This window comes from Salmo trutta, chromosome 1 (assembly GCF_901001165.1).
Source record: "Salmo trutta chromosome 1, fSalTru1.1, whole genome shotgun sequence".
NCBI classification, from domain to species: domain Eukaryota; kingdom Metazoa; phylum Chordata; class Actinopteri; order Salmoniformes; family Salmonidae; genus Salmo; species Salmo trutta.
This window is the reverse complement of record NC_042957.1, coordinates 55,053,411-55,125,499: the sequence shown is the minus strand read 5'-3', so window position 1 is coordinate 55,125,499 and position 72,089 is coordinate 55,053,411. Positions and strand designations below refer to the sequence as shown.

Here is a 72,089-nt window from a genome sequence, read left to right as displayed (position 1 = left end):
CAGTGTTAGATAACACACCCCATCAATCTCTAGAACAATCCGCGCAATGACCTGCATTGATTGCCTTGTCTATTTTTTATTTCACTAACACAAAATGGCTAAACAGTTTGAGTTCACGACCAGACGTTATATCTTTCAGGAATCGAATTGCATCAAGGACATTAAATAGAGCACTAGCCTAGTTTGCAAGTTGATGATACTCTGCGCCCCACTGTTATTCCCTCCGTTCATTTACAATCGGTTCGCTGTCTAGATCGAACTGTTAACCAAGCTACAGTACATCCCTAAACGAAGACTGAACTGGTTCTTCTCTAAACCTTTTCGTGGATGTCATTCTAAATTCCAGTCAGATATACAAAGGGTATGTATGTATGTATGTATGTATGTATGTATGTATGTATGTATGTATGTATGTATGTATGTATGTATGTATGTATGTATGTATGTATGTATGTATGTATGTATGTATATATGTATGTATGTATGTATGTATGTATGTATGTATGTATGTATATATGTATGTATGTATATAATATAATTTATTTTACTTCTAAAGCTGAATCGAAAGTTGGTTATAGTTTTCTTTACTTTACTACATAATTGATAGGCTTCTGTTGTAGGCAACAATGTCACATTTCTGCTCCGTATGCGATTGCCTATTCTCTGTAGTATAATGAATGCACTGTTGAAATACACCTCATGAGTGAAAATTGTGAAATTACCTTGAGTTGGATTCGCGTTGTCTCAGAAAAGCACCGATCTTTCAATTTCAGACGCTTGTCACAATGTAACAGAGCGATCGTAATAATTCAGCAGCTTCGATTCAGCACTGGGTCATCGAATACACGGGATACTTTGTTTCCTGCACGGAGTAGGCTACTGTTAGCCTACTCAATATTAGGCTACTAGTCTCTCTGACACCTTGCGTCTCGCGTTACTGCTCCACTTGGAATGCTGCAGCTCCTATTTGTTTTTTTCCCGGTGAAGTTCAGCCGAGGACGTTTCCTATCCTCACTTGAACCAATGGGCCGCGTATGTGTGGTGCGCTCACTGAGACCGCCTCTCTCCATGCCAAGACCCACCCCGCAAGGGAAAGCTCACAACGTTATCCTGCTCATGCATCATCAACTGAACTGGCTAGCCCATCCTTTCGTAACAATGAAGTAATATTGCCATCTCTGGCTCCCTCTCACTCTCCCTGCAGATTTCCAATAGACCTATACTCTTCAACCAAATACCAGCTTTATGGACGGCATGCTCGGTATCACGTCAAAGTGAGTGACAGATCAGAGTTGTTGGAATAAAATTGAGAAAGAAAATACCAGCAGTCATTATGTAAGCACTTCACAGATTTTCAGCATATGGTGATCTCCACTGAATTCATTCTCATTATAAAGGAGATATTTAAAAAAAAACTGTATCTGTCTGGAGGGATATAGTTCAGGGAAATACTCTCTGTTTTCCATATTGCTTCTTATGCAATGATCCATCTTTCAGTGTCAATGAGCTCCATAACATAAGCCAAGAGATTGACCTAGCCTTGTGAAATATTCTCAGAATCTCAGAAAACACAGTATAGGCCTATTACATAACATAATGGAACATACTAAAGGAGTGTTTTGGATTTACTTACAGAATAATACAAAATGCTCTGAGACCAGGTTGCAACCATAGGGATTCCATGAAAACAGTAGAATTCAGCAGTCACATGAGCTTTTAGAGTGGAACATACTGTATGCATCAGTCGAATGACCACCAAGCATCTTATGAAAATAAATCCTGGGTTTAAAAAAGTCTCTCTTGAATTAGTTTCAAATCCAGACCATAGGCAACAGCTTGAGACTTTCTGAAATTCTTTCCCCCGCTGTCAGTCTTGTTCCTATAGGATTAATACATTTTTAAACCATATTCTTCCATCTATGGAATTTTATCTGGAAATAGATAAAGACAAAGTTTTCAAATCTAAATTGGTTAAACTACACACATACACAGAGTATACCAAACAGTAGGAAAATCTTCTTAGTATTTAGTTGCACCCCTCCCTTTTACCCTCAGAACGACCTCAATTCATCGGGCAAGGAGTATACAACGTGTGGAAAGTGTTCCACAGGGATGCTGGCCCATGTTGACTCCAATGCTTCCCATAGTTGTGTCAAATTGTCCGGATGTACTTTGGGTGGTGGATGATTCTTGATACACACAGAAAACTGTTGAGCATGAAAAATCCAGCAGCGCTGCAGTTCTTGACAAACCGGTGCGCCTGGCACCTACTACCATACCCTGTTCAAAGGCACTTAATTATTTAGTCTTGTACATTCACCCTTTGAATGGTACACATACACAATCCATGTCTCAATTGTCTCAAGGTGTAAAAATCCTTCTTTAACCTGTCTCTTCCCCTTCATCTACACCAATTTGAAGTGGATTTAACAAGTGACATCAATAAGGGATCATAGCTTTCACCTTAATTCACCTGGCCAGTCTATGTCACGCAAAGAGCAGGTGTTGTTATTAATGTTTTGTATGCTCTGTGTATAATACTCAATGAACTGGTTGCTGATTTCATAATATATCATATCTGTTCTTAGGCAAAACGAGATGAAATTAATTACAATGATTAAATTAATAGCGACTCATCATGTACTTTTGATGTTCATCTGTTTATACAGTGTGATGTCCATTGACCACTCGGCCTACAATAGCCAGGCGCTGCAAGGCGCTAGTGATGTCATTTCCCAATTATCACCCCCTCTGTCAATTTGGTATGACCGCTGGCGTTCCTCCGGCCCTCTCCACTAACTATGCAACCACTACGCACCCACTACAGCTGGCACAGTGCCTGCCTTGATCCTCTCCCCCTCAACAATCCCTTCAACAAAGCCTGTGTGAGTGCTTGCTGTTTGCGTGGGTCTTGGTTGCAGAATTTATCATTTGTGTTTGATGCAAAGCAAAGATATAAACAAACAAAAGATCACGTGAATCCTTCTTTAGTGGCGGTAGTCTGAGGCCCTCTCCTCTGACGTTACTAAACCAACCAGTGTGTCATTAGTAGCTAATGAGGAGGTTGTTCTGGGTCAGGATGAATTCCAGCCCATCTGGTCCAGCAAATGGCACAAAGTCCTGTTTTTTGCAGGGAGAGCACAATCAGTAATAGTACTGGTGTGCATGCAGTAGCCTCTGTTTGGGATGCAGTACAAACTAGTCTCTTCTCAATATATTTTGTATTAGGTTGTAATAGTTACAAAATGCAGGTTTCTCATTAACTATCACATTACAAAGTTACATCAGGATTTTGCTCCTTTAAACTGTACTATACTGTGCTGTGAAGGTTCTAATTCTATGGGGGCAGGGTTGAGGAGTAATGGATTAAATTTAAATGTGTATTTGAACCCAATAATGGTTGAATTCAAGAAGTTTAAGTTGCAAATCAGTCATTGTTTTTGAAATCAGTGGACAGTCAGTGGAAAATGCGCTCTTGCATCAGCCTATGGAATAAAAGTGGGGCTTTTATTGCTCAATCTAATTCACGCTGATTAAAATAAATCCATAGGCCTAATGGACACATGCTCAAACTCACACTCTTTTGATAGACTTAAAGGGGCAATCTGTAGTTGCTACATCCATTTTGGACATATAAATTATTTATAGTAATATAAAGATATAATTGAATCGTATTATTATATGTAGTAGAAAGAAATGGGTTAGAAGAAGACAAATATAATATCCATATATGGCCAGCTACGTAAACTTTAACATTGATTTATCCTGCAATAGAAGTTGTTCAGTTGGTAACATACATTTTTTGTCTTCTTCTAATGCCTCTTAAGCGGAAAGTAATCTAAAAGTAACTGAATGTAATCAGATTACGTTACTGAGTTTGGGTAATCCAAAAGTTATGTTACTTTGGACAGGTAACTAGTAACTGTAAAGGATTACATTTAGAAAGTAACCTACCCAACCCTGTATTGGGTCAGGGATTAGTTGGATAACCCATTTTCTCCGGTGTTCTTCTGTACAGAACTCAATGTACATGGTGAGGTCACTGTCCTCCTCACTGTGTTTGCCATGGCTATCACAGGCCAAAGGAGATCAAACATCATGGGGCCAGGGTCTAGTATGTCTATGTATCTTACTGCAAGCTGGGTTGGGGTAGGTGGGAGATAGCTGGGATGCATGCATGTATTCACAGACGTAATTGAACAGGTCATACTCCAATTCATATAATGGTACTCAATATCAGTGTCTTCAATTGAGTTAAAGGAACACTTTGATGTAACTGTAACTACGCTGTAACATAGCCTGCTTTTTTGCCTTATTTGCCTGAAATACACATTCACTCGAGGCATTACACACTCACATCATATAGTGATCTCTATAAATATAAATATCTCTGTCCTGCTTGCCAAGTGGGTGGTACACAGTGGCACAGAGGGACTCACAGTTAGGCTGTTTATCCCAGCAAGACTGAACGACAGAATTGACCACTGGGAGAGGACAGGGAGGTTTTAGTGAAAGATGGTGGTACAGGGATGTTGTGTAGCGTCCTCTGGGACACACTGGGATCGTGCCTAAAATACCAACATGAGGAGTCCATTGACGAGAACAAAGGCCATGATCTCTATACTATACTGTACTGTACATTCTGTTCTATTGACACACATGAATGATTGCTGCAACCTGGTCTCAGAACATTTCATATTATTCTGTATGTAAATCCGAGACACTCCATTAAGTATGATATTCTACGTTTCGCAGGGTATGTATTAATTTGTGGATGTCCATCACCCATTTCGTATGATATGTTACGAATTACAATTCGTATTATATGTTATGAATTTGCAAAACTTACAATATGTTAGGAATTCTAGTTAGGTGGCTTACGTTAGCTAGCTGGCTAATATTACCTAGGTTAGGGATTATGGTTCATTTTAGGAGTTAGGTTAATAGGTTAAGGTTAGGGTTAGGGGAAGGGTTAACTAAAAGGGTTAAGGTTAGGGTTAGGGGAAGGGTTAGCTAAAAGGGTTAAGGTTAGTGTTAGGGGAAGGGTTAGCTAAAAGGGTTAAGGTTAGTGTTAGGGGAAGGGTTAACTAAAAGGGTTAAGGTTAGGGTTAGGGGAAGGGTTAGCTAAAAGGGTTAAGGTTAGTGTTAGGGGAAGGGTGAGCTAAAAGGGTTAAGGTTAGGGTTATGGGAATGATTAGCTAAAAGGGTTAAGGTCAGGGTTATGGGAAGGGTTAGCTAAAAGGGTTAAGGTTAGTGTTAGGGGAAGGGTTAGCTAAAAGGGTTAAGGTTAGGGTTATGGGAAGGGTTAGCTAAAAGGGTTAAGGTTAGGGTTATGGGAAGGGTTAGCTAAAAGGGTTAAGGTTAGGGTTATGGGAAGGGTTAGCTAAAAGGGTTAAGGTTAGGGTTATGGGAAGGGTTATTAAGTAGTTGCAAAGTAGCTAAAAAGTAGTAAGTAGTTGAAAAGTTGCTAATTAGCTTAAATGCTATAGTTGTCCGTGATGAGATTCGAACTCGAAACCTAGATGTTCGCATTGTACGCACACTCATCCACTATAACCAACCACCTTAGCCTTAAGTAACCATCTATCTTATGTAACCATACAAAACGTAACATGTCATACTAATACCAGATTTAAATGTACTATGCTACATCTAGTCTATGAGACCAGGCTGGATTACTGCAGGAAAAGATTTCACAACACTTCCTGCTCACCTGGACCACACCTTGTCAAAGTTTCTCTCTCTTTTTTCCTTCCTTCTCTCTCTTTCTTTCTTTCTTTCTTTCTTTCTTTCTTTCTTTCTTTCTTTCTTTCTTTCTTTCTTTCTTTCTTTCTTTCTTTGTGTCTCTCTTCGTTGTTCCTGTCGCCCCCCCCCCCGTCGCACTCTCTAGTCAAACTCTTTCAACCCTGTTGGCCTGTCTTGGATCATATCACAGCCTCATTCCAGAAGCTGTTTATTGTGTCTCAGTTTAGATAATGGGCTGTAACACATTGTCACGTTGCATCACTTATCTGCCCTGCACTCATTGACACGCTACAGTTAGGAATGCTCAACACCATGCTGTAGTGTCTAGTAAAACTACAGCATATCAGTTATTGCCGTTGAAGACACCCCAACCTGAAATAAAACTGTCATGTCCCAATTTGACTCACCTTTATAGGCTCAGCACCATCTATCCCTCCACTTTAGCCTCCACTACCCCCTCCATACAGTCACACGTGCACTGTGCTGTAAAATGCTATTTTAATTCTATATAGAATTATTCCACAATCTTGCAACATTTAGTTTTCCTGAATTTAGAATTAACTTGAAGCTCTGAATCAATGCTCCTCTGAGAGTTCCACACAGAAACACATTCATGTAACTCCCATCGAATCCTCTATACACACAGCCACATCCACTGCTTCATAATCATAAGCATATGAGTTGTATTGCGGCTCCTAAAAATAGAACATGACTCATTTTGTGTAACTTGGGGGTCTGTTTCATAACAGGGGGGCTTAGCACCCCCCTCCTTAAATGGGCAATATGCTATTGCTACATACATTTTTTGACAAATTAATTATATATACCCATTGATTCTTATAAATGCCTTATGAGCATATTTTAACTGCCATGCCCCATCAGAACCCAAAATATAAGCTTATTTTACTCCATTGTTTGTAAACAGTGCAATTGTAAACTAACACTGTATAGGCTCAAAACATGGTTAAAACAATAATTTTGTTATCATGGATGGTCAGTCCTTGCATCCATAGCTTTGTCTATGGATTTTAGAGTGAGTTACATTTCTCCAGCCCTATCCCTCAGCTGTTTACCAGAACAGCAGCAGCATTGTTATAGTTTGAACTGCAGATTGCCCCTTTAACTCTATACTGTGTCTATCACTCTCCATCTACTAAATCCAAAGCACACGCACTAACTCACAATGAACACTCAATGAACACACAGAATTTACTCTGTGTTAACATTTTGCCTTGAGGCAAAACCGTATGCGTTTCAGTATTAACCTCCGACACACACATCAGAAAAACATGAGAAAAACAGAGCATTGTGACAAGGAACACAAGACCTCAGAACCCTTCCTTCCACATGCTTCTATTCCTGGATTCTAAAATACGTCACACAGTTGCCACAGCAACCACTGCTGGTTGCAGAGAGGAGGGGATGTGATGAAATAATCATAAAATGGGCGGGTAACAAATGGAAAATCCTGTTTTAACATTCAGATCAGATCAATAAACCAGAAAAATACTTTCAGCCTAAAGTTATTTTCTTCACAATATGTTGAAAAGCACAAATGTTAATGATGCCAAAGCAGACAGAGTATGAAAGCCATGTCTGGCCGTTCTTATTTTAGGTCGTGCTCTGTAAGCAGTTCTCTAGCTCAGTGCCAGGTTGACTCCAGGAAGGAGCCCAATCTGCATTATTTCCTGTAACTGGGAGGTAATGACCTTGTCACCTAATGCCATTATGTGACTCAATGTGTCACCAATCCATGTGTTGTTCAATGGGCACACTTTGACCTACAATCCTGGCTAGCTGCAGAGCGGATGTGACAGCTGTCTAGTGTGCAATTGTAAGAGGCAGTGCTCATTGAAAGTAGTCCCTTTTTTCTTTAAACATAGACTCTGATAAACACTCGTATTGGTTTCAAAGAGCATAAAAGCATATGGAATATAACCTATTATGCAATACAAGATGTTATTGCCTTCTTCCACTCTACTGAAATACAAATGAACAAGGAACTGAATGTATTTATATTTGTTGTGCAACTACTCTACTATGACATCTGTCATGAAGTCAAACGCATTGTTAAGTTGTCATGAAATAAGGTACACATCCTCAAAGCTTATGACGGAGGGAGTTGTGTGTGGCAGAGGGGTCTTAGTTGTATTATTCTTACTGGTGGGTCGGTGTTGTTGAACAATCTATAGCACAGAGGGGTGGGGTAGAGGGAGTGCATGACTAGGGTTATGTAACCCATGCTGTGCACTTACATAATACATTCATAATCAGCCTCAAGGACAGATATAGATGGCCTAGTTTCCACCTTGTGCCTGCCAGCATACCAGTGGCACAGTGTCCTGAACACTAATTTCACTGCTGGCTGCAGAAGGAAAAGGCTTGGGATTGTTCAGCATATGTATGGTTTTCCCGATTTTTTTTATGTCAGATATAGTGATATGTGTCTAAGGAAGACAAAAAATGCATTTGCAGTATAAATGTTGAGACAAATATGGCCACAGATGTTTTGGTGTGAGGCTGATAGACATATTTTTTTGGTTTCTAATCCCTCCTGTAGTTGACAACCTTTAGACATGACATGACACATGAAGGCCTAACACACTGCAAGGCCCTGAGCCATGTCAAACAGATTATTTTCCAAGTGTGCATGCAAGAGCAACCCTGTCATTATTCTATTTATACTTTCACAGCTCCAGACTCTTTCAGTATGCCATGCTCGAGACATTTTGGAATGTTCCTCTACTTGTGTCACCTCTGCTCTTCCACCAACATTGCTGAGCTTATGACCAGTTCCAATACTGATTCCACCACACTACCAAAGCTAAAACAAAACTCCCTTTTTTTCCCACTGCTAACATGACCATATCAGCACAGCTTGGCTCAGTGTAACTCTGTTTATTGTGAAACCGCTAAATGACCTGTCAATCAATATCAGTTGGCCTATGTTTAAAATAGTTGTTGCATCATCCTCAGCTAACCGCCTCCATCTCATTAATTTGAAGTTGAAACATGTTGTACTATCCACATTACTGCTGTAGTGTCAGAGTGAATCCACTAAAGTAAAGGAACTAGGTTACGGTTGTTATCAGAGAGGACTTCCTCCATCATACTCACTTATTCCGTTGCCAGAGACAACTAAGTACACTTCATAACACCCTCTGATGTAACATGTTTGGATCAACACTGCCAGACACACGCTCAGATAGACAGGGGTCTTTCCATCACTGTAATTACACCAATTCATTTTCAGAGTTAGTTAGCAGAATTGACTGCTTTGTGATTATTGAATAGTTGCATGACTGGGAGTGAACCCATTAGACAGCACATGTCCCCCATTTGCAGAACCTCTGAGTACAAGTAGCTTTTAGGACATACTTAGAAGGCGGGTTAAAATTAGAGTAGAAGGAATGTACAAATCCCAGAGAGCACTAATAGAGGTACGTAGAGAAGCACTTTGTTACAGCCTATTCAATAGACTGTATGAAGTTTCCCTGTTCCTTACTCTGTTGCTGGGCAGATTATTGAGCTAATTTAATGAAGAAAAGAGAGGGAGATATAAAAGCATGTGATGCATTTTTAGATAAGGTAAAGGGAAAATACATCAAAAATATGAATGACAAAATGTAAATTAAAAACAGAGACAAGGAAACTCATCTGAAACTTTGCCCAATCATTTTTTTATAGGGCTTCACTTTAGCCTGCGTTTTCAGACAAACCCTTTCGAGATTAATCCATATGTACCAGTATTGACTTCAGTTCACATCCATGTTGTAGCTGTAACGGAAAACAGTGACTTTCATGCTGAAACTACAGTATGTCAGCTGTGTCCACTGCATGCTTTGGTCTGTATATCTACAGAGGTATGCAGCCAATACAAGTATCTGCATGTCAAACATATCTTTCCCCCTGAAAACTAAACTGGGTATTCACAGCTTCAGTGATGGAAACACCTTGTTGGAATAATGTTTTGCCCATGATGTGATGTCGAGGTTTATGTAATATCTATTGGTGTTCCAGAAAAAGATCCAAAGGCTTTCTTAAGTAAAAGTACTGGACGTACGGTCTTTCCACTAACTCCATAAATAGAGTAATGGCAGTACAGAGAAAGAACAGTGAAAAAAGACTTTGAACAGTTGGCTGTAAGAGCTTAACCCGAAGTTACTTCAGCCCCTGATCCTCTGAACAAACCCCATGACAGAGCAAGCCTCCAAGGCTAATAACACATTCTGATTGGTCAGTGATGGGAACTGTCATCTACTGTCATCAGATATAGGCTATGTAATTGTGACATGGGGACAATAGGTTGGGCTGGACCTCACTTGCTTTCATTCTTTTCCTGGATTGAGAAACCCTGGGTTTTTTCAATTGCTCCATGCTGCTACTTTGACAATTGATAAAGGATTTATTGTGGAAGTGTACAATAATGCATACTGGTGTTGAATCACCACAGAGAAAATATTCCCAGCTGGTGGAGTCTAACTAGCTTGGTATATACCAGACTGATTTACCGCTGTAGCGAACCAGTCATGGATCATTCCATGTCATTTCAGCAAGCCATGACACCCACCATCTCAGATTGTTCTGAAATCATTTCTGTAGTAAGAAGCAGATAAGATAAGCATTCCGTAAGCATTATTTTGTTAAAATATAATTTGATATCTGAGGAATTAAGCTGATTGATTGCACCCAAATTGGCAATTTTAATATATAGGATTCATATAATCAATAGTTATAGAACCTAACAGCCAATTTGGACCAACATTTTTTCTAACAATGAGTAAAACATGAGGAATCCAAAGAATTAGTCACACCCCACGCCAATCCCACCCCAACGAGTATATAGTGTAATTTCTCTATGATTGACAAGTAGTATGGAGCTGTGGCTCAGAGTTTTGTTTCTTCATCCTATGTAATGTATTATCAGTAAATTTGGTGTCCCCCCCTGTTTTCCCCTAGTGGTCAGAATGGGACATAAACCCAACAGATTCAATGATAAATGTCTCTGAACATACTACACTGAACAAAAATATAAACGCAACATCTACAGTGTTGGTTTCATGAGCTGAAATAAAAGATCCCAGAAATGTCCATACACACAAAAAGCTTATTTCTCGCAAATGTTGTGCACAAATTTGATTACGTCCCTGCATTTCTCCTTTGCCACGATAATCCATCCACCTGACAGGTGTGGCATATCAAGAAGCTGATTAAACAGCATGATCATTACACAGGTGCACCTTGTGCTGGGGACAATAAAAGGCCATTCTAAAATGTGCAGTTTTGTCACACAACCCAATGCCAGATGTGTCAAATCAAATCCAATTTATATAGCCCTTCTTACATCAGCTGATATATCAAAGTGCTGTACAGAAACCGAGCCTAAAACCCCAAACAGCAAGCAATGCAGGTGTAGAAGCACGGTGGCTAGGAAAAACTCCCTAGAAAGGCCAAAACCTAGGAAGAAACCTAGAGAGGAACCAGGCTATGAGGGGTGGCCAGTCCTCTTCTGGCTGTGCCAGGTGGAGATTATAACAGATCATGGCCAAGATGTTCAAATGTTCATAAATGACCAGCATGGTCAAATAATAGTAATCACAGTGAACAGGTCAGGGTTCCATAGCCGCAGGCAGAACAGTTGAAACTGGAGCAGCAGCACAGCCAGGTGGACTGGGGACAACAAGGAGTCATCATGCCAGGTAGTCCTGAGGCATGGTCCTAGGGCTCAGGTCCTCCGAGAGAGAGAAAGAAAGAAAGAGAGAAAGAGAGAATTAGAGAGAGCATACTTAAATTCACACAGAACACCGGATAAGACAGGAGAAATACTCCAGATATAACAGACTGACCCTAGCCCCCCGACACATAAACTACTGCAGCATAAATACTGGAGGCTGAGACAGGAGGGGTCAGGAGACACTGTGGCCCCATCCGATGATACCCCCGGACAGGGCCAAACAGGCAGGATATAACCCCACCCACTTTGCCAAAGCACAGCACCCACACCACTAGAGGGATATCTTCAACCACCAACTTACCATCCTGAGACAAGGCTAAGGATAGCCCACAAAGATCTCCGCCACGGCACAACCCAAGGGGGGGGCGCCAACCCAGACAGGAAGACCACGTCAGTGACTCAACCCACTCAAGTGACGCACCCCTCCTAGGGACGGCATGGAAGAGCACCAGTAAGCCAGTGACTCAACCCCTGTAATAGGATTAGAGGCAGAGAATCCCAGTGGAGAGAGGGGAACCGGCCAGGCAGAGACAGCAAGGGCAGTTCATTGCTCCAGTGCCTTTCCGTTCACCTTCACACTCCTAGGCCAGACTACACTCAATCATAGGACCTACTGAAGAGATGGGTCTTCAATAAAGACTCAAAGGTTGAGACAGAGTCTGTGTCTCTCACATGGGTGGGCAGACCATTCCATAAAAATGGAGCTCTATAGGAGAAAGCCCTGCCTCCAGCTGTTTGCTTAGCAATTCTAGGGACAATTAGGAGGCCTGCATCTTGTGACCGTAGCGTACGTGTAGGTATGTACAGCAGGACCAAATTGGAAAGATAGGTAGGAGCAAGCCCATGTAATGCTTTGTAGGTCAAGTTGGCTTCCAGTTGAAGCTCGCATCTGCTACAAGACCATGGTGCTTGCCTACGGAGCTGTGAGGGGAACGGCACCTCCGTACCTTCAGGCTCTGATCAGTCCCTACACCCAAACAAGGGCACTGCGTTCATCCACCTCTGACCTGCTCGCCTCCCTACCTCTGCGGAAGCACAGTTCCCGCTCAGCCCAGTCAAAACTGTTCGCTGCTCTGGCACCCCAATGGTGGAACAAGCTCCCTCACGATGCCAGGACAGCGGAGTCAATCACCACCTTCCGGAGACACCTGAAACCCCACCTCTTTAAGAAATACCTGGGATAGGATTAAGTAAGCCTTCTAACCCCCCCTAACCCCCCCCCCCTCCCAAAAGATATAGATGTACTATTGTAAAGTGGTTGTTCCACTGGATATCATAAGGTGAATGCACCAATTTGTAAGTCGCTCTGGATAAGAGCGTCTGCTAAATGACGTAAATGTAAATGTAAGTTGTGAGGGAGTGTGCAATTGGCATGCTGGTTGCAGGATTGTCCACCAGAGCTGTTGCTAGAGAATTGAATGTTCATATCTCTACCATAAGCCGCCTCCAACGTCATTTTAGAGAATTTGGCAGTACATTCAACCGGCCTCACAACAGCAGACCACCTGTATGGTGTCATGTGCATGAGCGGTTTGCTGATGTCAACATTGTGAACAGAGGGCCCCATGGTGGCGGTGGGGTTATGGTATGGGACAACGAACACAACTGCATTTTATCGATGGCAATTTAAATGCACAGAGATACCGTGACGGGATCCTGAGGCCCATTGTCGTGCCATTCATCCACCACCATCACCTCATGTTTCAGCATTATAATGCACGGCCCCATGTCGCAAGGATCTGTACACAACTCCTGGAAGCTGAAAATGTCCCAGTTCTTCCATGGCCTGCATACTCACCAGACGTGTCACCCATTGAGCATGTTTGGAATGCTCACTATGTGGGGGGTCCGTGGGATGTGGGGGGTCCGTGGGATGTGGGGGGTCCGTGGGATGTGGGGGGTCCATGGGATGTGGGGGGTCCGTGGGATGTGGGGGGTCCGTGGGATGTGGGGGCGTCCGTGGGATGTGGGGGGGTCCGTGGGATGTGGGGGGTCCGTGGGATGTGGGGGGTCCATGGGATGTGAGAGGTCCGTGGGATGTGGGGGGTCCGTGGGATGTGGGGTGGTCCGTGGGATGTGGGGGGGTCCGTGGGATGTGGGGGGTCTGTGGGATGTGGGGGGGTCCGTGAGATGTGGGGGGTCCATGGGATGTGGGAGGTCCATGGGATGTGGGGGGGTCCGTGGGATGTGGGGGGGTCCGTGGGTGGTTTTTGACCATTTCTTTAATTACTCAAGTCTAACTTATTGTTAGAATCGGATGTTAGCTACTATATTTATTTTATATTATTTGAATCCTATAAATGAAAATGGCATATTTGGGTGCAATTAATTAGGTTAATCTTTTAGAGATTAAATTATATTTCAACAAAATAATGTTGCAGGAATGCTGTAACATTATCTGTTTCTAACAACAGAAACAATTTCAGAACAACGCTTTTTGAAGTGGAACTACCCTCATGCAGGCTTGTGGGATCAGGCGGCTCGCGAGGCTAGAGTCCAACTATTCATCATCTAATTGTGACAGCCTTGTCTTTGTTGTTGGCCCTTGTAATGTTGTCTTATTGAATTAGACAATAGTTTTTTTTAGGGGGGGAGGGGCTGGGGAGTAAAGAAGGAGAAAGGGAGAGAGCAGGGTATAGTGAGGACAATGGCATACCATAGTTGTCATTTGAGGACTGTTGGTTGTTATTACACCATGGACCCTCTTCCAATGTTGGTTTATTCATTTCAATTCATTTATTCAGATGGCAGAACAGGCAAGTCAGAATGTCCTGTAAACAGATGTTATATATACCTTATAGTGGTGTGTAGAACCAAAACGGTCTGCCCTCCTGGAAGTAAGGTCAAATATTTGTGCTTCCATGAATTTACATTTCAAGTTTTACAGAATATTTTCTACTTTGAGATGCAAATGACCTAAAACTGTTTCCCAAACATAAACCTTGGACTCATTCATTATCTACACAAAAAGTTATTTTTTCCCTCATCAACCATTCTTCTTTTTATCCACCTCAAAGGACCTCATAAATGTCAGTTACATTAGATTGAAAGAAGAAAACAGGCTTTTAGTCGTCATGAAGTACTCATTGATGCATATCTGTTCCGCGGAAGAAAACTTGTACACATCTATCTGGCAGACGGGCAGAGCCACTTGTGAGCTTCCTGGTGGACTCTGTATGATGGGGTAAGGTGGGTGAGTCATCCTCTAGGCTTGTCTCTGCTGGCAGTTTGTTGGGCCCCATCTCATCTCAGGGTATTTGAAGGAGTGGTGATGTCAGAGCTGTCACAGCTACACTCTGCCTGAGGCCACACAGACTGCTCCTCTTATTGACGAACACTGGGAGAGTGAGACTGGAATGAATGGACCATACTGTCTCTCTCTTTCACGCCTGCATCTTACCCTCCTCTCTCTCTCACCCTCTTCCTTCCCCACTCCCTGTTTTCTCTGCTGTTTTCTGGCTGGAGGCATGCGTATTCATTTTCCCGGAAGAAATGACCAAAGTCAGCCAATGGGTTTCCAAGAAATGCTGGAACGCTGTGTGAGGCTTGGCATCGCTCCAATGGCTTTTGTTAGACTCAACTGTATCAATTGCATAATAAACACTACACTGCAGGCGTTGTATACAAGCCTATGACTCATATTTCAATGGTATTTCAGAAATAGAAAAACGAATCAGTTTAGCAGGCGGTGTTGTTGAGCTGTTATTTTTGCTTGGTGTTAACTGGTGCACATCACAGGTAGCAGTGTTCTATCACTAAGTAGGATATTAGTGACTCATAGCTGAATTAGTCACACAAGTTGCATAAATTATTTTCAGTCGTCAGCAACACCCTGATTCATATTACCCTTGGTGTGACTTTGTGGAACTACTGTACTGTATAGGAAATGCTTTCTCCTATTTGTAAATATGATATCACCATCTTCTGGTAAAAGATGGTATCACATGTCTGAATCCACCCACAGAGCCTCCTTGCTGTGCTAATTCATTAGGCCTACTTATTACGGTTAATTGGATCAACTATTTTTTACTTTTTGAAGAGGAATTGACCACTCATTTTCAGGTGAGTAAAGGAATGATATTGTATGCTTTGATTATGAGAGTATGAACGCTACATTGCCTATAGAAGGTCTACACCCCCTTGAACTTTTTTTTCACATTTTGTTGTTACCAAGTGGATTGAAATAGATGTAAATTGTATTTTTTTGCCATTAATTCGACACAAAATACTCCATAATGTCAAAGTGGAAAGAAAATTCTACACATTTTTACAACTTAATAAAAAATGTCTAACAAAAACATAGTCGTTGCATAAGTATCCACCCCCTTTGTTTAGGCAAGCCTAAATTAGTTCTGAAGTAAAATGTTTGCTTAACAAATCACATAGTAAGTTATATGGACTTAATAGGGGTTGACATGATTTTTAAATGACTACCACTTCCTCGGTCCCACAAACATTTCACATCTGTAAGGTCCCTCAGGCAAGTATTGAATTTCTAGCAAAGATTCAACTACAATGACCAGGGAGCTTTTTGAAGGCCTCTTAAAGAAGGGCAGTAATTGGTAGATGGGTAACAATAACACATCAGGAATTGTATATATCTTTAAGCACGGTCAAGTTAATAATTATGCTGTGGATGAAGCATTAAACCACCCAGACACATCAAAGATGCAGTCGTCCTTCTGAACTGAGCTGCAGGACAGGAAGGAAACTGCTTAGGGACATCACCATGAGGCCATTGGGGATTTTAAAACAGCTACAGAGTTCAATGGCTGTGATGAGAGAGAACTGAGGATGGATCAGCAACATTGTAGTGACTCCACAATAATTACTTACATGACAGAGTGATAAGAAGAACAAAAATATAAAGATGTTCTTTTAGTTTTTTTTAACATGCATGTGTATGCAAAGTAATACTGAAAAGAAAAAAACATGGCAAAGGAATACAATTTTTTGCCTGAATGCATAGCCTTATGTTTAGGGCAAATCTAACACAACACATTACTGAATAACTGCCTTCTTATTTTCAAGTATGGTGGTGGCTGCATCATGGTATGCAGGTAGCCTAGTGGTTAGAGCGTTGGGCCAGTAACTGAAAGGTTGCTAGATTGAATCCCTGAGCTGACAAGGTAACAATCTGTTGTTCTGCCCCTGAACAAGGCAGTTAACCCACTGTTCCCCTTTAGACTGTCATTGTAAATAAGAATTTGTTCTTAACTGACTTGCCTAGTTAAATAAAAAAGAAAAAAATGCTTGACATTGGCAAAAATTGGGGTGTTTTTCAGGATGAAAAGAAATGGGATAGAGCTAATCATAGCCAAAATCCTAGAGGAAAACCAAAGCAATTGACCTTTCAGCAGGACAATAACCTTCAACATAAAGCCAAATCTACACTGGAGTTGCTTACTAAGAAGACAGTCAATGTTCCTGAGTGGCCAAGTTACAGTTTTGACTTAAATCGGCTTGAAAATCTAAGACTTGAAAATGGCTCTCTAGCCATGATTCCCTACACCTTGACAGAGCTTGAAGAATTTTGAAAAGAATAATGGGCCAATATTGCACAATACAAGTGTGCAAAACTCTTAGAGACTTACCCAAGAAGACTCACATCTGTAATAACTGCCAAAGTTGTTTGTAACATGTATTTGTCACGTCCTGGCCAGTATAAGGGTTAATTAGTATTGTAGTTTGGTCAGGACGTGACAGAGGGTATTTGTTTTATGTGGTTCAGGGTGGTGTGTTTGGTTAAAGGGTGTTTGATTTAGTATTTCTGGGGTTTTGGTTTATAGTCTATGTTTATGTATTTCTATGTGGAGTCTAGTAAGTGTATGTCTATGTTTGGTTAATTGGGGTTGGGACTCTCAGTTGAAGGCAGGTGTTGTCTATCTGCCTTTGATTGAGAGTCCCATATAGTAGGGTGTGTTTGTGTTTGGTATTTGTGGGTGATTGTTCTGTGTTCAGCCCTAGGCTTTGCCAGACTGTTTGTTGTTCGTTCGTTTTCGTGTTTTGGAGTGTTCTTTTGATGGTTAAATAAAAGTCAAAATGAGCATACACGTACCTGCTGCATTTTGGTCCTCTTTCACCGACGACAACTGTGACAGTATTGAATCAGAGGGTTGAATACTAATCTAATCAAGGTATATTAATGTTTAATTTTTAATTTTTTACATTTTCTTCCACTTTGACATAACAGAGTATTTTTTTGTAGATTGTTGACAAAAAAAGACAATTAAATCCATTTCAATCCCACTTTGTAACACAATAAAATGTGAAGAAATCCAAGGAAGGTGTAGACTTTAAAAAAAAAGTTTTATTTAAAGGTATGCAAAATATTTTCCAGCAGTCTCAATGCCACCATCTCAGTGCCCAGAATTAGATGAATGCTAATTTCATTATAGCTCAGTGTATGAGAAAAAAGGACATTCTTCTAGGTTGTCACTAGTTACCACAGCCACAAAGTCAGAATTATGGCTAAACCCCACCTAATTTCTACAATTTATCTTCTTAAAATATATATTTTTTAACCTAACCTTATCCCTATCCACATTGATAAGCGTATGCCTAACCTTAAATTAAAACCAAAAAGCTCATTTTGACTTTGTGGCTGTGCTAACTCGTGACAACCATTCTTCTATGACATTATGCTGATGTCACAATGCAACCGCACTGTGCTGCCCCACTGTCAGACATTCTCACAGCTACAGCTAGTGTCATCATACATCCCTGTGGCACTGTGTGCTGAGACAATCTTGTCCATCGAAGCCCTGTCCCTGTACCCTGTGAAGAGAAGAGAGGAAGCAGGGGGCTGGCGAACACTACGCAGAACCCCCTGTCAACACCAGGAAGAAGGAGCCATGACCGCCCTCCGGGACAGCATGTTATTAGGAGGGAACACATGGAGGAAAGAACTCACCAATGTCACCATGGCAGCCTTCATGCTCCCCGTGCAGCACCTCAATGAGATCACCCCTCTGATTCTGCTGGAGTTCCACCCTGAGGTGGACGCTGACACAGTGGACTGGCTCCTGGGGAAGATCCTTACACCCGAGCCCCTGGGGGGACTAGACCTCTTGGCCAGAGTGATCAGCCGGACCAGGGCCGGGGGTGCCATCATGGTGGTGGGGGCCACCCCAGAGCGGCTGCTCCTGGAGGCTGATGAGGACCTTCTGTTCAGACACAAGCCCTGCTGCCCTATAGGAGGTCAGGCACGGGAGGTGGGGGACCTGGGGGGGACGCGCCCCACGGAGGGGGTGTATGGGATGCTGTCATCGGCTGAGTGTGTGACCCTGGTGCAGAGGATCCTGGCCAGGCTGAGAGTGGGGGAGGGGGAGGAAATCCAGGTGTTCCAGCAGATTCCCCTCCTCCCAGGAGAACCAGTGATGTCCAGTCTGTCCCGCTTAAGAGTCCTAACTAGCATCTACCCCCTACATGAAGCCCCGCTGCTTCAGAGCCTCCAGGGGAGGTGGTGGGCTGGCTGGTGTGGCCTCAAACCCTTCAGCCAGAGAGAGCATTGGCAGCTGCTGGAAGATATCAGGGCTTATTTCGGGGAGGCGGTGGCCCTCTACTTTGGGTTTGAGGGTTCGCTGGTCAGTGCTCTCCTCCTGAAATCCACGTTGTCCATGTTTCTCTCCTTCTACCCCCTCAGGCTGGGGAACAACCTGGTCTTTTTCACCCTCTCCAGTGTGGTGTGGTCAGAGCTGTTCCTGCAGGGCTGGGGGGAGAAGAGCAAAGCCCTGCAGAGGGACTGGGGGACTGTGGTCACTCATCAGTCACACAGTCACTCATCAACAGCAGCAGCGGTGCCCAGGGTGGCACAGGTCACAGCACCACAACAGACTCTGATTGATGCCCACCCTTTTGGAAAGATGAGCTTGAGGAGACTGCAACACTCCGTTGCCTTCCTAACCTGCACCCTCTGCCTCTCCTCCATCCTGATCCTGATGTATTTACACCTAGATGGACTAGTGGGGGACTTCCTCCTGAGAGAAGAGCTCAGTTTCCTCTTTCACAACATCCTTGTCTACCTCCCCAAAATCGCCCTCACGGTTGCCATGGCAGGGATGGACTGTGTTGCATTCCAACTGTCCCAAGGCCTCAGCCTTGATCCCGAGCCGCCAGGGCAACAGTCACCAAGGCAACAGCCCCTGCTCCCTGAGGTTATCCTATCCTGCCTCTTCAACCACTTTTCCATCCACTTCTACAGGGCTCTGGTCCTGAATGACCTCACCATGGTGCGCTTCCACCTGTCTGTACAGCTGGCCACCCACCTGGGCATCAAGCTGCTGTCCGCCACACTATTGTGCCACCTGAGGAGGATGAGGACGCCCCCTGGCCGCGCCCACCAGGAACATCAGTCTCCTGTCCTTAGACAGATCACAGAGCAGAGCAACAGACCACCGTGTGACACCCAGACCTGGAGCTACCTGGAGCTCCTCATCTCCTACTGCCACGTCATGTTCTTCTCAGGCATCTACCCCCAGTGTGCCCTCTGGTGCCTGTTGACCATCATAGCTAAATCCTGCATGGACTTGTGGCACCTGTGTTCAGGCGCACGCCGCCCCTTCCCCAGAACATCCCCTGGGGGTAACGTTTTGTGGCAGCGGGTCTTCTGTGGCTTTGAGGCCCTGGCTGTCCTGCTCAACTCCCTCCTGCTGTGGTCCTCTCTGGAGTTCAGGCTTCTCTTCCTGAGTTATACTGGGTGGGAAATGCTCAGGGCCTTCCTCCTGCTGCAGCTGTTGCTGCTGAGCCTGAGAGGGGCGGTCACCTACCTGCTACTCCACCTGGCCTGGTTTGTTGGCAGAAAGGCAGAGACTCGCCAACCCCACCTCCACAGGCTCCATCACCCCCCGCACCACCAACAGCAGCAGCAGCACTCTCACATACTGTAGAGATGCAGCAGCCACTCAGCTTTAGGCTTTGTGGGAGGATCATTGTGTCCTGCAAATAAAGTGAGGAATGAGGATTGACATAGGTGTGCTGTTTGTCTGTGTGTGTAGGGATATCATTTTTCTTTTACAGAGTCTATCAACTTTGGCATTAGAGTACAGAAAGCTTTCTCAAACAAATCAAGCTCACACATCTATATCTGGGATCTTTAGAGGGTCATTTTTAACCGTTGTCCCATCTACTGTAGGCTATGCCCAGGCTTTGGCCTACGCTGAATGGTGATAACAGTCAGACAATTAACACTGTGACTGGAGTCCTTCCGCCCTGGCAGTAGAACTGACAGATGGTGCTAAGCAAGGCTAAACTCAGTGGTCATGTCTGTGACCTCACAGATTAGACACTCTCCACTGAGTCTGATCACAGACCGGAGAAAGTCCTCCTGTTTTAATGATCAGCTTTTTGAGACTATATGTTTGTTAAACACATGACCTAGCTACAGTATGTATCAAATGTGTATCTGCATTAATAAAGATACTGCACATTACTAGATTACAGTGGCATTTTACAGTGTTTATGGACTTACACCCAGGGCTTCCAGTGCCATAAGAGGGTGCTGCTAGCCTTTGATCCTTCAAACATTGCTATTGCTTTCTAAATTGCAACTCAGAAATAGCAGGTAGTCCCCTGGGTTCTTTATTCTCCATTTTAAGATATAACTTAAAAATAATATAATGGGAAAGTTATTGTAGTTCTAGACTTTGGCCTAAACTGCTCCGCCCTCAATTGTAAGGCTCTCCAGAGGGTGGTGCGTTCTGCACAACGCATCACTGGGGGCAAACTACCTGCCCTCCAGGACACCTACAGCACCCGATGTCACAAGAAGGCCAAAAAGATCATCAAGGACAACAACCACCCGAGCCACTGCCTGTTCACCCCGCTATCATCCAGAAGCTGGGACCGAGAGACTGAAAAACAGCTTCTATCTCAAGGCCATCAGACTGTTAAACAGCCATCACTAACATTGAGTGGCTGCTGCCTACATACTGACTCAAATCTCTAGCCACTTTAATAATTAATAATTGGCTGCAATATATATGTATCACTTGTCACTTTAAACAATGCCACTTTATATAATGATTACACGCCCTACATTACTCATCTCATATGTATATACTGTATCTTATACCATCTACTGCATCTTGCCTATGCCGCACGGCCATTGCTCATCCATATATTTATATGTACATAATCTTATTCATCTCTTTACACTTGTGTATATAAGGTAGTTGCTGTGAAATTGTTAGATTACTTGTTAGATATTACTGCACTGTCAGAACTAGAAGCACAAGCATTTCACAACACTCACATTAACATCTGCTAACCATGTGTATGTAACCAATAACATTTGATTTGATTTTAAATGAATCTGCTGATGACAAGACTCTTAGTATTGAACAATATAGACTGTTCTGTTTTGTCATTCTATGTTACCTGCCAACAGGAAAGTAGTGAAACCTCGACTCAAACATTTCTGGTGTTAAAACAGAACCCTGTTTCCACTATTCATCTGAGTCACATCATGACAGTGTTTTATATGTGGATGGACTCAACTTTGGTTACTCCATGTCATTAAGGACAGTAATGTTCATAATGAGTTGTCAGTGGTACAGTATCTGAGATGGGAAGGGCTGATCCCAGCCAATCATTGAGAGACCAGAAAGCTGTCTGCCTCACCTCTAACTTGTGACTTATGGCAGATAGAGAGACCCACAGTGAAACAACTTTAGCCACAGAGTCCCGAGCTCATGTTGAAGTAGACTGGGTGGGTTATGGTCAGCTAACTATGCTTGCTGAGTCAAACATGGTTGCACCCAGGATAATAGTCATCTGGTTTTCAAAATGCATCTGGGTTCAAGCATATAACAAAAAAATGTAAATGCCAATTACTGTAGGTCCTTGTTTGTTCACTGTCACACGTGACTATAACATGAAGGACAGGAACTTTCCTGTAGCAAGATAAATTAGATAGAGTTGATTTGAAAAGGATATTTAATGTATGCACTTAATTTCTCCTCATTGGATTGTATTAACAAATTGTACAATACTGATAAGCAGAGCCTGATGGGACACAACTGAGATATGTACGGACTGAGATATGATTACGGCATTTGTGCATTTATTGAAACATTTATGGTAGTTTTGATTACCTTCCAATTTATGCAATTCTTGATAATGACATTTCTCTGAATTGTGGATGACATTTTGATCGAACACTGAACAGCAGTTAAACCTTTACAAGCAGAGCAGTTAAATGAGAGAGGGTGTATTTTGTACATTGTGAATGTTTGTCATGAAATTGTGATGTTATATCCAAAACAGATGTTAGTCTTACAAATTATGGAATGTTCAAGCTAATACTAATTCAAGTTTCTGCCATCGTAGTGAATTATGCAGTTCTACCATCCTAGTCATTTGAAATGTTAATGGTATAGAAGTCATGGTATTGGTGACCTCCAGTATCAGTCCTGTTCCCGTGGCAGTGACCCGTTCACCATACCTGCCTCCCAACGCTGCCACAGAGGAGTTTTTTGGCCGCTTGCCTTGTAAACCTTGGGCTCCTGGAGAGATAATGCAGGACACAGGAAATGGATTTAGCTAGTCTGATTAGCAGGTTAGGTTTTCTTACATGTCAGTCAATCTCCATTTAGCCACACACAGAACTTGAATATAACCACATCCCTTGTCAGATGTCAAACATTATAGGCCAGTTACTTCTGAAAAGAAATGTTGAGGTCAGCTTTGCCAGTGTAAATACACCGCTTCTAAACAGAGCTACTGTTACATTGCTAGCAGAGACAGACATACAGTATAATTGCAATCAAAGCTTGTGAGTGAATGACATGTTGTGTTCCTGTCACAGGGAGGATACTTCTAGGAAAGTAGAGCTGTACCTGTGTTTGTCCAGGGTTCTCCCTAGCACTCTTAGGATTGGGAGGAGGCCAGGTGCGATCCAACTTCCCCGTGGAATGTCGGCCATCAACTGCAGAAAGGCAGGATAAGGAATAAGGAAATAAGGAAATGGGATAAGGAAAGGATTTACAGACTGATCAAGCAGGCTCCAAAACACTGCTAAGTAAAAATACAAACTCCTTCTAGACTCTGTACCATTTGAAAATGTATCCATTGCAATTACAATAATTCATATTGTAATTCCTCCGATGGCTATTTTTGGAACTAGTTCATTTTATTTGAATCATGCTAGAAGTCAAAGAAATGATCTTCTTCTGTCTGTCCCCCCAGACCCCTAATATCAATGGTCACAGGTCACAGGTCACAGCCATATATATATATATATAAACATCCCCATGTCCACAAGTTTATCAATCTAGAATATACACACTCATATGATTCTACATTACATGACAGGAATAAGCTGTGACTGCACTGTGCTCACAGAACCCTAACCCCTTGCTGCCCCCCAAGACATATCTGCCATCTCAAACATGCAGATGCCCAGAACACCCTTGATCTGAACTTCCTGGCCATTGTACTGCTGTGGTAACTTTGGTTACATCCTACAAAGCCCCCCTGTGGCATGTGCTGCTGATTCAGATAAGTGTTCAGCCAGAGTGATCTTGCCCTAACCGCTGGTGACAGGGGTGACACTAAGTTGACGACAATACTGTGCCCATAATAACATTATCTGATGCTAATGCAAATAGGCAGACATTAAAGTGCTTGGGCTGAGATGAATGTGTGCTGTGGAATGAATGAGGCTATAACTGGCTTATCCACTTGCCTTCAGCTAGGTGCATTTATCATACGTTGACGCAACACCATATCATGATGGTACAAACAAATAGTTTTTGCAAAAATTCTAACATGTGACTCTCCCCCTCACTTTGACCCCAATTCAAACACAAAGGAATTCTACATGTAATACAGGACATGTCCACTGACCTGATGCTGTGAAAGAGGAGGTGGATGAGGGAATGAGTGTGGTAGGTGGGTCTGGGCTGGGGTCCTCTGTGCCGTCTGGCCTGCCTCCACTGATTCCTGCCTCTCCGTACAGACTACACCTCTGCCTGCGCAGCTCCTCCTCCCTCTCCCTGGCTTCCCGGATGTCCTTCTCCACCTCCGGCTTCATGGCCAGTGAGGGACGCAGCTTAAAGAAGAGGTTCTCCCTGAGGATGTCAGAGCCCTCGTCCTCATCCCCTGGCTGTTCTCCCCTCACCTCATCCGTGGCCTCCTCCTCTGTAGAGACATTGCCCTCCATACTTAGGCAGTCTAGGCTTCTGTAGAGGCGCTGGGCTCCTCTGTCTCGGTTCGGATAGTGGGCTATGATTGTGTCGTCACTTTCCAGAATAACCACCTTCCTCGCTGCTCCTTTACCGGCAGGTTGGTTCTCTGCACTTGGGTTTTGGCCTGAGCTAGCATCCTTTTGGCCCTTTAAGTCAAACATCTGGTGGGAGTGGGCTCTTGAGAGAGGGCAGCCTTTAAAAGAGACAAGCTCCATGCTACGCGTCCTCTCCAGCACAGAGGGGTAGACATGACCTCTCATCCCCAGGCCTGCTGTGGGGGGTCTCCTGTGCCTGGTGGGTCCTTCTGCATTGCCTTGTTGGAAGGCTTCAAACAGCAGCTTACTCTCCCTCATCTGGCGTACTGTTCCCTTGCTGTAGACTCCAGGGATCTTCCCCATGTTCACCAGGACAAGCTCCCTCTGGATCTCCTGGCTGATCTCCTTCTGCATCTTCTTCTCTGAGAACTGCCAGTCAGCGCCCTGCCCCGGCCCTGCCTTAGAGGACAGTGTCTTAGCCAGTAGGGGAGTCTTCATCAGGGGGATGTCTACCACCTCCTGACCTTCCTGGGTGTTTGACATGCACCTGGACCGCCGCAGGCTCTGCTCCCTCTCAGCAGATTGCCGGATCTCCCTCTTGATGGGAGTCTCTTTCTGGGGTGGGGGAGCCTTGTTCTCGATGATGGGGGATGTGGTCGTGTGGATCTCGTGTGTGCCGACAGGGGAAAAGTCAGTGGACACCCCGCTGTCACTCTGGTCATCGTCACTGCATTCCATCTCAATCCTGACCATAGGTTGGACACTGAGCTGGGCAGAAGGATGAGACTGGACCTCCTCCACTTTCTCTCCTGCCACTGTTTCAATATCTTCTTTCTCTGGAATCTCTGAGTCTTCCTCACTTACCGCTGCCCTCTCTTCCACCTCGACAGTCTGTACTCTCTCTCCCTGCTCTCTCTCTTCACCGCTTCCCTCACTCTCTCCTTCCTCTTCTTCTTCCTCTTCCTTCCTAAACTCGATTCTCTCTACCTCCTGGTAGCCTGTATCCTGACTGGTTGTCTTCATGGTTTCCTGGTGTGAGGGTGGAGGCTCCTGTGGCACCTGTTGTCCATCCTGTCTCTGTTGCACCAGATGCAGGCGATGCAGCAGCTGCTCCCCCTGCTGAATATCTTCAGCTACTGTCAGGCTGCCAGCCTCCTGCTGCTCCTGCTGCTCAGAGGCAGGTGACTGAGGCGAGGGCACTGTTACCTGTTCTCTGGATAAGCCTCTTGAAATAGATCGGTGAGGCTGGAGGCACTGGACATCACTGCTAGCACTGTCTCTCCTGACCCACTCGTCTTTGGTCATGTCGTAGTCTAGTGATCTACCATCGACCATGTCCTCAACATCATTGTTACTCTCGTCTGAATGTTCTAGCTCTATGATGGTCCCTTCATGGGTTGGATGACTATTGCTGTCAAGGCAGTGCTCTGGCTCAGACTCCCTTGTCTGTGATGATGGGACAGGATCTGTCTCTTTCAGAATGCTGGCTTCCATGTTCGGATGAGGCTGCTCAGGGCTACTGGCACCCACTGCTTTATATTCGTCTGTTGGTGGTGGCGTGGCAGAGCCAGGTCTTTCAGTCAGCACTGTGATATCCACAGATCCTCCCTTCTTCGGTTCAGTCAGCTGCTCCTCGTCCACTGTTACTGTAGCCATGTCCATGACTGGAGTGCTGCTAGGCTGCTCAGATTGGACTCCATCTAAGCTCCTGGGATTTTCTTTAGCCTCTGTGACGCTTATGGCCCCAACATTGGGCTCCATAGTGCTGCCCTCTTCTGGACAAGAGGGGTCTTTGCATGGTGGGGGAAGGATGAAGACGTGGTCATCCTCCTCCACCCTATCAGGGTGGCCTGCGCTGACCAAAGGGGGAGGTGGTATGACAGCCTGCCAGGCCTCACAGGGCTTTTCCCCAGATGTCAGGGAGGAGTTGTCTTTGGCCGTATCTGTGTCCTCTGCCGGTTTACAGCCAACCTCCATCCAGAGACCACAATCCTCCTGGGAGACTGGACTCTTAGGAGATCGGGGGCTGACCATGGGCTCTGTTTCCATAGTGATGGGGTATAACTTCACACCTGTTAATATTTTATTTTTCTCCTTTCACTGTCTTTGGTTTCAGTCTCACAATCTGAAAAATATGTTAATGACTTTGAAATTAGAGGCATGTTATTTGAGACCCTTCAAAAAACATACACCACAAGGCTTAGATGGTCTACCATTCAGTAAACCAAATAGTTACAAAATGTGTTGAAGTCTTTCAAGTGTGTACTAAAAATGTCAATTTTTATAACAATGTCGTAGATGTCAGGTATTACCAGCAGAAATAGGACAATAAAGTAAATGTTTGTGAATCTGCTGTTGCCCAAGTTTCTTTTGAGGACTGCTGTCAGATCAGTTGAAAGAAAGGTTGACTGTCATTATGCCAGCTTTGGCCTGGCATAATGTGACTTTATGGGAATTGATTACAGTATGAGAGTTTCACATCACTAAAACATGGAACTTGGATTTTATAAATATATACTCACAAATTGCAACTTCACCTTTTAACCTTTCAAGCTTTAAAATTAAGGAATGATCTGAAAGTTGTAGTGCATTCTGTTCTCTCACCTGACATATTTACTAGCTGACACTACAATGGTGATGCAGTTGACCTGAGCAGAGTTCTGCTTACTAGGGGGAAGAGTAATCAGCTTTTCACTGTCTGGCACATCCACTATGCATCTGCTACAGGAGCCTCCTTCACAGCCTTCTCCTCCAGAGCCATATCACTTTCAGCCTTAAACTCAAAACATTGACTTCATGACAACATACTAATTTAAACTCCAGCCAGTTTAGAGAGCTCTATCTGTGAGAACCAGTGAACCACATTATGAAAATTCATGTTTACTGTATGTCATTTGCATGAATGTCTCCAGACACCACACCTGTTAAGATGACACCAGATGTTTTACGATGCATAATGGCAAACTGATCAGAACTGTCATTGTCATTGAGGTTATGCAGTTCTGTCTGTCATCATGAATAATTACAAATGCTCCCATGTAATCTACAGATGCAGGATCTTAATTTTAAGACAGTTTGCTACAGCAGGAAAATAATCATGCAGCAGCAGGAAATGTGAATTATTGTGTGGATTATAATTAAATGCCATTTTTGTAGGGGTTGACACATTTTTTGTTAGGGCAAATCAAGTCTGAAATTTCAAAGTGGAAATTACAAACTTTAGAAGCCTTTTATAAACACTACAAGTTTGTGTTTTCTGTAGTGCAGGAAAATTCTTAGCAACAAAAGAGTGATGAAATGAAATTCCTAGGTCTGTAGTCACCTCAGGTGCAGGTGAGATTTATATGTCTATATTTACTCTCAGGCTTATAGCCATATTCCAGCCCTGGATTATCAAAAAGCCAGCCACACTATGTATGAAGTGATTGCATCGCAACACAACATATTAATGATATTTAATGAGTTTATCTCCTCCATTAAGGGGAAGTCAGCCAAACATTTCTCAGTGATACATATACAAGCTCTTCCTTGAAAACCACAATTAATTATACATATTACCTCCTGAAATATCAAATATCCTGAAATCTCAAATATTTAAAGCTTTTTGTGGGAATGTATGCATCTATTTTAAAGTAAAGCTAGACGCTTGTTTCAAGAGTATGAGTTGTTACTTCATGATCAATAATAACAGCCATACTGTTCAAAACCATTATTATTCGTTTATGAAAACTAAATGGGTTATGGAAATTAAATGTAAATGAATCATATGGATCTGTGAGTGCTATTAATGACAAAACGTTGGTAACTAACAGTATAATATCAGAATACGGCAAGGTACTGTAAAATGAATAATAAGAAAGAGACCCACCTGTTTGCAGTGCCGTGTCTGTGTCCAGGCTTCTGTCTGAATGATGCTGCTAGGCTGCTGCTGAGACCCGTGAGAGGTGAGACTGCCTGTCACTCAAACGGCGACGGGGCTGAAGCTCATTGACTACAACTCGAATTGCTACAGGGCTGGCCCACGTGGGGAACATTTTAGGGAAAATGGCATAGCACATCTTCCAGAAAAATAGTATCTCTTTTATACTAGGGATTTCATGGCTAATTGTGGTAAGACAGTAATTCTGTTCATATGTTAAGTATGTATTAACTCCACATTGACACATCCAGCCCAAAGCTGGAGGTTAAAAAAAAGACTTAATAGTCGCCAAAGTTCCATAGCGTGTTTTTAATGGTATGTCACAGCTCATTTGCAATAAAGAGTCATATACATGAACGTCCTGACAGGAACGTTGCTACTGCTAATCAAAAGGAAAGAACGAGACAAACAAAAATCTTAAGAATATGAAATATATTTTGTTTTGATAATCACACACACATTCCAGTTTTTTTTTGTCCACCTTCATTAACAGACATGGCTAAATCAAAGTCAACTGTCAAACACACTTACACATACAAATCACACTGAATAGATGTAATTGCAACCAACCCTTCTTTAACAGACTGTTTTGGTCACTGACGGAATACTCATAACCATAACATTTGTATTACTGATGAGGACACTCTAAAAGTAGAGGACACTCTAAAAGTAGAGGACACTCTAAAAGTAGAGGACACTCTAAAAGTAGAGGACACTCTAAAAGTAGAGAACAAAAGGGTTAGTTGCCATTGAAATTGAAATAGGCACATCAGGCATTTCTGAGATTAATATTTAAAAATCTATTTCCAAAAAGAAACAGATCAGTGGTTGTTCTATTCTTCATCTTTGGTTCATTCCTAGAGGACATAATGCTGAGTACTTTTTTTGGCCTGATACAACCAATCCCAAAGGCAGAGGAGGAGTGTGAGATGAGTGCTGCTGGGATTCTGGCAGTAAAACCTAGTTGCATTACTGAACTGTGTCCAGCAGGAGGCAGAAGGGCTTTGTAACAGTGACACTGGAGTCTGTTCACAGAGCTGTTTGAAGAGCGGAGGATAACAGTAAACACTCCATGACACAAGCCATGTGGGACGGTAGTCTCAGAGGATACCGGTGACATTTTAGACGAGGAGCAAGTGCACGCTTCTCTGGAGCACATCCTGTGCAATTTAGACAATGTTGTAGATTTAGGCCACGCATACAGACCATTCATCATGAGTGGCATAGCTTAGAGGAATGGGGGGGGGTAATGCTCTATCATGTGCAGAATCACATGATAGAGCAGCACTTGGTATTGTGTTTGGATGCCTCGGTTTCCTCGGCTCTGTAGCGTGGGGTTGGTCTGGGGGGATCATCCTCATGTCCCAGATCCTCAACCTCTTCCTGAGTGTAGCCCAGGATGACAGGTGGGACAGGGCCCTCCACAAAGACAACCAATCCACTCACGTCCTCCTCACCATCCTCATGCACCACAGCCTCAACCTCTTGTTCAGTGTAGCCCAGGAAGGGTTCAGTCTCAGACCCAAGAACCGGAGACTGAAGAACAATCTCCTCCTCACCCGCGTCAGAAATGATGACCCGCTCCACCTCCAACAACTCTCTATCATCCTCATGGCCCAGACCCTCGCTCTCTGACTTTACCTCAGTGTAGCCCAGGAAGGTCAGTGTGACAGTGCCCTCCACAAGGTCTACCTGACCTACTCCTGTCTCCTTGTCCATCTCATCATCCTCATAGCCCAGATCCTCAACCTTTTCCCCAGTGTAGCCCAGGGCGGTCGGTCGGATAGGGCCCTCCACAATTTCCGCCACTCCTATTTCTATCTCCTCGTCCATCTCATCAACCTTATACCCCACAACCTCAACCTCTTCCTCAGTGGAGCCCAGGGTTGTAAGTGTGGCAGGGTCCTCCACCTCCTCTTCCATCCCACCACCAACCTCTATCTTCTCCTCTGCCTTCTGTTGTGGTACAACTGGGATCTCATCCAGCAGCACTTGCATCCCGACATCGTTGATGACACTAAGAAGCTGTCCCAGCTCCTCAGCAGAAGGCTGTCCCTCTGCCCCGCCGACGTGGTGGACGCTCTTCCTGCTGTCATTGAACACCGTCTCCCCCAAGGCCCTGGGTGCTCCAGACACGGGCACCACAGACCTGATCTTGGTGACCCCTGTCTTTGAATCCCTCTCCACCTGCACTGTAACCATCCCCAGAACTGCAACACAGAGGGAGAAATTATCCAGGGCAATATAACAGTCAAGTCACTATATTTGGAATCATGGTCAGAGCATGGATTACCTGGGCTATAGAAACATAAAATATTAATGTTATATTCTACCCATACCACTACTCAAATACTATAAATATAGCCTTTCCCCTAAAGCAAGGCCTACATTACCAGTAGGTAAAGGGCGAGGAGGCACATTTTTGTGGCATATGTCAGAGCCCTCTTTGCTAATGTCAGCCTGCACAACATGAGTAAACACCACAAGGTCATTGTGCAGGCTCACAGTGCACAACCCAGTACCCTTTCCACTCTCCATAGCCCCCAGCATGCATAAGAAATGTACCAAGAGAAACAAAGTGGGCTAAATATAACTATCGCCTGCATTCTGCTCCAGCCCTTCAACCCAGCCAGCCACATCGTTAAGCCGTACCCTGGAGGCAAAACCCAGCCACAGGAACAGATATTGAGAAAAATATGAGAGAATTATGGTTTCCCTCATAGCGAAGGTATGTATAGATTTTCACTGTGGCCGTCCCAAATCAATGGTGTGGATGATGATGAGCACTATCACATTTCTGTGGTGGAATCCTCCCCAAACAGTACCTGATCGACCTTCCAGTCCATTCTCATGGAGAACCCTCTCCATTACTGGCCCATGGAGCTGACCCCCAGCAGCTCTGATGACGTCTAAAAGATGAAGATACGGTGAACTAATACCAAACCATTGTACTTTCCATATACAAATGCTAATGTGCTGCGTGACAATCATGCGTTTGAGCAATATATCATATAAATGATAAAACAATCACAGCTGTGGCTTCATTCTGTCACCCCGATTACATTAGTCAGTCAGAAAGAGATGAAAGAACAGTCACATGCAGGATGGTCTAAGAGAAAGTGAGAATGAATGAGATATCCAGGCCTAGGGCTTATAGGACCATGCAGGTGAAGCTTACCTTGTATCCCACCTTCTTCAATGTCAGCCTATGAGGAAACAGAGGAGACAATTTTAAGTGGAACCCCTGGTCCAATCGGTCCTACAGTCACTGTCTCCTCCAAACACTTTCCTCTTCATCCCTGATCTCTCCCAGGCCCTGCGCACTGCCATAAATATGTCACAGTAACCATTAGAGCAGTGTGGCGCTGGGCTCAGCTTCGTCCCACCATGAGTGTTAGAGATGAATACACACTGAACTTCCTTACCAAGTGTTAGTGTGAGCTAAATATGGACCATACATGAACCTGAATGTAAAAGTTCAAGAAATTTAATACAAGATAACACCAGTATAAACACAATACTGCGGTGCGGGAAAAATATTGGTACCACAAAAATAAACTGGCGTGAAAACAAAACCCGGCAACAAAATACCAGCCGTCAGTAACAGCCTGAACAATAGAGCAAACACGCACACAAACATGGGGGAAACCAGAGGGTTAAATAATGAACATGTAATGGGGGATTTGAAACCAGGTGTGTAGAAAACAAAGACAAAACAAATGGAAAATGAAAAGTGGATCGGCGATGGCTAGAAGGCCGGTGACGTCAACCGCCGAGCGCCGCTTGAACAAGGAGAGGGACCGACTTCGGCGGAAGTCGTGACATGGCCAGTATATTATATACTGTACACTGAGTGTGCGAAACACACCTGATTTTTCCATGACATAGACTGACTAGGTGAATCCAGGTAAAGGTTATGATCCCTTATTGATGTCACCTTTCCTAAATTAGCCATGGATGGAGATAAGGTTTTGGACTTGTGGTTTTACTTAATTCTCCGTACTGGACAATGATATAACGGCGATTCTGATCCAACCATAAATTCATACATTGTTGTGCCCCTGAATTGAGAGGATGGAAGTTCAATATGTAGCTAGATGTAGTAGGCTAATGTTAACTAGCTAATCGTTGCCTATGAAAGGAAGTTGGGCTAGCGAGCAAGTATTTTAGCCAGGTAGCCTAGGCCAACAATAATACAAGTGTGTACTCTATGACAGAGTGATAGACCATTTCGTCAACAGGAAAGAGAGAAGGATGACATTGGCGTTTCTCTAGAAGTAGGGTGAGTCAACATGTTTTTTCCACTTATGCGCACACACACACACACATCAGTACCATGGACAGCCACATCAAGTTGGCATATGTCGATTGGACTAAATAGTTTTTGGTATCTTTTAGTTGTCACTGTATTAGACTAAGCATAGATGATTAGATGATGTTGAAATGTTGAAGTTGAAATGGTGCTGGAATAGTGGAGGCAGCTCCTGTTGTCTTTGCGACTTGCGGTAACTGTCTGTGGTTCTAAATCAATAGTTGTTTAGTAGTCAGAAAATGTCGGAAACATCAACTTGCTTGACTACGCTGTAGGTCATATAACTGTCTGTTACATGCAATCTGCTTTGTGGACTTCACCGGACAGATGTTGCTCTCCGGTTTTGTGATGAAACATAGGTGTGGTTGAATTTTTCTGCCACTGTATCTTCTTACTGTCTCGGCCTTAGGCCTATATAGTGGCAAGGCATATGAACTAACAGGTTATAGAGCAAACAATGCAATTATCACTTTTTTTCTGGCTTGGCTTCCCTAGTGATTTTATCCACGCACCGCTACTGGTGGAATGCTTTCAACACCTTGTAGTCCATGCCCCGACGAATTGAGGCTGTTCTAAGGGCAAAAGGCGGTGCAACTCAATATTAGGAAGGTGTTCCTAATGTTTTATACACTCAGTGTATGTTCCCCTGTAGAGTTCACAGTTGGTACGGGGTCAAAGTACTGTCAGTCAATAGCCAGACACCCTTTAGGGCTCCCCCAACGTGTAGGGCTATAATGTCACTAAATGTCAGAGCCAGTTTTCCATAGGGTAGCATACATACACTCCTACTTTAAAACAGGGGATCGGCACTTTGCAATTTACTGTGGTTTGATTTCCAAAGGGAGGCAAAAACCAATCAGTTGAAAAGGTCATAACTGCATGACCAAAGGAATACTTTACTATAGAGAAGAGTGGTTTCTGCTGAACATCAATCTGTAGAATCAAAGGCTTAGTAAGGGAAAAGATCTTGAACTGCTGTAGTTTTTAAATATCAAAGCTATTTATATTACACAGTTCCAAACTGAATCAGCTGTTGATGTAAAAACATTGAGACTATTGAGTAAAACAGACCATTGGGGTAAAAAAGTACACTGACCAAAAATATAAACGCAACATGCAACAATTTCAATGTTTTTACTGAGTTACAGTTCATAGAAGGAAATCCGTCAATTGAAATAAATTAATTAGGCCCTAATCTATGGATTTCACATGACTGGGCAGGGGTGCAGCCATGCATGGTCCTGGGAGGGCATATGCCCACCCACTTTGGAGCCAGGTCCACCCAGTGGGGAGCCAGGCCCAGCCAATCAGAATGGGGTTTTCCTCGCAAAAGGGCTTTATTACAGACATAAATACTCCTCAGCACCCCCTGTCCCCCTCCTCAGATGATCCCGCAGGTGAAGAAGCCGGATGTGGAGGTCCTGGACTGGCATGGTTACGTGTGGTCTGCGGTTGTGAGGCCTGTTGGATGTACTGCCAAATTCTCTAAAACAACGTTCAAGGTGGCTTAAGATAACAGCTCTGGTGGACATTCCTGCAGTCAGCTTGCCAATTACATGCTTTCTCAAAACTTGAGACATCTGTAGCATTGTGTTGTGTGACAAAACTGCACATTTTAGTGGCCTTTTCTTTTCCCCAGCACAAGGTGCACCTGTGTAATTATCATGCAGTTTAATCAGCTTTTTGATATCCCACACCTGTCAGGTGGATGGATTATCTTGGTAAAGGAGAAATGCTCACTTTCCATGTTACGTTTATATTTTTGTTCAGTATATAATGGGGAAAATCTGATGAGATATTTAATATGGCACAGAGGTATTTTAGTTGATTGAGTATATTAAAAATCATATTGAAACTCAGGTTCTCAGAACGTCTCTGCTTTCTCCACTTGCCTGGCTGTGGTTCTGGGCATTGGTGACTGTGTAGCTTGTGGATTCAATGACCTCCACTATATCCTCTTCAGTTGACAACCTAATACACATACATTCACACGATGATGACCGTAACACCACATAACACGTGAAACCAACACATTAACATACAAACCCATTCACACATACAATACATACATGCAGAGGCATGACTACAATTCAGGGGAGGGTCAGTACCAAGTGCTTTAAGTAAGAGATATATAAACATCTGAGCATATCAACTCCCTCAGCCAACAGGCATGGGGAGTGATAGATTGTGTGTGTGTGTCTCACTCCTCTGTGTAGTTCTCAGCGCTGCGCCCAGGGACAGGCTGAGGGTTCTCGCTCAGCCACTGGTCCCTCAAGGACTTCCGCTGTGAGGAGAGATTTGGAGAGAGAGAGAGAGGGATGGAGAGAGAGAGGGAGAGAGGGATGGAGAGAGGAAGAGGGTTAGTGACTATGACTAGGCTCTGCTATGTCCTGTGCAGTTAGCATATGCATGGAACGGCCTATGCTCTGAGCCATCTCTCTCAGCATGCAGCTCCCCCAACTGCCAGCTCATCCTTTCAAAACAAGCGTATTCTCTCAAATTCCCCATAGCAAAAGAAGCTAACAAAAACAAAAGCCTTCTGTCTCTATGAATACTGAAATGGTTATCCAGTATGCAGTAACCAAAACAAACAGCCCCTAGACACAGAGCTCTGGCTGCCATTTTGGATCTCCAGCAGGATGAGTGAGGCCAAGAGCCTGGTGTTGTCTGTCTGTGAGGGAGAAACTGCCTCCAACTCCGTCTCCCTCACAGGGAGGGCTCAAAGAGCCACACGTCCTCGAACCTGGGTGTAGGCTTGATCACAAGGGGTCTGATTGAGACTGACAATAATAAACCTGACCATGTTTATTTTGAGAGTGTTTGTAAATGGACCAACCGGTATTGGCTGTGACTCAGTTAGATCCCTTTCAACCTTTGAAGCAGAAACCTTCCAGAGCCCAGAGGTACAGTAAAGGAGGGGTCCTCCTTTCATTCCAACTCAGGTATGACAACACCAAGCCGAGGGGTAAACATAGTCCTACCTGGCTCCAAGCCTCATCAATTAGTCATACGACAATGTGGGGAGTGTGAGAGGAAGCCAAGCCACAACAACAGACTGTGGTGACAATGACACAACATTATATTGGAGTGGTGGTGACACTAAGTGGGCCTTGTTCACAACTATTTGCCAAGACAACCTTTCAGATGGAACGTATGTGATCGCTCCATGTGGACCAGTCTCTTACTGTGCTCAGAGTCCGAAAATAAATGTAAGACAGGAGGGGAAGTGAGCTGTGCATATAGAGCTGCTATAACTGCTGGTCTGACTGGGAACAAGAGACTGTTCTCACACTTCACACTGAGGAAGAACGAAGCCCTGTGGCTTCATACAACTCTCTTTCCTCTGCCATGTGTAAGGCTGGTGTTGCCAGCTCGGCACACATCCTCAGGCAAACCCAGTAACGTAGAGTAGACTGTTTGTGTGGGCGGCTGCCTGAGTGATATGTATTGATGGAGCGGTTCTAGCCACTCCACCACTGATCTGACGTCAAGAAGTTATCCAACCAGCACCAGCACTGATCCAACAGGGATCAGTGCTGGTGGTCCCAGTGGAGGAGAGAGTTACTGACAAAGATCAACCAATGCACAGCTCTCTCTCTCACTCTGACTCACTCCCTCCCTCCCTCTTTCTCTACAACCACCTCATCATTTCAGTTCCTCTCTTTCATGTGATTTCTCTCTCCGTCACAGAGGTCATGGTAGCAGAGGTCATGGTAGCAGAGGTCATGGTAGCAGAGGTCAAGGTAGCAGAGGTCATGGTAAGATGATGAGCAGAAGAGAGGTGAACAGGAAGGAGGGAGAAAAAGACTGTTATACAGAGGAATAGAGAATGCCTCAGGACACCTCATGGTGTTGGGGATGTTGTCTGGTGTTATGGAGCTAATTGAGTTTATCATCACACAGGAGGGCTCCACCCTGGGCATGTGAACCAGCTGCCAGACATGTGGCTCCCTGCAACAGGACAACAGGGAAGGACAGACAGACAGATCCAGACAGACCTTGCGCTGGGCCTGCATCAGCCACTCCTCCTCCATCTCTCGCCTTGCTTTCTCGTCGTCCTGCTGCTTACGTCGCTTGTCCTGGTGATGGGAGAAGAATAGAAAGAGACCAATAAAAAGAGAGAGATTTAGGGTTGAGTGGAGGTAGAGATAGACTTATGTTTCTGAACCTAATGAGGAGCACTTCCTGTTATTAAGCATCTCAGACGTGTGTCACCACAGAGACAGAGTCCCACAGCTCCCACTGCTTTCAAGCTCTACTGAGATAATCATAGTTGTCATTTGAATGATGCTAGTGAAGGAGAAGATAACAGCACAACTACAGTACTGTATATCCTACTACAGTATAACTGAAAAGCTGTGACAGTAGATTACAGTGACAAGCCCCATAGACATATATGCTGTTGACCGGTGGAACAGCTGGTTCTTTAAGGTCAAAGTGCAGAGAAACGGAGATGAAGGGGCAAGGCTAGGAGCACGTGGGCATGCCAGCACTCCATCTTCATGAGCTAGTCTGACAGTAACACACATATCACACATACTGCACATTCATGTTCTGTTAGGAGGAGCGGTTCACTCCCATACATTAGCACCAATCCAGGCCTGAGACAGGAAACCACCACTGCTATCCCTTTGGACTTCTCATAGTTTCCCCAACATCCCTCCTTTCAAAAGCAACTGCAATTAGATTACGCTAAACAGAAGGGCTAATTTAGATCACAATTTAATTAACGATTTTGGTCTAACCTAATTCAATAAGAACTGTGTTGTGGCATAACATGTGGGAGTTGGCTACACCCCCACTGCATCAAAGAAAGACAGGATAAAGCATGGAGGGAAGGCATGAGCATTGTGTGTGTGTGTGTGTGTGTGTGTGTGTGTGTGTGTGTGTGTGTGTGTGTGTGTGTGTGTGTGTGTGTGTGTGTGTGTGTGTGTGTGTGTGTGTGTGTGTGTGTGTGTGTGTGTGTGTGTGTGTGTGTGTGTATTTCTACTGTCTCTTGATGCTCATGGTCCCTGTAGTGTTTAACCCTGCTGATGAGGTCAGTAGTGGCCCTGAAGCAAACGCCATGCAACCCAATTGAATTATTCAAAAATGGACAGACCTGGGGGAGAGCAGGTATGTGATGTGGATGTACATGGCTGGGGGAGAGTAGGTATGTGATGTGGATGTACATGGCTGGGGGAGAGCAGGTATGTGATGTGGATGTACATGGCTGGGGGAGAGCAGGTATGTGATGTGGATGTACATGGCTGGGGGAGAGCAGGTATGTGATGTGGATGTACATGGCTGGGGGAGAGCAGGCATGTGATGTGGATGTACATGGCTGGGGGAGAGCAGGTATGTGATGTGGATGTACATGGCTGGGGGAGAGCAGGTATGTGATGTGGATGTACATGGCTGGGGGAGAGCAGGTATGTGATGTGGATGTACATGGCTGCGGGAGAGCAGGCATGTGATGTGGATGTACATGGCTGGGGGAGAGCAGGCATGTGATGTGGATGTACATGGCTGGGGGAAATATCCATCATACTGTATAAGCATAATGTATAGTACATGTCAATGTGCTCTGTGTGGGTTGTGTGCCTAATGTTAGAATGCCTTTAACTGTGTTGACTTCTGCAGAATGTGAGGTTAAAAACGGTAACTATTTACAGATCACTGCTTTGATGCAGAGTAAACGTCTCACTGCCCTGACTGTTGTTGTGCGTCTTTATCAATGCACAAGTTCAAATAAATTCATAAGGTGGAACTAAAACCCTGAGACTCACCGCTATAGCCTGTACTCTCTGCTGGTACTTCTCTGCCTCGTCCATGTTGGGTCTACAACACAAGAACACAGAGGAGAGTTATAGTTACTTTACTTCTAATGTAGCAGTCCAGAAAACTGTTCATCTGAGCAAATCATATAAATGAAACTCAATTATTAAAAGTTATTCCACACATATTTAGCGAAAGCGCATAACTGATTTTCAATTCCCCTCGCTGTGGGACAGTGGATGAGAGAGTGTGATGATGTGATGCCAGATCCTAGATCAGTCACATATCAAAGTAGTGCAGAGGCTTATCATGGAGAGACTGCTACACTACTGTATTCTGTCATGTACTGGGTCCTTTGGGTGATGTCCTGTCATACTTCAAACCACCAACTACATGCTCATATTATTATACACTTTCCACAGAGGTGACTGGAAAACTGCCTGTTAGCAATATCTGCACTAGAGATGATTACTACATAATTCTTATATAATTATTTTCTAAAACCCTAAGTGAGAGAGCAGAGAGGAACTGGGAGAAGGGAGAGCACATAGCAGCCTTTGATGCTGAGTTGCTGAGCTCCCAACAGTAATAAGGCAGATTAAAATTAAAGGAACGATTGATTCCTGGAGCAGCAACTCACACACAGGGATAAAGTGAATGAGGAGAGGGAGTAAAACAGAGGCTGTGGAGAGGACTATGGATCAGTTTGGCTTACAGTAAGAGTGGGAGGGCAGAGCTGGTCTCAGAAGATATATTCAGTTCACACTGCCTTTCCCCCTCTGTTTTTACTCCAGTCCTATGTTATCATCAACTGTAAATAAAGCGCTATAAACCAACCTGTCACAGCTTTGATCACTGACATGACAATGACACTAGTCCAGAGTGTACTACAGAGTGTACTACACTACAGAGTGTTCTACAGAGTGTACTACAGTACAGAGTGAACTACAGTACAGAGTGTACTACAGAGTGTACTACAGTACAAAGTGTACTACACTACAGAGTGTACTACAGTACAGAGTGTACTACAGTACAGAGTGTACTACAGAGTGTACTACAGAGTGTAATACAGAGTGTACTACAGTACAGAGTGTACTACAGAGTGTACTACAGTACAGAGTGTACTACAGAGTGTACTACAGTACAGAGTGTACTACAGTACAGAGTGTACTACAGAGTGTACTACAGTACAGAGTGTACTACAGAGTGTACTACAGTACAAAGTGTACTACAGAGTGCACTCCAGAGTGTACTACAGTTCTGACCTTTCTGCCTGTCCTGACCCTGATCCTGCCTGACTCTGATTTGGATTACGACTCCTTACCTGCCTTGACTTACCTTTTGCCTGCCCCTTGTACTATAATAAACTATCAGACTCGTACAGTCGTGGCCAAAAGTTTTGAGAATGACACAAATATAAATTTTCACAAAGTCTGCTGCCTCAGTTTGTATGGTGGCAATTTGCATATACTCCAGAATGTTATGAAGAGTGATCAGATGAAGTCCCTCTTTGCCATGCAAATTAACTGAATCCCCAAAAAACATTTCCACTGCATTTCAGCCCTGCCACAAAAGGACCAGCTAACATCATGTCAGTGATTCTCTTGTTAACACAGGTGTGAGTGTTGACGAGGACAAGGCTGGAGATCACTCTGTCATGCTGATGGAGTTCGCATAACAGACTGGAAGCTTCAAAAGGAGGGTGGTGCTTGGAATCATTGTTCTTCGTCTGTCAACAATGGTTTCCTGCAAGGAAACACGTGCCGTCATCATTGCTTTGCATAAAAAGGGCTTCACAGGCAAGGATTTTGCTGCCAGTAAGATTGCACCTAAATCAACCATTTATCGGATCATCAAGAACTTACATTTACATTACATTTTAGTCATTTAGCAGACGCTCTTATCCAGAGCAACTTACAGTAGTGAATACATACATTTCATTTTGAACTTCAAGGAGAGCGGTTCAATTGTTGTGAAGAAGGCTTCAGGGCGCCCAAGAAAGCCCAGCAAGCACTAGGATCGTCTCCTAAAGTTGATTCAGCTGCAGGATCGGGGAACCACAAGTACAGAGCTTGCTCAGAAATGGCAGCAGGCAGGTGTGAGTGCATCTGCATGCACAGTTAGGCGAAGACTTTTGGAGGATGGCCTGGTGTCAAGAAGAGCAACAAAGAAGCCACTTTTCTCCAGGAAAAACATCAGGGACAGACTGATATTCTGCAAAAGGTACAGGGATTGGACTGCTGAGGACTGGGGTAAAGTCATTTTCTCTGATGAATCCCCTTTCCGATTGTTTGGGGCATCCGGAAAAAAGCTTGTCCGGAGAAGACAAGGTGAGCGCTACCATCAGACTTGTGTCATGCCAACAGTAAAGCATAATGAGGACATTCATGTGTGGGGTTGCTTCTCAGCCAAGTGAGTGGGCTCACTCACATTTTTGCCTAAGAACACAGCCATGAATAAAGAATGGTACCAACACATCCTCCGAGAGCAACTTCTCCCAACCATCCAGGAACAGTTTGGTGACGAACAATGCCTTTTCCAGCATGATGGAGCACCTTGCCATAAGGCAAAAGTGATAACTAAGTGGCTCGGGGAACAAAACATTGATATTTTGGGTCCATGGCCAGGAAACTCTCCAGACCTTAATCCCATTGAGAACTTGTGGTCAATCCTCAAGAGGCGGGTGGACAAACAAAAACCCACAAATTCTGACAAACTCCAAGCATTGATTATGCAAGAATGGGCTGCCATCAGTCAGGATGTGGCCAGGAAGTTAATTGACAGCATGCCAGGGCAGAATGCAGAGGTCTTGAAAAAGAAGGGTCAACACTGCAAATATTGACTCTTTGCATCAACTGTCACGCCCTGACCTTAGAGAGCCTTTCTATTTCTCTATTTGGTCAGGTCAGGGTGTGATTTGGGTGGGCAATCTAGTTTTCTTATTTCTTTGTTTGGCCGGGTATGGTTCCCAATCAGAGGCAGCTGTCTATCGTTGTCTCTGATTGGGGATCATACTTAGGCAGTCTTTTCCCCACCTGTGTTTGTGGGTAATTATTATTTCTGTGAGTGTTTTGTGTGCGCCACGGTTGCGTCACGTTCTGTTTCTGTTTTACCTATTTGTTTGTGTAAGGTTCACTTCGATTAAAGGATGTGGAATTCCATGCACACTGCGCCTTGGCTTATTTATGATAGGGAGTTTGAAGACAGTGAATATGATATCAACTTCATATAATTGTCAATAAAAGCCTTTGACACTTATGAAATGCTTGTAATTATACTTCAGTATTCCATAGTAACATCTGACAAAAATATCTAAAGACACTGAAGCAGCAAACTTTGGAAATTAATATTTGTGTCATTCTCAAAACTTTTGGCCACGACTGTACAACAGTACAGAGTGTACTATAGAGTGTAGTACAGTACACAGTGTATTACAGTACAGAGTGTACTACAGTACAGAGTGTACTACACTAGAGTGTACTACAGTACAGAGTATTACTACAGAGTGTACTACACTACAGAGTAATTACTACAGTGTCCTACATAGTGTACTACAGAGTGCACTACACTACAGAGTATTAGAATATACTACACTACAGAGTATTACTACAGAGTGTACGACAAACCACAGTGTACAACATAGTGTACTACACTACAGAGTAGTGTACTACTGTCACAACGTCCACGGAAGGTGGCGCCTCTCCCCGGTCGGGCGGTGCTCGCCGGTCTTCGTCGCCTGCCTACTAGCTGCCACCGATCTATGTTTCTGTGTCTGTTGGTTTTGTCTGATTATGTCTGCACCTGTTTTGTGTTAGTCAATTAGTGGGGGTATTTAGTTTGTTTGTTTCGTTTGGGGATTTGTGCGGGATTGCTCTTTGTCATGCTATTGATAGTCGGAAATTTTTGTATGTTTTCCCAGTGAAGCTGCTTGTTTAGGCATTAGGGTTGCCGGGCTGCGCCCCGTCCTTGTGGATCTTTGGAGCTGTCCTCCTTCCTAGTTGTTTTGCAACCTGCCTTGTTGCGGCATTTTTTCTGTTTGATTATTAAACGTACGTTTAAACGAATCTCAGTCTCCTACGCCAGCTCACCACCCTGTGTCTCTACCGGCACCAACGGAACCCAGCTCGAGTGGGATCAGGTTCATGCCCCCCAGGGAGTTCGATGGGACGGCCGCTGGGTGCAAGGGGTTCCTGCTCCAGCTAGAACTGTACCTGGCGACCGTCCCCCCCCCGCCCCCCTGTCTGAAGAGGAGAGGGTGAGTGTCGTCGTCTCGTGTCTCAAGGGTAGAGCCCTAGAATGGGCCAACGCAGTCTGGGAGGGCCCAGACTCGGCTAGGGACGACCACACGGAGTTCACCCGCCGCTTCCGGGCGGTATTCGATCATCTCCCGGAGGGCAAGGCGGCAGGTGAGCGATTGTTCCACCTGAGACAGGAGACGAGGAGCGCTCGGGACATTGCCTTGGAGTTCCGGACCCTCGCCGCTGGATCGGGGTGGAATGAACGGGCCCTGATTGACCACTACCGATGCAGTCTTAGAGAGGACGTCCGCCGGGAGCTGGCTTGTCGGGACAATACCATCACCCTGGACCAGCTCATAGATCTGTCCATCAGGCTGGACAACCCGGGGGCGTTCCAATCGGGGCCTTTTTGTTCCACCTCCCAGTCCTCCTGCTCCAACGCCCATGGAGATAGGAAGGACTGCAGCTAGGAGGACCGGAGGGGGGGCCTCTCCTGCACCCACTGTGGTCGCAGAGGGCACACTGAGGACCGGTGCTGGAGAAGCTCGCTCGGAGTGCAGATGGCAGGCAGAGCACCATGTCGACCCCCCAGGTGAGTCAGCACCAGCCACACTCAGAGCCCTCTGTCAGCCACATGTACACCTCAGTTTGTTTCCCTGAGTGTTCCCCTCACTTCCAGCATAAGGTACTAGTCGATTCAGGCGCAGCTATGAGTTTTATGGACCGTGGGGTCGCCAATAAGTTAGGGATTCCCCTGGTTCAGGTGGACCAACCCTTCCCCGTGCACGCCCTAGATAGTCGACCACTAGGTTCCAGCCAAGTGAAGGAAGTCACAGTGCCACTGGTCATGGTGACGCGGGTGGGTCACGAGGAACGTATAAGCCTGTTCCTCATTGATTCCCCGGCGTTTCCGGTGGTACTGGGAATTCCCTGGCTAGCCACTCACAACCCCAAGATTTCGTGGAGGCGGTGGTGTTGGGGTACCAGCCGGTCCTGGTGCCATGGCATCAGAGCCGGACGGATGCTCCTGTGGTGGAGGAATGGGTACAGTGCTCAAAGGAGACCTGGAGTGCCATCCAGGGGGCCCTTAAACGGGCTGTAGGACGGCACAAGGAGAGCGCTGACCGCCGCCGCAGTGAGGCCCCCGTGTTTACCCCGGGGGACAGGGTCTGGCTCTCGACCCGGAACCTGCCCCTCCGCCTGCCCTGCTGGAAGTTGGGCAGGCGGAGTCCCGAGGAGAATAAACGAGGTGTGTTATAGGTTACAACTTCCTTCATATTACCGTATTAACCCCTCGTTTCATGTGTCTCTCCTCAGGCCAGTGGTAGCTGGTCCGCTGCAGGATGCTGAGGTGCGGGAGGTCCCTCTGCCCCCCCTGGACATCGGGGGGGCCCCGGCGTACACAGTCCGGTCCATCTTGGACTCCCGGCGTCGGGTAGGGGGCCTGCAGCACCTCGTGGACTGGGAGGGGTACGGCCCGGAGGAGAGGTGCTGGGTCCCGGTGGGGGACATTCTGGATCCAGCTCTGCTGCGGGAATTCCACAGTCTCCATCCGGATCACCCTGCGCCTCGCCCTGCGGGTCGTCCCCGTCCACGGAAGGTGGCGCCTCTCCCCGGTCGGGCGGTGCTCGGCGGTCGTCGTCGCCTGCCTACTTGTAACGCCCTGGCCATAGAGAGGGTTTTTTTGTTCTTTATTTTGGTTAGGCCAGGGTGTTACATTGGGTGGGCATTCTATGTTCGTTTTCTAGGTTTTTTGTATTTCTTTGTTTTGGGCCGTGTGTGGCTCCCAATCAGGCACAGCTGAAGTTCGTTGTTGCTGATTGGGAGTCACACATAAGGAGCATGTTTTTCCTTTGGGTTTTGTGGGTAATTGTTTCTGTTTCTGTTTAGATCATTTCCTAACAGGACTGTTAGGCTGTCGTGTTTTTGTTCAGTTGTAGTGTTCTCTTTTTGTTCTAATTCAATTTCAAGATGAACACTAACTCCGCTGCACCTTGGTCTACTCTCTCTCCCGACAGCCGTTACACTACTAGCTGCCACCGATCTATGTTTCTGTGTCTGTTGGTTTTGTTTTCCTTGTTGTTTTGCAACCTACCTTGTTGCGGCATTTTTTCTGTTTGATTATTAAACGTACGTTTAAACGGATCTCAGTCTCCTGCGCCTGACTTCACCCCTCCTGCAATCAAAGTGAACCGTGACAACTACACTACATAGTGTATGACAGAGTGTACTACAGAGTGTACTACACTACAGAGTATTACCACAGAATCTCATCCTGTCATCTCTTTAAACACAGTTAGAAGTGTTGACATAAGAAGAGCTGGATGAGCCCCTTGAGTCAAACTCCAACAACTGTCAGGACGGCTACACACACACACACACACACACACACACACACACACACACACACACACACACACACACCAAAGCTCACTCTGAGAGACGGCTGCTTGATTGAAGTTGCAGAGGTGTTAAGCAATAAGAGTTCTATTATGATTTACAGCCGTTTCATGAGAGCAGAAGAGATTATAATTATACACTATTTTAATTATACAGATTATAATTCAACCTCAGATATTTACCTTATATCTGTAAATGAACAAATATTCTATACACATGATATACATGATTGGTATAACTAGCCTACTATGGAGAATGGTACTCGAGGCACGGATGACTCTATTTTAAGTACCGTTCTGTCCAAGTCAGATTGATACTATATAGCATAAGTGGTTAGAGATTTAGGATGGTTGTATGGTGTCTGAGGGCTGCACAGCTACAGTGTGATATAGCCATAGTCAGCCACACAGGGCTATTGTTAGTCCCAGGTGGGTATTGTAGTGAGGGTGACGGACGGCTCTAGAGGGGGTGTTGTATTGATGGGCTGTGATGGAGAGGGAGGGGCTGTGACGTCTCACGCCCAACACGGGGGTCATTAGTGGGCATTGTCACGGTGATGGAGTGCCACAGGCAGAGGTTCATTAGAAGAAGCACAAGGGCGCTGCCAACCCGGGGGACTCTCCTTGTCCAGATGATGGACGCCTTACACACTGCCAACCGCCAGCCAGCCCAGAGCTCCCCCCACACACACATACTCACTAGGACACCCCAGTCCTTCTGTGTCTGTCTGGGTACGACTGGCTGCTGCTGCTACCCTGGAGAGAGTATACCACTTTGTTTGTACAGTCTGGAGGTGACTGAGATGAGCTATGGTTTTGGGGGGGGGGGGGTTGTTGCTGCTGTTTCTAGACACCATTTGTCGCATGTTATTCTCCTGGGAATCAGCAAATGTGATGTGTGCTGCTTATCAAATGAGCCCACACTCCTTAGAGAGAGAGAGAGATTTCCTGGGAGGACGTCAAGGGACCGGACCTTCCAGGGAGCTTCACAGAGTTTCTGCTTAACTTAAATGTAACTTCCCAGGAGAAATGACTAGGGCCAAAGGGACAGAAACTTTCTATGCATCTAATGTCCCTGTACACTCTACCTGTCACGTTTGTCTGAAGATGAAGGAGACCAAGGCGCAGCGTGTGTATCGTTCCTGTCACGTCCTGACCCTTGTAAGATGTCATTTTCTATAGTAAAGTAGGTCAGGGCATGACAGGGGGTGTTTTGGGTGGTTTTCTATTTCTATGTTTAAGTTCTAGTTTTTCTATTTCTATGTTTTTTGGGGGGTTGATCTCCAATTGGAGGCAGCTGGTCCTCGTTGCCTCTAATTGGAGATCATATTTAAGTAGGGTTTTTTTCCACCTGTGTTTGTGGGCAGTTATTTTCTGTTTAGTCTCTGTACCTGACAGAACTGTATTCTGATCGTTTGCCGTTTGTTATTTTGTCTTTAGTGTTTTTGAGTTAATAAATATCATAATGAGCACTCAACACGCTGCGCTTTGGTCCCGTCTATACGACAGCCGTTACAGAACTGCCCAGCACAACTGGATCAAGCAGCGTGCTCGGGAGGAGATGGATACCTGGTCTCTGGAGGAGAGGGTAAACTGGACTTGGGGCCAAGTAATAGACAGATATAGAAGCCTGCCAGGGAGGCACGAGAGGCTACAGAAACCCAAAGAAAATTTTGTGGGGGGGCATATGGTGCAGTCGGCGGAGCCGAGGAGCAAACCAGAGCCAATCCGGGAGAAGAGGGAGAATTTGGAGAAGGGAGAAATGGGAGAGTAATTGATTTGGTGGAGGACGCACAAGTTTTTCCCAAAGGAACGTGTCGTCAGTTTGATGCCACCTGAGTCAGCTCCCCGTACTCGTCCTGAGAAGTGTGTGGAAGTTCCGGAACAAGTGATACCGGCTATACACACCAGGTCTCCAGTACGTCTCAACAGCCGGTACGTCCTGTGCCTCCTCTCTGCACTCGCCCTGAGGTGCGTGTCATCAGCCCGGTGCCACCTGTACCGGTCCCACGCATCAGACCTCCGGTGCTCCTCCACAGCCCAGTACGTCCTGTGCCTGCTCCTCGCATTCTCCCTCCAGTGCACTCCCACAGCCCAGTACGTCCTGTGCCTCCTCCCCGCACTCGACCTGAGGTGCGTGTTACCAGTCTGGCGCCACCTAGGCCAGTCCCACACATCAGACCTCCAGTGCGCATACACAGTCCGGAGCCTCCAGCGACGCTCCCCAGTCCGGAGCCTCCAGCAACGCTCCCCAGTCCGGAGACTCCAGCGACGCTCCCCAGTCCGGAGCCTCCAGCGACGCTCCCTAGTACAGAACCTCCTGAGACGGCCTGCAGCCCAGAGTCTTCGGCGACGGCTTGCAGCCCAGAACCTCCGGCGGCGGCTTGCAGCCCAGAACCTCCGGCGGCGGCCTGCAGCCCAGAACCTCCGGCGGCGGCCTGCAGCCCAGAGCCTCCGGCGGTGGCCTGCAGCCCAGAACTTCCGGCGACGGTCTGCAGCACAGAGCCTCCGGCGATGATCTACAGTACGGTTCATCCGACGACGATCCACGGTCCGGTGGTACAGAAGCAGAGGGATCTGCGGGCGGAGCGGGGGTTACGCCCGAACCGGAGCCACCTCCGCTGCTGGAGGATCTGCTGAATGGTAAGGTTCTGGGTACTGCACTAGAACCGCCATAAACAATTGTCACCCTCCCTACCCTCCCTTTTTGTTTTGGTATTTTTTTTGGTGTTGTTTTTAGTTGCATTCGGAGTCTGCACCTTTGGGGGGAAAATAAAAGCTTTCTATGGTCAGGACGTGACAGTAACTCAGCCCCTTGAGAGACCCTGACCTGAAAGAGAGCGATAGAGGAAAGAGAGACACCTGGGTCCTCTGTGACCTGACCTGAGGGGAAAACACAATGTACTTCCGACAGCTAAAAAATCGAGCACTTAAGCCAGAGTCCCTGCAACCCTTTTCCACTGAGTGGAGTCTTGGAGCGGGACCAAAATGGAATGTAAGCACAGACACTGAGGCTGGTGTGTGGGTGTCCCTCACCTGTCACTGAGCTCTCTGTCACTGAGCTCTCTGTCACTGAACCCTCTGTCACTGAGCTCTCTGTCACTGAGCTCTCTCTCTCTCTCTCTCTCTCTCTCTCTCTCTCTCTCTCTCTCGTCAGCAGAGAGAGGAGTGCTCTCACGGAACATGGAGTGCCCACTCAGGCTGAACTGATTTCTCTCCAGCTGTGGGTGAGATCCAGGGACGGAGTGAGTGTGTTGTGTGTGTCACATTGAGTGTCTCACAGGGGGACACAGATAGTATGTACAGATAGGTGCGGGTGTAGATGGGTGGGTGATGTGTGTGTGGGAGAGAGATAGATCTGACCTGTGTTTCTCAGCCACAAACAACTGCAAGAAGTCTGACAGTCAGCACCTTATCTTCTCCAAGGGGGTTGGAAATCTCCTCTGTCTTTTCCACTTAAGGCACGGCTCACTGAATGTGACTGTGAGACTGGAGGGGGGAGGAACACTGGGAGATATTTACACCAGTAGCACAGCAGGAGGCACATTCTGTAGCCTGACACCATACAGTACAGTATGTATTACTGATTCATACAGAAATAGTTGAAAGGCTTTACACATTCAGTATTACTGTAATCACTATGCTGTATAAACAATACTCAAGAAGAGCACTGCCCATATGTTTGGAATGGTGGGTGGAAACGTAGGGGAAAAGGTAACATGTAAATGTTGCTCCTCCATAGTGAACCCAGTTTCTCACTGTGTGGAGGATCAGGATAACCTCACCCTGGAATCCTAACTATGTGGACGGGGCTGGAATGGATCTCTCCCTGGAGCTCCCCATGGACTCACTGTGGGGGTGACCAGACCAGCCCAGGGATGGAGGTCAAATGTTCTCCAGGATTTCTGGTATACATTAAGTTGAGTGCCAGGAGTTTTTCCTGACTGTGTGATCTGACCAGGAAAGACTTGGCCTTAGTTGTGACTATAACTAGGGCCCAGATGATGATGATCTGATGCCCATGATCTGGGAAAAACTCCTGGCCCTAAATGCATCGTAATCGCAATCGTTAGTGTAAAAACGAGAAATGGCCAATCTTGTCTGGCCATTGGTCTTCATGGCACATCCAGTCCACAGAGTGAGACAAACTCAGACCCTGCCACTTAGCCATATTCTACATGGTGGTGAGAGTCAGCCAGTCCAGAGAGAAAGTGATTCTCCGTCCCAGAAACCAGTCATGTACAAAAGTAACGCTGCTCCGCTCCCTAATGTATAATTCAGCACTAGGAAGGCATTCTATCTGTCCTCCGGAATCGACTCGGTTTTTAAAGTTACTTTCTGTGTTGTTTTCCGAGTCCTCCTCTACTTCCCGTTGCTGAAAGCATGGATTCAATTGTTTATACTTTTGGTTTTTAATAAAGTGCAAGTGCTTTAAGTCGTTGTGGGTGTGCATGTCTGCATGTCTGCATGTCTGCACGCATTTGTTTGTTTGTGTGAACCTGTGTACATGCGTGTGTTTGGTAGATTGAGTGCTGAAAGTATAGGGAGCCGTAAAAGTGACAGAATATGAGTGGAATCAGAAATATTTGATTTGAATGCCACAGAAGAATAACTCACAGAACATTCTTCCCCAAAAGCAGGTCTGGAGGAGGAAGCTCACAGCTCTGTGACTGATGTGACGGTGGGAACTCTGGAGATGTGACAACAGTATAAGCTCCCAGTGAGATTCTGGATGTTATCAGGAAGCCACACATCTCTCCTGGTAGGCCAGTACACAGCTGTAGTTATACTAGCTAAACATTTTATTCACATCCAAAACATCTCTAAATGGAATATAAGGCAGGGATCAGGGAGATAATCGGCCTTGGCAGAGGTGTTCACCCAGCAACAATATTCATACACCAGTAACTATGGGATGTCCTGAACTCTGTAACCAACACCACCATTTCTAGGAACAGAGGTGCAGCTAACATTCCAGTACAATGAAGTCAACTAGAGAATACAGCAAGTTCCATCGGAATCACTGTTGTCCAGACATACTGTAGACTGTTGTACTGTACTAGGCTCAGGACAGGAGAGCCCCAACCCTCCTCAGCCTGGCACAGAATGGGCTGCTAGGAGCCAAGACTTCCAGGCCAGTACTCAGCTGATAGCACACAGCTTAGCAGGGGAGACTGACTCACATTAATGGACTCTCTGTCACGGACTTCCACCTGGGCCACACACACACACACACACACACACACACACACACACACACACACACACACACACACACACACACACACACACACACACACCACAATGAAGCTCCTGCCATGTTGAGGACCAGATTGCAGGGCATGTGTCTGTTGCCTACCAAGCGTTTGCATTGTCATTGTGGATTACTTCATCATTGGGTTCAATCACCATCAGAGCTGTGCTTGGGGGCACAGATGGCTCCTGTGTGCTCTGTTTGTTTGTCTGAGCCTCTCTGTCAATGTCTCTAATTAGAATAAGGGGAAACAGTATGATGCTTCCCAATAGGAAGTAAGATGCAGCAATACACTCCATTTAACTTCACAAGAGCTCACACAGGATGTCACGTCCTGACCATAGTAAGTGGTTATTTTCTATGGTAGAGTAGGTCAGGGCGTGACAGGGGGTGTTTGTCTATGTTTTGTATTTCTATGTTCAGTTTCTTGTTTTGTATTTCTATGTTGGTTTTGTTTGGTATGATCTCCAATTGGAGGCAGCTGGTCGTCGTTGTCTCTAATTGGAGGTCATATTTAAGTTGATGTTTGTCCCACCTGTTTTTGTGGGTGATTATATTTTGAGTAGTGTGTTTTCTCTCTGCGTCACGGCTTGTTGTTTTTTGTTAGTTCAAGTATTTATGTATTGCATTACGTTTCACGAATAAATAAAGATGTGGAACTACAAACACGCTGCATTTTGGTCCGATCCTTCAGACAGCCGTGACACAGGAGCTCCGCCTATCACGTGCATGTGTTCAAACACGTTCAAAAGCGCATGTGCATGCGCACGAACACATACCCACACTTACTAACACACACACTTCACCAACTTTCCCTGGCAAACACAGTTGGATGGAAATGCTCTCTCACTTCTTAACAGTTTTCCTAGAAAGAGTACTGAACTGTGTGCCGTTCAAATGTGTGCCGTTTATACTGAACAAAAATATAAACGCAACGTGTAAAGTGTTGGTTCCATGTTTCATGAGCTGAAATAAAATATTTTCATACGCACAAAAAGCTTATTTCTCTCAAATTTTGTGCACAAATTTGTTTATATCCCTTGCCATGATAATCCATCCACCTGACAGGTGTGGCATATCAAAAAGCTGATTAAACAGCATGATCATTACACAGGTGAACCTTCCACAGATGTCTCAAGTTTTTAGGGAGCGTGCAATTGGCATGCTGGCTGCAGAAATGTCCACCAGAGCTGTTGCCAGATAATTAAATGTTCGTTTCTCTACCATAAGCTGACTCCAAAGTAATTTCAGAGAATTTGGCAGTATATCCAACCGGCCTCTCAACCGCAGACCATGTGTATGGCGTCGTGTGGGCGAGCGGTTTGCTGATGTCGACGTTGTGAACAGAGTGCCCCATGGTGGCGGTGGGGTTATGGTATGGGGAGGCATAAGCTACTGACAAGGAACACAATTGCATTTTATTGATGGCAATTTGAATGCACAGAGATACCGTGACAAGATCCTGAAGACCATTGTCGTGCCATTCATCCACCACCATCAACTCATGTTTCACCATGATAATGCACAGCCCCATGTCGCAAGGATCTGTACACAATTCCTGGAAGCTGAACATTTCCCAGTTCTTTCATGGCCTGCATACCAGACATGTCACCCATTGAGCATGTTTGGGATGCTCTGGATCGACGTGTACAACAGCGTGTTCCCATCAATATTTTATAACTTCACACAGCCATTTAAGAGTTGTGGGACAACATTCCACAGGCCACAATCAACAGCCTGATCAACTCTATGCAAAGGAGATGTGTAACCCTGCATGAGGCAAATGGTGGTCACACCCGATACTGACTTTTTCTGATCCACAACCCAATTTATTTAAAGGTATTTGTGACCAACAGATGCATATCTGTATTCCCTGTCAGGTGAAATTCATAGATTAGGGCCTAATGAATTTATATCAATTGACTGATTTCCTTATATGAACTGTAAGTCGATCAAATCTTTGAAATTGTTACATGTTATGTTTATGTTTTGTTCAGTATAAATGCTTGCCCTATTGTCATTGGATAAAATAGGGTGGGACCATGAGACGTGACAGTGTGGTTAAGTGTTGAGCATAAACTGTTCAAGTATTCAGTTACTACGCGATCCAAACTCAGGTGTTCCCAAACCTTTTTGGTCCGTGACCCCATTTTGATAAAAAAATGTTTTGTGACCCCACCATGTAAAAGAAGTAATGCAATCAACAGCCATTGTATACTTTTTTATTATTGTGGCTATGACAGTTTATTACAAATCCGTCTGCCGGTACTTTTGACAGTATTTCAATCTGAAGGGAGTATGGTTTGAAGTAAATGAAATGCATCAGAAAGGTATTGGGAAGTTCAGAAGATCAGGGCCTGGTCTTGTCTACTCTGTTTTAATGAGTCCTGCATGGCTTGTGTGCATAGTAGAAGGAAACAGAAGACACATACATGTTTCTTAGAGTGTTACATTTCAGTGATGGGGTCATAATATTTTGTAGCTTAAACCGTTCAAACGATGGAGCCACATTTGTAGGAAGAAAACTGAAACCGCTCTGTTAATTACAACCGTATCTCGTGGCTACTGGAGGGTACTGGCATAACCCCAGTTCCATGAACCAAGTTTCTCTCCCGACCTCATTTTCAAACCAGGCGAACCCTAGTTAGGGGAACGCTGTCCCAACTGCTGTGTATGTACAGTATGTCAGGCTGCGTCCTCTTCCCTGCCATACCTACCGTGCCAAATCAAAGCAATGCCATGAGGAGGTGACTGAGCCTAGCTATAGTTTATGGGAGCACCCCAGGGTACAAAATGATTAGATGCAGCCAACGCTTGCACCCCACTCCCATCCTCCACTGATATATTGTCCATACACATGGATACACATGGACACATGCACACTTGGCTTCATAAACAAGCAGGCAGAAACAACGTGCTCTAGATTGCATGAAGTGTTACTGTGGCCTGCAGCAGCACATTGTGTGAATTAGAGGTCGACCGATTATGATTTTTCAACGCCGATACCGATTATTGGGGGGCCAATTAGTCGGCCGATTATTATTGTTATTATTTTTTAATGACAATTACAACAATACTGAATGAACACTTATTTTAACTTAATATAATACATCAATAAAATCTATTTAGCCTCAAATAAATAATGAAACATGTTCAATTTGGTTTAAATAATGCAAAACAAAGTGTTGGAGAAGAAAGTAAAAGTGCAATATGTGCGATGTAAGAAAGCTAACGTTTAAGTGCCTTTCTCAGAACATGGGAACATATGAAAGCTGGTGGTTCCTTTTAACATGAGTCTTCAATATTCCCAGGTAAGAAGTTTTAGGTTGTAGTTATTATATTATTATAGGAATTATAGGACTATTTCTCTCTATACGACTTGTATTTCATATACCTTTGACTATTGGATGTTCTTATAGGCACTTTAGTATTGCCAGTGTAACAGTATAGCTTCCGTCCCTCTCCTCGCTCCTACCTGGGCTCAAACCAGGAACACATCGACAACAGCCACCCTCGAAGCAGCGTTACCCATGCAGAGGAAGGGAAAAAACTACTCCAAGTCTCAGAGCGAGTGACGTTTGAAACGCTATTAGCGTGCACCCGGCTAACTAGCTAGCCATTTCACATCGGTTACACCAGCCTAATCTTGGGAGTTGACAGGCTTGAAGGGGTGGGTATAATTTGTGGAACGTTCCAACAGGAATCTGTTCCAAAAAACGTAAAGTAAAAGGTTGCCAACCAACAACGCATACAAAGTAGCAACGCATACAAACCTAGCTAACTAGCCGTTCCGTATTTTATCTAACGGGTGACTAAGTCTAAATATTCCTGTTAGGCATTGATGTTTATGGTTAGGTACATTGGTGCAACGACAGTACATTTTTCGCAAATGCGCTTTTTAAATCAACACCCGTTTGTCGAAGTAGGCTGTGATTCAATGAAAATTAACAGGCCCCGCATCGATCATATGCAACGCAGGACACGTTAGATAAACTAGTAATATCATCAACCATGTGTAGTTAACTAGTGATTATGTTAAGATTGATAGTTTTTTATAAGTCTAATGCTAGCTAGTAACTTACCTTTGCTTCTTGCTGCCCTCACGTTACAGGTAGTCAGCCTGTTAATCCTTGTGGAGTGCAATGTAAGGCAGGTGGTTAGAGCGTTGGACTGGTAACCGAAGGTTGCAAAAACGAATCCCCCCTGAACAAGTCAGTTAACCCCCGTTTCTAGGCCATCATTGTAAATAAGAATGTGTTCTTAATCTGACTTGCCTAGTTAAATAAAGGTGTAAAAAAAAAAAGTGTAAATGAAAAAAAACGGCAAATCGGTGACCAAAATACCGATTACCGATTGTTATGAAAACGTGAAATCGGCCCTAATTAATCGGCCATTCCGATTAATCGGTCGACCTCTAGTGTGAATGGAATATTCTGCACAATGAGGGCCGAGAATACACAGTGTTGACCCAGGAAAAGTTCTCATCTCATAAATAGTTAAAAAGCTGGGCTTTTAAAAGAATTGGTCAACTTGTACCCTGCAAGTTCAGCGGTCTACAAAATACGCATTCAGGGAGGTGGAAACGTGCTTTTCTGGGCTGCCTAGCACTTAATAACTATGGCTCTGTTCTGGAGAATGTGGCCTATAAGCATGCCTGGTTAACTTTGAGAACCTGCTCTGCTCACATAGACTTCTCTCTACCTCTACCCAACACACACAACACCTCATCCTTTGTACTGTTGACCATTATCATCACGTTATACAGTTCCATTAACAGCAGAGTTGTCATCACTATGGAGAGAAAAGCCATAGCACAATGAGTTAAAGCTGGTGTCACGTCCTGACCAGTTTAGGGATTATTTGCTATTGTAGTTTGGTCAGGACGTGGTAGGGGGTATTTTGTTTATGTGTTTCGGGGTGGTGGTGTATGTAGTAGGGTGTTTGATTTATTATTTCCGGGTTTTGGTCTATGTTCTATGTTTTGTATTTCTATGTTCTTTCTGGTTTGTTGTATTTCTATGTTTAGGTTGATGGGGGGTTGGACTCTCAATTGGAGGCAGGTGCTTTCTCGTTGCCTCTGATTGAGAGTCCTATATATGGGTAATTGTTTGGTTTGGTGCTGTGGGAGATTGTTTCTTGTTTTGCCTGTTTCTTGGTTTGCCTGTGTGAGCATGACAAGACTGTTTTGTTGTTCGTGCGTTCTTCGTTTTGTTATTTTGGTGTTCGCTTTATTTAAAATAAATAACAAGATGAGCATCCACATTCCTGCTGCGTTTTGGTCCTCTATTCCCGACGACAACCGTTACAGCTGGTGAACCTTCCCTTACTTTCAGTGATTCAGCTGTTCTAGTCCATGATCAGAATGAAACTACCCACAATGACCAATCAACATTACGGCATTACAGCAATTACTGTCTGGCCATCAACATCAAATTTGAAAGGCCTAATCCTCATACAGTAATAAACACTCTAGCAATATAAATAATGAGCAATATAACTACTGACCTTTCATTTACTGCTGCTTAAAATGACAGCTAGGTCACACTGAAATGACAGCTAGGTCACACTTTTGAGCTGAGGCCCAGGGTCCTGTGTGGCTCAGTCAGTAGAGCATGCCGCTTGCAACGCCAGGGTTGTGGGTTTGATTCCCATGGAGTAAAGTAAGAATGTATGCGCTCTCTACTGTAAGTCGCTCTGTATAACAGCATCTGCTAAATTATTAAAATGTCGAAAAGAATGTAAGGCCAAAGTGTGCTTGTTGAGGAAGTTTGAGGTGTAGCTGTCAGTACCTGTGCCCTGCAGGAGGCCAGGTTTAGGTTTGTGTGGAGTAAACCAAAGTTGGTTCTGTGAAGGTTCCCAGCACATTTCTTAAGTTGTGGCAAATGTTCTCTTAACACAAAAACTGTCTCGTTGTGATGATTATAGAATGTATAAAACATTTGCCTGATGTTCCTAGTACACATTTAATCTGTTCCCAGAATGTTTCATGATATTGTGTGGACATTATAAGAGTTCCCAAAACACAAAAATTGTCCACTTGTGATGATTATTTAAATGTTTCTATTAGGTTACAAAAAAAACATTTGCCTGATGTTGCAATAACATTCCCAGAACAATTATTTGGTTTCTTTAAAAGTTCCTAAAACATTTCTTTAGGTTGTGGGAACATTGTGAGGATATGACAAGAAATAGGTTCCTAAAACACAAAAACTGTCCATTTGTGCTGACATTCAGATATTGTTTGTATCCGGGTGCACAAAACATTCCTTTGATGTTGCAAGAATGTTGACAGAACAGCCTTTCTAAGTTCTTTAAAGGTTCCCAGAAAATGTAATTAGGTATTGGGAACAGTGTGGGTGCATTACAAGAGATAGGTTCCCAAAACACAAAATATGCATGATTGTGATGAAATTCATACAATGTTTAAGTTAGGTTGCACAGGACATTCCCTTAATGTTGTAAGAATTAAATAAGACAGTTTTTATGTGCCTTAGACTGCTGCACCACTCAGGAGGCCCTTTCCAATGATATTTAATCTAAAACATTTTTTGATAAATAATTATCCTCCTAAATATGAGCCTTTTTGCAGACAAGCTGATAATCAGTCCCATAGACACTCAGATCACCTATATACTCTAACACTAGTTAATAGTTCACAGTTCTGACTGGTTGTTTCATTCAGCTGACAGCAGCGCTGAACTCTGACCCTTTCACGACAAAGGTCATTGAAAAGCCTGCTCACGTCTCGTCTTCACACATTCCAGGCAATGAGATCACATTTACTGTACACACAGAGACAGTAAGAAGGCTGCAGAGAGCAGAGTGTACACAATGTAATCTCCTGTAATCTCCTAGTCTAGTAAAGTCACATGATGTCTTGCTGTCATTTCCTCTGTAGGATTCCACCTCTTTCATAGAAACAGGCTGCTTGTCGAACATCTAATTCCAAAATCATGGGCATTAATATGGAGTTGGTCCCCACTTTGCTGCTATAACAGCCTCCACTATTCTAGGAAGGCTTTCCACTAGATGTTGGAACATTGCTGGGGGGACTTGCTTCCATTCAGCCACAAGAGCATTAGTGAGGTCGGGCACTGATGTTGGGCGATTAGGCGTGGCTTGCAGTCTGAATTCCAATTAACCTCAAAGGTGTTCGGTGGAGTTGAGGTCAGGGTTCTGTGCAGGCCAGGCAAGTTCTTCCACACCGATCTCGACAAACCATTTCTGTATGGACCTGCTTTTGTGCATGGGGGCATTGTCATGCTGAAACAGGAAAGGGCCTTACCCTAACTGTTGCCACAAAATTGGAAGCACAAAATCGTCTTGAAGGTCATTGTATGCTGTAGCGTTAAGATTTCCCTTCACTGGAACTAAGGGGCCTAGCCCGAACCATGAAAAACAGCCCCAGACCATTTTTCATCATCCACCAAACTTTACAGCTGGCACTAAGCATTTGGGCAGGTAGCGTTCTCCTGGCATCCACCAAACCTTAGATTCGTCCGTCGGACAGCCAGATAGTGAAGTGGGATTCATCACTCCAGAGAATGCGTTTCCACTGCTCCAGAGTCCAACGGTGGTGAGCTTTACACCACTCAAGCCGATGCCTGGCATAGCGCATGGTGATCTTAAGCTTGTGTGCGGATGCTCAGCCATGGAAACCCACTTCATGAAGATCCCGACGAACAGCTCTTGTGCTGACGTTGCTTCCAGAAGCAGTTTGGAACTCGGTATTGAGTGTTGCAACATAGGATATATTATTTTTAAGTGCTACACGCTTCAGCAGTCCCATTCTGTGAGCTTGTGTGGCTTACCACTTCGCGGCTGAGCCGTTGCTGCTCCTAGACATTTCCACTTCACAATAACAGGACTTATAGTTGACCGGGGCAACTCTAGCAGGGCAGAAAATTGACGAACTGACTTGTTGGAAAAGTGGCATCCTATGACGGTGCCACAATGAAAGCCACTGAGCTCTCCAGTTCGGCCAATGTTTGTCTATGGAGATCGCATGGCTATGTGCTCAATATTATACACCTGTCAACAACGGGTGTGGCCGAATGCACTAATTTGATGGGGTGGCCACATACTTTTGTGCATATAGTGTATGAACTGAACATAGACCAGCCTAAACACTACATGTAAACAAATGCATGCAATCATTTACACATGTGAACCTGACCCGAATGCAGACATCCTGTACATGATAGCAGAAATGAGCTCAACCATGCACACAACTACATAAGGACATGGCCTGCTGTCATGCACATAGTTTTGAACTCTAATGCAGAACTATACACATATGAGGACCACATATACACATACATTATGCACCACTAGTATGTCCTCATTCTGTCCTCCCCAACAGTCTGTAAATCGTATCTCATTCTATCTATGCACATCATATTCCACGTAATCCTTGTTTATTCTGTATAGGCTAAGGCTCACGCACATCTGATAAATCATGGCGTCCAGTTCATCACACCGTGTGCTCCTCCACAGCACCCTGATCCAGTTGGAGAAACAAACAGAAGACATAAGCTGTTGTTGTTCCCTAGCTACGTTGTTTTTAGCCATCGACCCTGGAGCCTCTCTCTCAACTGCCTTAACGTTAGGGAGGGACGATTACATCATTTGGGTGGAATATGCGGAATATATGTACTGTGATGTCTTTTCAAGTCAGATGAGAGTTGAGGTCATGTTGTTGGTATGCATGGCTTTGTCATGTGATGTCAACCGTGGTTCTTTCAGCTTGGATTATGAAAAACAGATTGTCCATTCAAATGTGTAAACGCTTTGGAAAATAGTGCATTCAGCCTGTCACAAGTACTTTACACTCAATTTACTCTTTGAAAAAGGGTATTCAATGCACAATTCATATATTTTTCTTCTACACCTCGCTTGACAAGGACTTTCACTGATTCAAATTCAGCATAAAAACGGCAATGGAGCAAAAGCATTTCAAACCATTTCTAGATGTTTCCAGAGCATTCCAATGCAGATTCCTGAAATAGCTCAATGTCTCTTGGTAGAGGTTACAATTTAAGCAATTTAACAAAAAAATTGGCCTTGTCAAAGTATAGTGCAAGTCTAATGAGTTCATGGCTCCATAACGGGAAAGAGCATTCATCAAGCACTTAGCCTCACTTGCCAGGCTTATATTTTAACTCTGCATTGTTGGAATAGGACCCATAAGTTATTTATGAGGCAGCACTAGAGGGAAAGGGGCCCAACTATAGTCTTATTGAAGGGTAATTAGATCCATGTTATCTCCCTCTCTACATTCAAAGACTCAATCATGGACACTGTTACTGACACTTGTGGATGCTTTGCGTGATGTATTGTTGTCTCTACCTTTTTGCCCTTTGTGCTGTTGTCTGTGCCTAACAATGTTTGTACCGTGTTTGTGCTGCTACCATTGTTGTGTTTCTGCCATGTTCCTACCTTGTTGTTGTTGTGTTGCTACCATGCTGTGCTACTATGCTGTTGTTGTCTTAGGTCTCTCTTTATGTAGTGTTGTCTCTCTTGTCATGACGTGTGTGTTGTCCTAAAACAAGTATATCCCAGCCCTCGTCCCCGCAGGAGGCCTTTTGCCTTTTGTTAGGATGCCATTGTAAATAACAATTTGTTCTTAATTGACTTGCCTAGTTAAATAAAGGTTAAATAAAAACTAAAAATAGATTAGATTGAGGCAGAATGAACAGCCATTGTCTGATGAGCCTCCAAATGTCAATCCAAATCCTACACATCTGACCTCATATCCCTTGGGCGTACTACTGAATGAATTTGTGTACAGTATAAATACGTATTCAAAATCTGAAGTATTGCTTCTTGAATTTTGTGGCAGTCGAGGTCTTAGATGTTACATAGTCATTGTAACAACACGCTGTCCAATCCATAACGCTCAGCTGTGTCATTTAGGCGGAAGTTCCTTTCAACATGTCAGAGTTGGATGGTAAATGTTCCAATAAATGTTGATTTATGGTCCCCTACCAGCCATTTCCCCGGCAGTGGCATCCATCCCCTCAATCATGGGTCACGTGAAAGTAATGGGGGCTGTGGAACCGGACAGAGCAACCCCATAAATAATAGAGAAAGGAAGGCAAGGCGGTGTTAGCCGCAGCGGCCATAATCCTTTGTCTGTAATCACATTTGTAGGCCCAGCTTCGTCAGGCAAATCCGTCGAGGTTTTGTGTCTAATGGTGTCTTTTCATCAAGGCATACATCTGATTCACGACTCTGGAGTGACAGCCCATTGTCTCCTCCCGGAAACCAGAATCCTCAGGGTTTTCTCAAGCTGTCAGCTTGTGTGTCCATGGGCTACATTAAGCTGATGACGGGATGGGATTTTGTGGGGAGAAGAAGAGCGGGCATGGCTGAATGCAAACAGCTCAAAGCTCTCCATCAATCTAATTGTGTGAGAGACTGTGCTGCTGATATCACCAAGGAGATATCACGGAGAGCAGCACTCAAATGTGTTAATTGAGTTGACACTCGATTTCCAAATCCACGGGCAGGATTTTAGTTTTGCCTCATCTAAGGAACAGTACTGTACATTTCCATATCCATTCAATCTACAGTAACAATCATACAAACTACAGTACAAAATAATTTTGCACAGTAAGCTAATTCCTCCATATCGCAGAACATCTGTTCAAGACCAGAACTGCCTGAGGTTATGGAGCAGCAGATAATCAGTATCAAACTGCATGGTTAATGTTCCTCTCTCTGGAATCCATTTTCCTTCCTGTGACTGAAGCTCTGACATTTAACTGTAATGGCTCGGAAGAACATGAACCACTCAGCCATATTTTCAGGAAAAAGCGCTGCTTCTCTTTGAGATGATTGACAATAAGTTAGCCATGTACCAAGTGCTTCTGAAGTAAGTCTCTTACCTGACGTGATGTGAAACATCAAATATTCAAGAGAGCAGAATTCCCCTGCCTTTATAAGCGCAGCGCACCCCACCACTGAAAATTGTTGGCTCTGGACAGGTGCAATGCCCTAGTTCCAACCTAATCTCGGTTAACCCAGAACTAAAATCTCACTTAATTTGGTTATGTTTATGTAGTCTGTCCACGAAAGATTAGTTCCAACCAAACAACCAATACTCTGAATGTTTAAGGGGGCACAACCTTTTGGTACTATAATATTGTTACTCACAATCTGAGATTTTACACATCGACAAGAAGTCAGGCTGCAAACCGGCTGTAAAGGCTTGACTCCACAGGAGCGTAATGTAGTTCAAGATTCTGACCAGATGGAGCCACGAGAACCATCCCTTCACCTCCCTCCTCCACCCTCCCCTGGTGTTCCTCCCTCTGTGTTCTACCTAATGAAGCACTTTGCTGGAGCATGTGGGTGTCTTTAAGTGAGTCTCACCCGCCTCAGGCCCAATCTGGATGCTCATAACACTGGCAGACACTCTACACGCTGCATATTTCCCTCTCTTTCAGAGAGCAGAGCGATGGCTTCAGACGCTGTCCACCCTAGCACCAACACTACCACTCTGATGATGTGAAATCAATATGAAAATTAGTGCCCTAATCACTGCTAATGTTCTTTATGATCGTTACCCATTTACTCATTCATTACAACACATTGCTTTGATATTCATATTCACATGAATATCCTTATTCACATGACTATCATTATGGTAATGGGTGATATTTTGCCTGACAACAAGCTCTATATTTGGTAGGTGGAGCCTGTGTCAATTCTAGACTAGTTATCTCCTATGAAGATCCTCAGCCTGATGCTGATATGTGTTTAAGCTCTGTTGCAGAAGACGTCACAGAGTAATGAGGGACTGTCTCTGTACTGCAGCATAGAGGCCAAGAGCTGGAGTGGTGGTGTTGGAATGGTGTGGTGTGGCTGGAATGTAGTAACACTTAATTCCAATTAGACTAAATTTGATTATTGTGCCCTGGCTGAGAATCACTAAGCAATTTGTCTCCTTAAGCATTGAAGCCATTTTAGGGGATGTTGCCATGGAGTAGGTTAGTTAATGAAGCGCTCACTGTTAGAGATGTGTCAGTCGTCTATGACTGACAGGTTGTTTATCAGTATTGAGTGGGCCACAAAAGCAGCTATTTAAATGCACACCTTATATTAATGTGCACCAAGTCACAGTCATCTCTCCTATACCAAAAGCAGGGATTTGTGTCTTAAACTTTGCCAATAGAGTGAGGTGACAAAGTACTTCAGATCAGGAATGCCCAAAAATGACCATTTATTTTTTAACATCAGGCAGTCTATTGTGAAATGGTGCCAGGTACTTGGTTTTCCACTTTGAACAGGAATACAATGAAAGCTGAACAGATTAATTTCACATGATATTCATAAAAATGTGTAATTATATTGAACCAGCCCAGTTACAACATTATAATAAGCAATGTTGCAAAAAAAATAAAAATTGAAGATCTGTGGCACAACTTCAATGTTGAATAATATTGCAACTTCATTGGATATGATAATACGAAGTTGACCCGCTGAGTGGACTTTTAAAAGAGATGATGAACTACAATAGTTTACGTACAAGTGAAATGACGTGTAAAACATTTGAACAAATAGGTAAATAGCCTTACCTTGCGTAACTTTCACTCGCAGTTGGAATGTAGAACAAGCGCACAGAAAGATATGGTTCAAGGACTCAGGTTGAAAAAGTTATGAACTCTTCAATCAGATTTGACTGTATTTTCCACTTCTACGATGTGTAACGTTTGGTATGAAAACTGCTGGGAAGTTAGTCAGAAAACACGAATTCGTTTGTGGGAGTGACCACAAAGTTCAGTGAGACGTAATAGGAGGATAGAGTAGCCCACTCCATAATGAACACTTCGGCGCGCCTCTCGTTCAGGAAAGATACCAGGGAAGAAGAATAGCATGCTCCAGAAGAATGCTCGAGACGGTTAACTACTGCAATAGTCTTAGCGTTTTATTTTCTAAAAACAGTTTTAGAATATGTCTTGCCAGGATAGGTAGCGAAAAAAAAGGAAAGTGAAACGTTAACTTGAGGTCGGCTGTTCTTGGTTATCTCATCAGTTTTCTTGGGGTCGGTTAAGTTAAGATAACAAGGTGTAGCCTATGGCCAGATACCAGATACAGTATGGGACATATACCACAAAGTAGACATGTTAGGGACCTTTCCATGGTATGCACTCGATTGTAAACGTCATTGTCACATGTCTGGAAAAGGCCTCAATATGTATAAACATACTTATTGTCACGGGCAGATAAATAGCAGGAGGGATGAGTCAGGCGCAGGAGACTGAGGTCCGTTGAACACAACGTTTTAATACTGCCAAGGGCAAAATCCAAAGACAAGGCAGGGTGCACAAAATAAACGAAGGAGAATAGCTCCACTCTCCAAAATAGACGGGGCGCAGCCCGGCAACCCTAATGCCTATCCAACGTAGTGAACAAACTACGTAAATCAATTCTACCCCTACAACACGTAACATGAAACAATCCCGCATGAATCCTAACTAAACACAGACAAACTAAATACCCCCCCACTAATGATAAACAAGAAACAGGTGCAACCTAAAACAGACATAACTAACAGACACTGAAACATGGATCGGTGGCAGCTAGTAGGCCGGCGACGACGACCGCCGAGCACCGCCCGACCGGGGAGAGGCGCCACCTTCTGTGGACGTTGTGACAGTACCCCCCCGACGCGCGGCTCCCGCAGCACGCCGACACCGGCCTCGGGGACGACCCAGAGGGCGAGGCGCTGGGCGATCCGGGCGGAGGCTGTGGAATCTCCTCAGCAGGGCTGGATCCAGAATGTCCCCCACCGGGACCCGGCACCTCTCCTCCGGACCGTACCCCTCCCAGTCCACGATGTACTGCAAGCCCCCTACCCGATGTCGGGAGTCCAAGATGGACCGGACTGTGTACGCAGGGCCCCCCCCCCCCCCCCGATGTCCAGGGGGGTCGGAGGGACCTCCCGTACCTCAACGTCCTGCAGCGGACCAGCTACCACCGGCCTGAGGAGAGACACATGAAACGAGGGGTTAATACGGTAATATGAAGGAAGTTGTAACCTATAACACACCTCGTTTATTCTCCTCGGGACTTTGAACGGCCCCACAAATCGCGGACCCAGCTTCTGGCAGGGCAGGCGGAAGGACAGGTTCCGGGTCGAGAGCCAAACTCTGTCCCCTGGTTTGAACACGGGGGCCTCACTGCGGCGGCGGTCAGCGCTCTCCTTGTGCCGTCCTATAGCTCGTTTCAGGCACTCCTGTACGGCACTCCAGGTCTCCTTCGAGCGCTGGACCCATTCCTCCACCACAGGAGCCTCCGTCTGGCTCTGATGCCATGGCACCAGGACTGGCTGGTACCCTAACACCACCTGGAAAGGCGACAGGTTAGTAGAGGAGTGGCGCAGAGAGTTCTGCGCCATCTCGGCCCACGGCACGAACCTCGCCCACTCCCCCGGCCAGTCCTGGCAATAGGACCGCAGGAACCTGCCCACATCCTGGTTGATGCGTTCCACCTGCCCATTACTCTCGGGGTGGAAACCCGAAGTCGAACTGACCGAGACCCCCAGCCTCTCCATAAACGCCTTCCACACCCTAGACGTGAACTGGGGACCCCGATCAGAGACGATGTCCTCGGGCACCCCGTAGTGCCGGAAGACATGCGTAAACAGGGCCTCTGCGGTCTGTAGGGCCGTAGGAAGACCGGGCAAAGGGATCAGACGACAGGACTTAGAGAACCGATCCACAACGACCAGGATCGTGGTGTTCCCCTGAGAAGGCGGGAGATCCGTGAGGAAATCCACCGACAGGTGGGACCACGGTCGCTGTGGAACGGGGAGGGGCTGTAGTTTCCCTCGCGGCAGGTGCCTAGGAGCCTTACACTGGGCGCACACCGAACAGGAAGAGACATAGCGCCTGACATCCTTAACCAGAGTGGGCCACCAGTACTTCCCTTTCAGGTCCCGCACTGTCCGTTCAACACCAGGATGACCCGAGGAGGGTAGAGTGTGCGACCACCGGATCAAACGATCGCGAACCTCGAGCGGGTCGTACTTCCGGCTCGCGGGACACTGAGGTGGAGTGGGTTCTGACTGCCCCGCCCGCTCGATGTCCGCATCCACCTCCCAAACCACTTGTGCCACCAGACAGGAAGCAGGGAGAATGGGAGTAGGATCGATGGCCCGCTCCTCGGTGTCGTGGAGACGCGACAGTGCATTGGTCTTCAGGTTCCGGGAACCTGGAATGTACGATAAGGTGAATTGAAACCTTGTAAAGAACATGGCCCACCTGGCTTGCCGAGGATTAAGTCTCCTCTCTGCCCGGATGTACTCCAGGTTACGGTGATCGGTCCAGATGAGGAAAGGGTGTCGTGCCCCCTCAAGCCAATGTCTCCACACCTTCAGGGCCTTGACCACGGCTAACAACTCCCGGTCCCCCACATCATAGTTGCGCTCCGCCGGACTCAGCTTCTTAGAAAAGAAAGCACATGGGCGAAGCTTCGGAGGCGCGCCCGAGCGCTGCGACAGCACCGCTCCTACTCCAGCCTCGGACGTGTCCACCTCCACTATGAATGGCAAAGAGGGGTCCGGATGCGCCAGCACCGGGGCATCGGTAAACAGAACCTTCAGACGACTAAAGGCTCTGTCCGCCTCTGCCAACCACCGCAGCCGCACCGGCCCCCCCTTCATCAGTGAGGTAATGGGAGCCGCCACCTGACCAAAGCCCCGGATAAACCTCTGGTAGTAATTAGCAAACCCCAAGAACCGCTGCACCTCCTTCACCGTTCTTGGAGTCGGCCAATTACGCACGGCTGTAACGCGATCACATTCCATCACCACCCCGTTGGTGGAAATGCGATATCCCAGAAAAGAGACGGCTCGTTTGGAAAACTCACATTTCTCAGCCTTGACGTACAGGGCATGCTCCAGCAGCCGCCCAAGCACTTTACGCACCAGAGACACATGCGCGGCGCGTGTGGTGGAGTAGATCAGAATGTCATCGATGTATACCACCACACCCTGACCGAGCAGGTCTCTGAGAACCTCGTCTACAAAGGATTGGAAGACGGCGGGAGCATTCTTTAACCCATACGGCATGACGAGGTACTCATAATGGCCAGATGTGGTACTAAATGCGGTTTTCCACTCGTCTCCATCTCGGATACGCACCAGGTTATACGCGCTCCTGAGATCTAGTTTTGTGAAGAAGCGTGCCCCGTGAAAAGACTCCACTGCCGTAGCGATGAGAGGTAGCGGGTAACTGAAACCCACCGTGATGGAATTTAGACCTCTATAATCAATGCACGGGCGCAGACCTCCCTCCTTCTTCTTCACAAAAAAGAAGCTCGAGTAGACGGGTGACTTAGACGGCCGAATGTATCCCTGTCTCAAGGACTCAGCGACATATGTCTCCATAGCCGCTGTCTCCTCCTGAGACAGAGGATACACGTGACTCCTATGAAAGGCCACGCCAGCCTGGAGGTTTATCACACAATCCCCTCGTCGATGAGGGGGTAATTGAGTCGCCTTCGTTTTACTGAAGGCGATAGCCAAGTTGGCATATTCAGAGGGAATGTGCACGGTGGAGACTGGATCTGGACTTTCCACCGTGGTCGCACCGATGGAAACTCCTATACACCTGCCTGAGCACTCCCTCGACCACCCCTTAAGAGCCCTCTGCCTCCACGAAATCTTGGGGTTGTGAGTGGCCAGCCAGGGAATCGATAAGCTGGTCCAGGGTAGTTGTATGGTCCCGGCAAGCCAGCTCCCGGCGGACGTCCTCACGAAGACTACACCTGTAGTGGTCAATCAGGGCTCGCTCATTCCACCCCGATCCTGCGGCGAGAGCCCGGAAATCCAGGGCAAAGTCCTGAGCGCTCCTCGTCTCCTGCCTCAGGTGAAATAATCTCTCACCCGCCGCCTTGCCCTCCGGGGGATGATCGAATACCACCCGGAAGCGGCGGGCGAACTCCGGGTAGTCGTCCTTAGCCGAGTCTGGGCCCTCCCAGACGGCGTTGGCCCATTCTAGGGCTCTACCCGTGAGGCATGAGACGAGGACGCTCACCCTCTCTTCATCGGAGGGAGGGGGCCGGACGGTCGCCAGGTACAGATCCAACTGCAGCAAAAACCCCTTGCACCCGGCGGCCGCCCCATCGAACTCTCTGGGAGCCATGATCCGGATCCCACTCGTACTGGGTTCGGTGGGTGCCGGTAGGGGCGCAGGGTGATGAATCGGCACTGGTGGGGGTGCGGGAGCGACTCTCTCCCAGCTCTCCAAACGGGCCAGCACCTGATCCATGGCCGTGCCCAGACGGTGGAGGAGGCTGGCATGTTGGGAGACTTGTTCCGCCATAGATGGTGCTTCGGCTCCTGCTGACTCCATAGTTGGTGCGGGATTCTGTCACGGGCAGATAAATAGCAGGAGGGATGAGTCAGGCGCAGGAGACTGAGGTCCGTTGAACACAACGTTTTAATACTGCCAAGGGCAAAATCCAAAGACAAGGCAGGGTGCACAAAATAAACGAAGGAGAATAGCTCCACTCTCCAAAATAGACGGGCGCGGCCCGGCAACCCTAATGCCTATCCAACAACGTAGTGAACAAACTACGTGCATCAATTCTACCCATACAACACGTAACATGAAACAATCCCGCACGAATCCTAACTAAACACAGACAAACTAAATACCCCCCCACTAATGATAAACAAGAAACAGGTGCAACCTAAAACACACAACCAACAGACACTGAAACATGGATCGGTGGCAGCTAGTAGGCCGGCGACGACGACTGCCGAGCACCGCCCGACCGGGGAGAGGCGCCACCTTCTGTGGACGTTGTGACACTTTTTTTATATTTACATCATTGAAAACCCATTGATTATTACTTGATAATTCAGGATAATTCATTGATAATTCAGGAGATGGAAACCATCTAATCCACTAATAGTGTCTGCTTGGATGAGTGCATGGTCTATCACCAAGGCAGAGTGGAGTCATTATGGGAGTGCTCCTTTGATAGTGTACACATGAGACAGTGATTAATTATCAGCTCTGTAGGAGGTGTACGTCTTGTCATTATAATGAGTTTGTGTCCCCAGCCAAATTTGACAAATGGAATATTTTCTGCATGCAGGTTTTCTACCTGTCATTTGGGATGCCAGCCTGCTCCAACCTGCGTAACCTTGCAGCGTCATCCATTCAAATGAGCCCTGTGCTACCTACATTTCCATCTCATTAACACCCTAAACCTCAGTATACTCTGCCTCGGGACCCCATCTGGTGTGTTCACAATAACATGCATCATTTCCCCCATGCCTGAAGGCTTCTCTGCAGTCTCTCTTACATGAACAAGACGCTCCATCAGAACCTGTAAAAATAACTGAAGCGCGTAAAACAAAACACATTATTTCATTTTCTAATCAGCATCAAAGCATCTCACCTAGTCCCTGTCGCTTGCATGGCCAGCCCACTCACTGTACCCATTCAGTCCATATTTATGACACAAACCCGAAGCAGCCCAACACAAAGCATAGACTACAGTACAGCTTCAGCACTGCGGGAGCGCAAGCATGGAGACCACTCTAGCAGACATTTGCAGAAGGTTAAGAGAGGTCAGTCAGGCATTTGTGCGGCTGACTGAACATTGTGTCGCACCTTGTGTCGCTCTGAGCACCCTCTCCTCTCACATCTGTGTTACCTAACTGCTCATTGGGTTAGGGTTAGGGTTAACGCTAACTGATCATTGGGTTAGGGTTAGGGTTAACGCAAACTGATCATTGGGTTAGGGTTAGGGTTAACGCTAACTGATCATTGTTTTATTTCTCAGTGAGCCGAGCAAGGCAGACCAAGGCCAACAGTATGAGGCTGTTTAGACAGCAGACCAAGGCCAACAGTATGAGGCCGTTTAGACAGCAGACCAAGGCCAACAGTATGAGACTGTTTAGACAGCAGACCAAGGCCAACAGTATGAGGCCGTTTAGACAGCAGACCAAGGCCAACAGTATGAGGCTGTTTAAACAGCAGACCAAGGCCAACAGTATGAGGCCGTTTAGACAGCAGACCAAGGCCAACAGTATGAGGCCGTTTAGACAGCAGACCAAGGCCAACAGTATGAGGCTGTTTAGACAGCAGACCAAGGCCAACAGTATGAGGCTGTTTAGACAGCAGACCAAGGCCAACAGTATGAGGCCGTTTAGACAGCAGACCAAGGCCAACAGTATGAGGCTGTTTAGACAGCAGACCAAGGCCAACAGTATGAGGCTGTTTAGACAGCAGACCAAGGCCAACAGTATGAGGCTGTTTAGATTGCAGACCAAGGCCAACAGTATGAGGCTGTTTAGACAGCAGACCAAGGCCAACAGTATGAGGCTGTTTAGACAGCAGACCAAGACCAACAGTATGAGGCTGTTTAGAATGCAGACCAAGGCCAACAGTATGAGGCCGTTTAGACAGCAGACCAAGGCCAACAGTATGAGGCCGTTTAGACAGCAGACCAAGGCCAACAGTATGAGGCCGTTTAGACAGCAGACCAAGGCCAACAGTATGAGGCCGTTTAGACAGCAGACCAAGGCCAACAGTATGAGGCCGTTTAGACAGCAGACCAAGGCCAACAGTATGAGGCCGTTTAGACAGCAGACCAAGGCCAACAGTATGAGGCCATTTAGACAGCAGACCAAGGCCAACAGTATGAGGCCGTTTAGACAGCAGACCAAGGCCAACAGTATGAAGCTGTTTAGACAGCAGACCAAGATCAATAGTATGAGGCTGTTTAGACAGCAGACCAAGCTGAGGAATGTACAGGATCTAGGATTTTATTTTGACCTATATTGTCACAGCAAAATAATCATGCAGCAACAGATTTGAACGTTTAGTCCATAATGTTGCTTGATCGGTGGTTAGGGTATTAGCTGGCCCAAAGTAGGCTACATGAAAAGTGCATTACTGTTAATATAATCGTGTGTTATTGGGCATTTTCAGTGAATTTATATAAATCACAAAGCTTATCTGAATTTCCTGTGGTCAGGAAGATTCTCAGCAACAAAAGACTGATCAAATTAAGATTCTACATCTGTAGTCTATTGTTGTGTGTCTGATTAATGAGTTGCCCCTATGCACCACAGCTGGAGCCTTGGCTTGGCATTGTATATGTGCACATATGTGTGTATGCGTAGGCATGCACATGTGTCCTATTTTCCAATCTTTCTGCAGACTGATCTGCCCGAGTGGAGGGTGTCCATGTAGGAAATGTGTTATGCCATTACATTGTTAAAGGAAATATGCAGTCATTTTTGCAATTAAATCCAAACCTCTGGATTTGTACTGCTATTTGTTCAGTTCTCTGACTGCACATCAGACTGACTGCCCAATACTGCAGGATCATCACATTCTTTATATTGGATGGATGCCCATCAAATATAAGACTCTCACAAAATCGATCACCTAAATAATTCAAACTGGTCAGTATGCAGGTGTTATAGACAGTAAAACCAGACGTATTCACATACATGTACAGTATATATGAATATTCTATTAATTTGGTGTATGTTTGTGCAAAGTGCATGCATGTGTAAATGTATGTGTACATCCCATGAAGTCCACCCATGTTGGGTTTGGGTTTGTCTTTTTGTGTCTCGGTGTGCAGCGTAGAGGCGGGGTTACCACGGTAACCACACATCCACATCTCCCACAGTGAGAATACCCGGCCCCCTCCACCTCCCTCTCTCCTTACCTCCCTCTATCCCTCCCTCCTCTTCTCCCTATTCCTCCTCTGTCTGTATTGATCAGTCAGTTATGTTCTCACCGGGCAGAGCAGGGCAGGGAAGGGGAGGAGACCCATGGGACAGACATCCAATGTGCTGTAAACCATAACGGCCTAATAATGGGCAGATTCCTCATTTCCACAATGCCGTAGCCGTATCTCATCCCCACTCTGACAATCCCACCGAACCAGAACAGCAATGCATGCTCAGCGCCTGAGTGGTAGTGAGGGGGGAGCTGGGTCTGGTGTTAAGGCTAAGGCAGGGGCTATAGTGCTGGGCAACTACTCTTTTAGTACAGCCCTAGCTTCCACATGATCGTCCCCATTTATATTTGACCATTGACTGACCTACTATGGCTATGATTAAATCAAATTTGATTATATTTATCACATGCTTACAAGCCCTTCCTAACGATGCAGAGTTTAAAAACAATAATAAAAACAAAAATGTTAACACAATTCTGATAATTTTTTGAACACAGGTCGTGCACAACTACAAATAGAAGTATAAACAGTCTTGCATTGCTTTATGCTTGCCGAGAGGGGTTACCCCCAGTGGCTGTGTTGATTTATGCTGTAGATACATATTTATATAATGTATGTGTATAGGTCAGATACTATACAGAGAGCACTGTGTGTTTAGCTAATGTGGCTAATGCCTATCAGCCTCTCAGTGGTAATGCTATATTAATGAAGGTGAGTGAGTCATTGTGGAGTTAACCGTGGTTGACCTGCTGATTCATTTAACACCTCAGGGTGGAATGGGGAGC

The 72,089-nt window shown here is 45.3% G+C and overlaps 4 protein-coding genes across 7 annotated transcripts in view; 1 reads left to right on the top strand and 3 right to left on the bottom strand.

The window, feature by feature from the left end:
* Positions 1–1,076, bottom strand: part of LOC115201177 (uncharacterized) — a 3,910-nt gene extending 2,834 nt beyond the window's left edge. The window contains exon 1 of the mRNA XM_029764575.1: positions 723–1,076. The gene's annotated coding sequence lies outside the window, so the exon portion shown is untranslated. The remainder of the gene's footprint in view (positions 1–722) is intronic.
* A 17,044-nt stretch (positions 1,077–18,120) lies between these two features.
* LOC115195069 (anoctamin-10-like) lies at positions 18,121–20,367 on the top strand. The gene has a single exon (XM_029754932.1). It carries the CDS (start codon positions 18,121–18,123, stop codon positions 20,365–20,367), a length of 2,247 nt encoding a protein of 748 aa, XP_029610792.1.
* Positions 20,368–22,524: 2,157 nt separating this feature from the next.
* Positions 22,525–28,597, bottom strand: LOC115201176 (uncharacterized). Its single transcript, XM_029764559.1, has 4 exons — positions 28,570–28,597; positions 24,326–26,826; positions 23,317–23,405; positions 22,525–22,983 (listed from the first exon to the last, which is right to left on the bottom strand). The coding sequence occupies exons 2-4, from the start codon at positions 26,748–26,750 to the stop codon at positions 22,885–22,887; spliced, it is 2,613 nt and encodes an 870-aa protein (XP_029620419.1). The 5' UTR covers positions 26,751–26,826; positions 28,570–28,597; the 3' UTR covers positions 22,525–22,884.
* Positions 28,598–28,914: 317 nt separating this feature from the next.
* Positions 28,915–63,364, bottom strand: LOC115201162 (paralemmin-1). Of its 4 annotated transcripts, none has more exons than XM_029764524.1 (9): positions 63,162–63,364; positions 48,690–48,815; positions 38,701–38,752; positions 36,931–37,011; positions 35,137–35,216; positions 34,825–34,903; positions 31,799–31,826; positions 31,446–31,529; positions 28,915–30,830 (listed from the first exon to the last, which is right to left on the bottom strand). In XM_029764524.1, exons 3-9 carry the CDS (start codon positions 38,743–38,745, stop codon positions 29,890–29,892), a joined length of 1,338 nt encoding a protein of 445 aa, XP_029620384.1. In that variant the 5' UTR covers positions 38,746–38,752; positions 48,690–48,815; positions 63,162–63,364; the 3' UTR covers positions 28,915–29,889. The 4 variants fall into 4 exon arrangements, with proteins under 4 accessions (XP_029620384.1, XP_029620394.1, XP_029620375.1 ...); XM_029764534.1 differs by lacking the exon at positions 63,162–63,364 and adding an exon at positions 59,027–59,057; XM_029764515.1 differs by lacking the exon at positions 48,690–48,815.
* Positions 63,365–72,089: the final 8,725 nt, after the last annotated feature.

Bases quoted from the DNA above. Each gene is read 5' to 3' on its own strand.
- LOC115195069 (XM_029754932.1), top strand. From the start codon at position 18,121: ATGCTGATGTCACAATGCAACCGCACTGTGCTGCCCCACTGTCAGACA.
- LOC115201176 (XM_029764559.1), bottom strand. From the start codon at position 26,750: ATGGAAACAGAGCCCATGGTCAGCCCCCGATCTCCTAAGAGTCCAGTC. The intron at 23,406-24,325 runs GTCAGTGGACAT...GCCTTTCTGCAG, and splicing joins CTCCTCTTTCACAGCATCAG to TTGATGGCCGACATTCCACG. The intron at 22,984-23,316 runs GTACAGCTCTAC...TTATCTCTCCAG, and splicing joins AGAACCCTGGACAAACACAG to GAGCCCAAGGTTTACAAGGC.
- LOC115201162 (XM_029764524.1), bottom strand. From the start codon at position 38,745: ATGGACGAGGCAGAGAAGTACCAGCAGAGAGTACAGGCTATAGCG. The intron at 34,904-35,136 runs GTGAGACACACA...TATGTGTATTAG, and splicing joins GCTGAGAACTACACAGAGGA to GTTGTCAACTGAAGAGGATA. The intron at 30,831-31,445 runs GTACTGTTTGGG...TCTGTGTTGCAG, and splicing joins TGGACTGGAAGGTCGATCAG to TTCTGGGGATGGTTACAGTG.